This window comes from Pinus tabuliformis, chromosome 9, assembly GCF_031772625.1.
Source record: "Pinus tabuliformis cultivar Carrire ecotype Pingquan chromosome 9, CPIR1, whole genome shotgun sequence".
Taxonomy (NCBI): Eukaryota; Viridiplantae; Streptophyta; class Pinopsida; order Pinales; family Pinaceae; genus Pinus; species Pinus tabuliformis.
In genome coordinates this window covers 1,954,668,747-1,954,740,835 of record NC_142307.1, presented here as the reverse complement: position 1 = coordinate 1,954,740,835, position 72,089 = coordinate 1,954,668,747, and the positions used below count along the sequence as shown (strand labels likewise).

General features: G+C 38.6%; 1 pseudogene; it reads right to left on the bottom strand.

Moving 5' to 3' along the window:
- Positions 1-55,775: 55,775 nt before the first annotated feature.
- LOC149156800 (protein TRAUCO pseudogene) lies at positions 55,776-61,651 on the bottom strand (annotated as a pseudogene).
- Positions 61,652-72,089: the final 10,438 nt, after the last annotated feature.

Here is a 72,089-nt window from a genome sequence, read left to right as displayed (position 1 = left end):
TTTAATAGCAAAAATAAAGAATCTACTTTCACCACCTCATCCACCATTTATGCAACCAAGAAGTAGATGAAATTCTACATTCTATTCCATAATCCAACAACATTTACAACTTCTTTACATATGCACAATTTGTCCACTTCTTAGGTAAGTAAAGGTATGTTCTTTTCTATCTTTTAATCATAGAATTCCTTAAATACTGAAATTATAATTTTTGGAAAATACTTCACCATATTTCCTTTCTCATTTGAAAAAAACTGTAAACACCTTTAGTTGGGGGAGGAAGAGACACCCATTTATTATCACATCCATATCACTTCATTCCATTTCACTTCATTTCATTCTAACATACTTGTCCTAATCAATTATGATTGCATTATGGTTAAAAAATTATGTGATTTGCAAATAAATTCTTAAATGATGAGCATATTATATGGTCGATTCAAAGATGCATTCTTAAGTATTTTCAATAAATCATACCACAACAAAAAGGAACAAGGTATTGAAACAAAAGAACCAATACTGATCAAGATTTGGTTGTCACACAAGAACCAACCAAACGTGTTGCAATTCAATGTATGACAAGAAATACTTTGCAAAACGAAATAAGATTGTCAAATACTACCAAATGCAAAGTTTAAGGACATATGATATAAGCCAAGTCATTCAAAAGAAAACCATGATTAAAAAATGTAGTAGATTGCATGGGGACATGTAATAACGTCAGTTGGGGGGTATGTAGAGTCTCCAAAATGTCTTCAAAATATCATCCACTCTCACTTTTATTGCCACCATTTCACTCACATGTCACAACTCCATAGCCATATAATATTTCATTAGCCTCCATTTTCATAATTATATGGGTTACCTTTGTGTTTTCTAAAAGCTAATGATTTCTAGTAATATAAGTGAATTAAATGGTTAAAACTTAGAAAAATGACATATACTTGCTAATACTTAAAAGTGGCTTGAGTTTCATGACATGTGTAGGTCATTGGAAGGTTCCAAGGCACCCTTATGTGGCCTTCAGTGATCAAATTCGAATTCCCTTCAAGATGTGGAAGAAGATTTGGATAAAGGTCAAAGAGGATATGTGTCTCATCATTACCTATTTGAGTTGTAACTCTATGAGATTTTCTAGGGATCTAGGAAGAGAATAACGGACTTCCATTAATGAGGTAACTTCTTATGTTTTTGTATAAATAGGAGAGCCTTCTCCTTTGAAAGACATGTGCAAAGTTGGGGAAATGCTCATGTTTTAAATATAGAATTTGGATTTGGCACCATGCTCATAAGTGATGTTCACTTTGATTTGGTTATGCTTGCATTTGGAGCCTATTAACTTTCCATCTCTCATGCTTTTGGATTGGCCACCACCAATGTGTGAGATTTATTGTTTTTCATAGATTTAGATTTATTGCTATCATAGATTAAGATTTATTTTTTTCATATCTTTTCTTGTGTAAGAGGTTAAGAGTGACTATTTCTATTGCTTTCTACCTAGAAGCTAAGAGAAATTGTTTTTATTTGCTTTCATATCTGTTCCTGTGTGAGAGGTTAAGAGTGATTGTTTCTATTTGCTTTCTACCTTGAAGTTAAGAGAATTTGTTTTTATTTTCTTTCATATCTTTTCCTGTGTGAGAGGTTAAGAATTATTGTTTTTGCTTTCATTTCTGAAAGAGTGGTGTGATTTTCAATTCCTGCAAGATTTAAAGATTAAGATTTCAATTCCGTCCGTTGTACTATAATTTCTTTTGAGTTGATTGTTGAATTAGAATAGTAGAATTTGGTTTGTCTTTATTTGGTTTTTGTAGTTAGGTTGATCTAAATTGAAAGTTAATTTCTAACATATATAGTGCATGCATGTTTCGAAAGTTTTACGAAACCCCTAGGTTGATAATTAAATGATAGATAATTAACTTGCCGCAACGCAGAAAATGTTGAATTGAGGACACTTCTACGAGAAGAAAAAGAGGAGAAACAGAGATTGCAACATCAGTTACAAGCCACAGAAGAGGCCTTGGAAAAATTGAAGCGCAACGAAGGCTTAACGAAGCCATCATCATCTGCTTTAGAGCCAACAACTGAGGTAAATAGTGTTGATCATTCTTCAATTTCATTTTCACATGACACTATTTTTGTTGGAAGCCTTGAGGTACCCATTTCAAGAACCAACCTGAGACTCCTTACCAAGATGGCATACACTGAAGGAGAATGCTCAAAGGTAGTAGAAGCTTCCAAGGCATTGTCGAAACCATCAAGGAAAGAGGATGATGGGAACACATCACAATCCTCCCATGACAGTGCACATTGTAGAGGAAGAGCTAAGGCAAGATCTCATCGTCAGGATTGCACCAAAGACAGCTGAGAGAGGTATAAAAAGTCTCAGTACTCTAAAGTTCATTTTGATTACAAGCATATTGTTAATGATGAGCATAAAGCATGGCGTAGAAAACCATGTAGTTTTTGTGGCTTGCATAACCACGTGGTTTCCCAGTGCTGGAAGAGAATGACAGTAAGAAAGGGGACGAGACGTGAAAGACCTTCTCCACATTAGGGAAGGAAGAAGGTTAAGAAAGTCTAGAGGAAGAAGAATTTTTGCAATCATTGCAATAGAGGTGGACATCAAAGAGCTACATGTTGGAGGCTCCATCCAAAGCAGTGTCTCAAGGACAAAGCACCCATGCAAGAACTAGTTGGTGAAGATTTTCAACAAGTGAATCCGCCACAAGGAGATGACCCATTCACTTTGATGAGTGAGAGATGGTTTTACTAGATATGTTAGCTTGTCATGGCCGCATTTTATAAATCATGTGTTGCAACATAAGTGTAAAAGTGATGATATGTTTTCTATCGCTGATTAAAGAAACGATGATGTTTTTGGACTTTTTTTTGATAGATGGGGTATTGGTTTCTATTATGATGTAAACTTGACCAAGGAGTGTTATAAAATCTTGGAAAGTATGGGGATGCTTGGGTCATGATTGGTCATGTAATTGAACATGTAGTTTGCACAGATTGTACTATAAGTTGGCAAAGGATGCAGGTTTTGATTCATCACTTATGGCTCTGAAGAACAAGGGTGAAGGAGAAGGAAGTGTGGCCTATCATGACACTTGTTTGTGCAGACAATGTAACACAACAGATGCAGATTATGTTCATGCTTTTGGAGGACCAAAAGATCCTTAGTGGGGAGGAATGATTTAGGTGGCTCCAAAAAAACTCAGGATTCAAAAGTGGCTTTGGAAAAGTTCAAAAATCAAAGTCACTGGATTGAAGTGGAAACAATGTCAAATTGAAGATCTCAATGAAAACTTTCCAGCGGTGCGAACAACACCTCAAACTGAGTTGTGGGTGAAAGTTATGGCTGGCCAAAGTTTTGGTCAAACTAGGCCGAGTGGTAGTGACTAACGAGGCAACAATTTGGCAGCTATAGGAGCATGGATTATAGCCACTAGAATGAGCGAATTTGTCGCCTCTTTAATTTTTCTAGAGACCTCTTAAAAATCGATCGACGAAAATTGAAGGGTTGGTTTAAAATATGTAAAACAAAATTAAAAGATAAATAATATATTGGGTGGAGGGCCGCCATCCCCGCCAACCCTCAAAATTTGGTTAATATATATATATATATATATATATATATATATATATATATATATATATATATATATCTGGGTCGAGGTCGCGAGTGACCCGGACCCCGCCCAACCACATTCAACCAACGCATAATACGCGTGGTCGACGGGGCTTGAACCCGCGCTGATTGGAGGTCGACCCGCCCCACTCGGTGACCCCACAACAAATCTTCAAACGATTAACCATAACACACCACCCAATTTAAAACAATACACCAACGAAAAACACCAAAATAAATTATCGCATATCCAAAATGACAACCACATGGATTTGACCCCAGACAAACCCCCGACCAACTGGGTGCGGGTACGAAAAACCCAACGGGCTTGTGTTGGTAACTTCGCCCACTCAACATTATTTAACTTGGTTCGGTCATTCGCCTAGGAGAGATCGGAGGTCGAGGACGTGCAGTGGAGATAGGTGCAGAGGGGAACCCAACCCAAGTGGGGTACATTTTTCAAGACAAAATCTCGTAGGAATATTCTTTGATGCTTGAGGAATCTTTAAATTCTCTAAGAGGTTGATTTTTTACAGAGGCAGAATGATGTCGAATTCATAGTCATTTTTCTTAGAATTTCGCAAGGAGTGCAGTGGTGTGCCCAAAATTTTCATCTAAGCTGCAGATTTTTCGCCCATCTCTAGGAAGGAATCTTCAAGATTCCCAAGGGTCTAGATTTTGACGATTTCATGCCACGAATTCAACGGTGATGTCCGTTTCTGCAACTGTGCTTTGCATTTTCAGACCATTCCGGAAAATGAAGGTATATGAAGCAGTGATGCCATGTATTTCTTTTGATTTGTTGAGATGATGATTTTGTTGTTGAGATCCTTGATACTATTTCTTGAAGGATACTTGTATGCCACGTCATGTGAAAAATTATTATCTTATCATGCTGAAGGAGGGCCCATATGAGTGAGATTTCCTAGACAAGAACGTCTCGTGGAGAAACACGCCACTCTGGATGAGGGAATTTATCCTTGTAATGAGAAAGAATAAACCATGTACTCATCATCATCTTGCAACATTTAATGAAGCGACCTCCCCACTCTTGACACCGGGTCTAGAGACATAACCCACACTGAGTGAACTTCGTTATCAATGTGTGTGTTTCCTTTGATTTGATAGTCGTCATTATGTTTCATGTTCTTTAAACTATGCACATGTGGTCTTTTCATACTCTTTCACATGCAATTATGCTAACATCACAAAAGTAAAAGATCTTGGTTAATTACGGTAGTTCAGAGATCTCGATCATGCACATGTATGAATCCATCTCTAAGACATTCAATGTCAAGGGTCTCATTTCTTTATAGACTTTAACAAGGTCTTCATACCTTCTCCATGGAGATGTCATAGCCAATCCTTCTAGGTATTAGATGTTGATCACTTTTCTCTTCAACTTCTTCGCATATTGCTTTCCTCAGGATTTTCCTTACATGGTTCTTTCAACATAGGAACTGTTGTCACCTGTCACACACCCCTAAGTTAGTGAGAAAAGCCCTTAACCCCACAAGGTATGCCTGGTGGAAAAACTAAGAGATGGGGCTTCCACCTATTCCCAACTCTCTCTGTTTAAGCTCTCTCCTAGGCAAGCTAAGGGGGGTGGTCCCTAAATGAAAAGATAATTTAAAAAAGGTGATGTAAGGTTTCTAGGAGATGGCAAGGTTAATTTGGATTACTTGAGATTATCAGCAAATATGATGAGCAATATAAAATGAAATATACTTCAATAACCATCAACACATAAATCAATGACGATCATATAAGACTAGTGCCTTCAATATTGCTTTAAAATAAATAACACTTTCTCTAAAAGGAAATGATCCAAGGTGAAACACAAGTAACCTGTCAATCAAAAAGATGTTAGAAAGATTTGAAATTGCTTCCAAAGAAATGTTTTCAAAATATAATCATTCACAATGCTAGAGCATGTAAGGAGGCAAATAAAATAACTTGCAACATGAAATAAGCTAAAACTTCACTTTGCAAAAAGAACAATATGGTACTTGCCCAAGTGAGATAATCAATTCAAAACATTTTGATCATGACAAGTATATAAATAATTTGCAAGTAAAATAGCTTGAAAATTAAAGTGTGTTAATACGAAATGCACTTAACTAAGTTTAGATGCAATTATCTTGGTAAATTTTAAGCTATATGCCTGATCTAAGTGAGAGATCTTATTTTTGAACTCTTGCCAAAAGGTAAAAATGGGGTGACTGTAAGAAAGAGGGGCTGAGGACATGGTGGTATTGTTACCGATACTCGTCCTCTAAATCTTACAAGACAACATGTGCCTACATTCCCATAAGGGGACAAGCCACCTCCATCACTGCAGGGTCACACACTCTTTATCTTCTTTTTTTTGGTCAAGTAAGAGTGGAGCCTTCTATTAACCGCAAGAAAATTTACATATATTACATGTCTCTACAAATGTAAAGACCAACAAGGGCTAACCCAGTGAAGATTAACCCGAAACCTTATGCCTTAGTTTTACATATAAACCTCTGCCCATTATCCAACCCGACGATCATTCGATAAGACCTCCCGTGATCCAACGGTCTTTAAAGAAATCGCTTTGGAGATATGTGGGACCTTTACCAGCTTTACAGAGCTGACAGGATAAATAAACTGTCAGTATAAAACTTTGGGTTCGTTCTTGGCCTTAACCTCCTCCCATGTTGAAACCCAATGTCCCTTCGATCTGAATCCCGTAAGATCCTACGGTCACGAACACTATCGCCTAGGCAATAAGTGCCCCTTTTACACAGTTCACGGACTCGATAAAGATTATGAGCCATTGGTTTATAAATGTTCAGGTCCGGTCTAATATTTTACCTTCAATTAATTTTAGAACTCGAAATCCATACGATTAGGTCCCAGTTGATCTGACGGTCCTCTGCGATATCAGATCGGAAACTTGCATGGTATTTACCCTCTTTTACGGACCCGATGAAGGTTATAAAGCGCTAATCTAAAATCTTCAGGTCCGCTTGATTAGTTAACCTTCGATCACTTTCCCACCCGATATCTAGACGATGGTGAAGGCTATCAAGATCTGTGTTTGGTGACCTACTAAGAAGCCTGCTGTTCAACAAGCGCCCCTTCCCTGTAGAGAGCTTTGTTTCACACATTTTTGAGAGATCAACAGTTAAGAAAGACTTTTTCGTCCACTCACGCCTGCTTCCTCTGGTCTTCTTTCTTGCTCATTCCTGATAGTCTGGAAGTTCTCCATGTATTTGGCCGCTTGTGTTTGATAATCCTCATGCAATTTTCCGGAGGGTGTCGAATCCCAAGCATACATGTTGTAACTTTCTTTGCATAACACTCCTTCATTCGCCAGACGATTAGCTAGCATATTGGCTTTCCTTCGCACATGAATGAAGCTAACCATTGTCAAGGTTTGTAGGTGGGTATGAATGCGCTGAAAGACCTGCAAAAGCCGCCAATGTTTTGAAACTTTTCCCAGTGCTTTTCCATTACAAATCTTCTTGATCGCATTAATAATCAATTCAGAGTCTGCTTCAATGATGGCATTATGTAAATTTGACTCGATCAGTATTTCGAGGCATTGCTCTAAGGCCATAAGCTCTACTATTTTATTAGTGGCAATCCCCAAATGACTGTGAAAGATAACCTTAACGAACCCCTACTCATCTCTGATGAACCCCTACTCATCTCTGATGACCCCACCAAAACCAACCATCCCTGGGTTTCCTTTAGAGGCTCTATCTATATTGAATTTCAATAAACCATGAGGAGGAGGTTGCCAGATGTATTTACTAGTATTTATTTGTCTCACACCCTTGTTTATGCTCTGGGAACTAGCAAATTGAGACCCAACTGTAGCAGTATACGAGCGTCCTGGGGCAGAGTATGGTCCTCAGGAGGTCTTCCTAAAAGGGCTCCAACAGTGTCTTTGAGCTGTCTTAATATTTGTGCAATGTTCTGGGTTGAGCCAGTTTCATTCTTGAAAATCCTGCCATTGCGTTCTTTCCAGACATCTCAGATTAAGAAGCCTGGAACTCGAGTCCAAGCTTTGTTGATGATTTCATTGCCTAAGAAGTCTTTTCTCTAATTCTTCAAGGTGTTGGTAATATTGAGTCTGTCCCTGTCAGTCTGCCTGTCCCAAGTTAGAATTTTCTTTTGTTGAACCAGCCACATAAACAACTTTATTTTCATCCAATGCTGGCGTTGCCAAAGGTCCTTCCATACCTTATCAGGGTTTTGATAATCAAACCCTAGGGCTATTCATTTAGCTTCTTTGAGGTAACAGTTACCTTTTGTGTTTGTTCCCCATCTCAGTTGGTCAGATGATGATGATACCAAAATCTTCCTCTATTCCAAGTCCCGAGCAAGAGAGCCTGCCTGAGCTTTCAAAGGGCTCTCTTCACTGTAGCCCAGATCCTTCCATATTATCCATTTACCATTGTTCCTTGCCTGATAACAGAAGTCACTTACCATGCATAAGCCTTTGTTGTCAGTGTCATTCTTGAAAGTGGTTAGTTTTGCCCTAAACAAATTTGGTTCCTGCTGCCAGTTGTCCTCCCAAAATCTTGTCAAGTTCCCATATCAAATCTCCCAGAAGCTGTGCTGCTGGACAATGGCTCTGTTTTCCCAAGCCAGATTCCAAATGTGGGAGCCCTTGATAAGCCCAAACATTCAAATATGATCCCTCTCCTGCCAATTATTTGTGTATTTCTGTTTCCAAAGCTTGGCCCAAGGGGTTGCCGATCCCTGAAGCCACCTCCACCAAAGTTTAGCACCCGAAACTCTGCTGAGGGTTTCAGGGTCATGAAGCCCCAAACCACCATTGGCCTTAGGTTTGTCGAACTTGCCCCAAGCTACCAAAGGCCATTTATTTTTCTCTTCCAAATTGCCCCAAAGAAAATATCTTTAAATGTTCCTGAACTGTTGCATAACTCCTTTAGGAGCAGGAAGAGCTGACATTATAAAAATGGGTATGGCCTGTAGGACATCCTTTGTAAGCACAAGGCACCCTGCCAAATTCAAATATCTGCATGTCCATTTCCTGATCCTATCATGAAGTTTGTTAATTACCGGCTCCCACACGCCCCTACTTAGAGGTTTATCCGTAAGAGGGATTCCAAGGTACTTAGAAGGTAACTGATCCCTTTGAAACCCTAGAATTTTGGTGAGGTTTCTCTGAATAACAATGTCAGCGTTAAAAAAGAAAACTTTTGATTTGTCAAGGCCTACCTCTGTACCAGTGGCCATAACAAATTCGTTCAAGATTTTTTTAAAAGCTTTGGCTTCCTTGACCGTGGGAATGTCCTGCAGCATAGTGTCATCCACAAATTGTTGGTGAGTTGAAACAGCTCCATCTATGTTCAGCTTCAGTCCCTAGATTCTTCCTTCAACACTTGCACTTTTTATCGCTCTACCTAGTCCTTCCATCATGATCACAAAGAGGAAGGGGGAAAGCGGATCTCCTTGTCTGAGACCCCTAGAAGGCATAAAGGTTTTGGAGGGCGAGCCATTAAGTAGGATTGAAAAGCTAGCCATGGATACCAGGGCCATAACTAATCTAATCCAGTTGTGGTCGAAACCATAAGCTCTCAACATTTCCCTGATGTAAGACCAGCTTAGCTTGTCATAAGGTTTCGCTAGGTCAAGCTGTATAATCATACCAGCTTGCTTATTGCTTTTAAGGGAGTGTACCATCTCATGAGCTTGTATGATGTTATTGAGAATCTATCTTCCCTCCACATAACCAATTTTCTCCTCTGAGACGAGCTGGAAGAAGTGGCTTGACTCTGTTAGTGATCACTTTGGAAATAATATTGTACACCACATTACATAAAGCTATGGGTCTGAATCTGTCCGGTGTCATAGCTTTTTCCTGCTTTGGAATCAAAGCTATGAAAGAAGCATTGAGAGCCTTCAAAACCATTATGGATATTTTGGAGTCTTCCACTACATCAAGGATGGCTTGTTTGACTGTTTTCCAACATGCCTTGAAGAAGGCCACATTGAATCCATCCGGGCCCAAAGCTTTCCCATTTTGCATCTCATTGATAACTTCACTGACCTCATCTTCAGACACTAGCCTGCTAAGATTGTGTTTTTCTTCCCTTGTTACAAGCTTGGGAAGGTACTTCGTGAAATTGTTGATGAACTGTGACCTATCTAAGAGAGGCTCCTTTGCATTGCTAAGGAAGTGTTGTACTAGGACAGATTCCATTTCTTTGTGGGAGAGAAGCTCTTTCCCTTGAAAATCTTTGAGTTTTGAAATTCTGTTATTTGACCTGTGATCCAAAGTTGATTTATGAAAAAAAGTTGTGTTTTTTTCCTCTTCTCTAATTCACCGCACTCTAGATTTCTGCCTCCATAATATCTCCTCTTCGATGCACCTATCTTCCCATTCCTTCTTAAGAGAGTCAGCTTTTTTCCTTTCCTCGGTAAAACCATCTATGATTATGATATGATTAATCCCCTGGAGTTTTTGTTCAGCTTCTCTTTTGGCTTTAAAAATATTACCAAACTCTTTTTTGTTCCAATCTTTGAGTCTGGATTTGACGTGTTTAAGTCTTTGTTGCAACATAAACATTTTAGTGCCTTGAATGGGAAAATATTCCATCCACCATATGTCAATATTGCTGGTGAAGTTCGGGTGAGAGAGCCAGACATTTTCAAACCTAAAAGGTCTATTCCTTGGTGTACCTATAAATGTGGCTTCAAGCTGGACAGGCCAGTGGTCTGAGCCTCCAAAGGGAAGGATTAGAGCTGTCATGTCAAGGCCTATGAGAAGGAGGTCCTCTGAGATTAAGAATCTATCTAGTTTAGAGGCAACTTGAGAAGCCCCTCCTCTCTTATTGTTCCAGGTGAAAGTGCCATTTATTGTTTCAGCATCCACTAGTCTCATTTTATTTATGAAGTTCAGGAAGGCAATGGAGTCTCTGCCTAGTGTTCTGGTGCCACCTTTCTTCTCTGTAAGAGATTTTATCATGTTGAAATCCCCTGCCAAAATCCATGGCATATCAGGATATCTCTCTCTTAGCTTCTCAAGGGAGGTGAGAAGCTTGAGTTTGTCTTTTAGTTTTTGAGGACCATAGACATTTGCAATCATGTAAGTCTCCCTATCACCAGTACTGAAGTGAACATTTCTCATTCTGGGAAAAAGTTCATCACCCATGGTCACATGTAAAGGCCTGCAACAACGTAAAAATAGGGTTCTCCCTCGAACAATCTGTCTTTATCTTCTAAGCTCGTGAACACCACCGTAAAGAAGCCCTTGGTTCCAAGGTGAAGGTTTATTTTTCCCTTCGATTTCCAGTGGTTCTTTATCCATACATTTAAGGCCTTTTCCGTCGGCCAAATCCCCATAAATTTACATATAACCGCGTATTCTGCCATGTGTTCTCTATGCACCTGTAGTGTTGGGTCACTTAAAACGACTCGAGGAATAATGGTCGACTTGGGTTATAGACCCCTGTCGTACTCATAGGTGCAACTTTCTGACTGCTACCCTCTTTACTTTTCTCCCTGCTATCTTCCTCATGATTTTCTCTCTGTCCGTGAGGTTTGATATTTCCTGTGTTAGTATCCCCAGCTATCACCTCCGGTGGTTTCTTGAAGCAATGTAGACCAGTTCCCTTGCTTCTGTTCGTGGCTATTTGATTGTAGAAGGGAGAAGAACTCCCTCCTCCACAACCCACCATGGTTACCAGCTGCCAAACCCTAACTCAAACCCTAGTTCCGGTTGCAGATCCCTCCAGAGCAATCAACTTCATAGAGGATTCCACACACTCTTTATCTTACTTCGTACCAGTTGGAATAATTTTCCAAGAAATTTGTTTCCTTATAATGTTTATCAACCAAGCCTATGCTTGGAGGTAAATTAGAAATTCAAGCTAATATAAATGCTTAAACGAAATGCAAGTAAGTTCTCCCAAAGAAATATTAAATTTGCAATGCTTCAAAGTAAGGAAATGGTGCTCAACAGTGTATTGCAAATGTAACTTTCAAATAGAGATTAGATTGTAAGTAAATTAGAATGATTCAAATCAATATGATTGAGAAAAAAGTTGTTTCAAGTAAACAATAGTATGCTCCAATACTCAAGATAAAAATGTAGCATGAACTCAAGTATACATGAAATAATTTGTTACACTAAATGGAAATGAATTAGTAAACAAATTTAAAGTTTGCAAGAAATTAAAATGCTTGCATGTGGAGTAGATTTCTCAAAGAAAAATATTGACTTGTATCTCAAAGCAACATGAAATAGATTCATGCAAGTCTGAAATGAAATTGTAGCAAACTTTAGAAAGTGAAGTGTGATAGTGTGGTTGTGTTAATTCCCAATTAGAGAATGCATGTAATTTGGAAATAAAGTTAACAGACACAGAAATGCAAAGAGTTAATCCACACACATATTTCTCTTCCTAAATGGAGAGAAAGGATGCCATGGGTATAACCCACACTACCACAAGAAAATAGACATTTTATATTTTTTGAAAATGAGTAGAAGGCCTCTTAATGGGCTGCCTAAAAGATGAATGAGAAAATTACAAGATCGAGATCTTCCAAGAAGTGGTAACCTCAATGACCAATGAAAAACTCTTGAAATCTGAAAATTATAAGTGCCTTAAGGTCCACGGCCAAGTCAATCTACTGTTGTCCAAGATTGCCCACAACCTCTCTAAAGGTGATGCTCAAGCGCCCTTGGGGTCCTACAACAAATAGTTAGAGTCTCAAACTTTAGCTTCCTCAATCTTGTCAACACAAAGGGTGAGCATAGTCCATAAACAAATATAAATTTTTTGCAAAATCAACACTCAAACTTAGTGTAAAGGAGAGAGAAATGTTAGCAAATGTAATCTACAAATATTCTACAAAAAATTATTCCAAGGAATTGGAGCAAGACTCATTTCCTTGCCTAATCATTAACATGCTCTCTAATAACAAATAAAACCAATAATAACACAATAATTTGAGATAAATATTATAAATATGATTAACTTTTCTTGTGTACAATGTATGTCAAAGTGAATCTCTACAAGAACACTTCTTCATAAGATGAATTATGAAAGCTCCAAATAAAAAATGATAGTTCATTTGAAAATGTTTCAAGAGTGGGTTGGTTTCTCCAAAGACTTCCCCTCACGCTTGATCCAACAAAAAAATTCTTCTACAATACTTCAATCACACATTAGTCCAGATAGATTTAGAGAAGTAAACAATGAAAAGAAACTCTAGAAATTTATTTGAAAATAACTAGAGTTTTCTATATCTAGAGCCTACTTCCAAAACAAATGCTAATGCAAGATAGCTTAACACTAACAAGTCTACAAAAGTATATTGAAAATGAAATAACTCATAGCATAAATGAAAGAAATTATACCAATAGTTCACAATGCACCATACTCCAAAGGAAGAACACCCACGAATGAAACCCCCAAAGTCTTTTTATTGCAATTTATGAAAAAGTGTACAAAGCAAGAGAATTTTCGCAAGCACAATAGCTAGTGACAATGGTTACAAAATAGAATCTCAATGGATCAGTTTATAGAAGACTTGGCGCATTTCCCAATGAGAGATGGTCAACCAAGTGGCATATGATGATGATCCAAAGGAAATTCAAATTTGCTTAGTGGTTGTGATATTTGACCAAGTGTCTAATGAATCTCTGAGTGTAGTAGTGAAAATATCCTCTCTGGTTGAGCATAGATCCATGTGGAGCAAGTGTGTAACAAGTGTGAAGAAACTAAAGTAAATTGGAGACAAATCATCCACCAAATATGGAAATAACAACCACCCAAATTTGTGAGTAAATTGTTGTGCTTGTTCCTTCCTCCTACCTGTGCATATCTCTTTAACTGTTGGTGGGTATGAGAGTTTTCAACCATGTGTAGTCCACTTGCAACAAGTGTCACCTTTGTTGTTGTTGCGTAATCCTCTTAAGCTGGTGCATATCCTTTTTCCTGGACCTGTGTAGAGTTATTTTGTGGTATATGCATACATTTCTTCATGAACATGCATGCTTTTGTAACTTGTGGTAGTTGAATGTTGACTTGTCATTAGTTTGACCTCCAAAATGGTTGCCATGTCATTCCTCTTGTCCCCTTCTAATGTGCAACACTTTGTTTATAAAGTTATTTTAACTATACGGGTTTTTCAACGTTAACACTTGAACTCATCATTGGACCATTTGACTTGCCACTTGGAACTTTGACTTTGACTTGTGCTTCATGTGGTGGGCCCCACATAGTTTCCACATCACCTTTGACCTTCACTGGAATCTTCCATGTCAAAATTTGACTTTGGAAAAATTTCAGTTTTTCCAATTATTCATTTTTTTTGAAAATTTTCTTCATTTTTTGCCACTAACATTGGAAAAATCGGCTTTTGAGTGACTATAAATTGTTTTTTGACCCTCAAAGTGGGTCCTAGAGTAATGTTGGGCCTCTGAGGATGAATTGTGAGTAGTCACACTCTAGATGAGTGGAGTCGCCTCTAAGAATAACTTTCAAATTTGACTCCTTCTCTACCAAATTAGAGAGAACTTCTTTATACCTAGAGAAATGATGAGTGGCCCCACTATTAACCAACCAACTATCCCATGAATCCAGAGAGGAACTAGTGAGAGAAAATAAAAGAATATATTCAGATTGATTGGCAACATTACTTTCATACCTGGAATATCTTCACTTCTTTTGAGGACGATGATCTCTTCATGATCACTTTGCGCATCTCTTATTCTTCTTTCATCTCTTTCACTATGTTCATTCTTTTGGTAACCTTTTCTTCTTTGATTATTAAACCTGGTATTGTTGCTTCTAGTGTCGTAGCGTGGACCATTATTCTTCTCAGGGCAATCTCGGGCATAATGACCTTTCTTGTGACAATTGTAACATTCAATGTGTGATGATTCTCTATTATTCCTTTTCTTTGGATTTGGAGGAGGAGGCTTCCTTGAATTTGATGGACCTACATTTCCTTTCTTCTTTTTGTTTTGAGTGATGGATGCAGCGGGTTCTCCTTCTTCATGCTTTTGAATCATACCCCTTGAAATCATCCTCGATTCTTGTTGAGTGAGATTTCCAACAATCTCATGAAATGACAAAAAAATGTTGTTATTAATTATAGTAGTTATGAAGGTTTTGCAAATGGGAGGGAGGCCCCTAAGAGTTACAATCACCAATTCCATGTCAGACATAGTTTCCCCAACTCTCTGCAATTTATCTTTAAGACGAGATATCCTCATAATGAAGGATTGCACAGACTCCTTTAGTGAGCTTTCTAATAATCTCATCAAATGACATAAAATTGTTGTTATTAATTATAGTAGGTATGAAGGTTTCCCCAATGGGAGGGAGGCCCCTAAGAGTTACAATCACCAATTCCTGTCAGACATAGTTTCCCCAACTCCATGCAATTTATCTTTAAGACGAGATATCCTCATAATGTAGGATTGCACAGACTCTCCTTTATTCATCTTCATATCTTTGAGTTGGTCTTTCAAGGAGAGGATTTCATTCAAATTGTTGACTTCATACATGCCAACTATCTTATCATACATGTCCTTAGACTTCTTCAAATTTCCAACATATGCAAGTAAATTATCTTGTAAACCATCTGCTATAATTTTCTTAGCCTTCAAATCATATTTCTTGTGCTTGTTCTTGGCAGCAGCAGAAGCGTTCTCTGGAGGCTCAAGTACCTTTCCTTGAATGAATTCCAAAACATCATTGTTACAAGCTATGATCTCCAACCTAATCTTCCAAGCGGAAAACTTAGATGAGTCACTCAACTTCTCATGATCCTTGAAGAATGACTTGATTAGATAGGCTCCTTCAACTCTCCAAAGATGATTTCTTCAATTCTTGTCTCCTTTTGGGCTTGTCCTTCACCTTAGCTCTAATACCATGTTAAATTTCACACTGATCTTCATTGTTTCAATTACTTTATCCCAATTCAATTATTCAATTAGAAATCTTTTAATAACAATCAACAATAATTGAGGATAGAACAATAAATACAATGACAAAGGAGACAATCAACACATCAACAAGAGACCAATTTTTCAGTCAATTACCAAGGAAAAACCCACTATGGGGAAAACCCTTTGAAATTCTTCTTTTATTAGATTGTCATAAAATGTTCAACAAAGAGTACAATGAGCCAATACAAAACGATACAACAAAATTAACCCAACAACATTCACAAATATGTTCCCAGCATCAATATTGATCAGAGTCAACTTGTCTTGTATGCGGTCAATTGCGATCAAATGTCAAATTGCAACCCTAGAGCCCAACCGCATGGAGGTAGAAGTATACATGCATTTGAGAGCTTCCAATTGCACTAATGAGCTTGCATGCCTACAGTTATAGCTGAAAATTTCCTGTGTCGAGCCTGTGGTTGGAAACGAAAACCCTAACACATGTGAGCTTCGGACATTGCAATCTCAGACCAATACAAACCAATCTTCAGGACCCAACCTTAGACCTGTGCAAACCAATCAATGAAGAAGAGAAGAAGAAGATGCTTGGTGATATCCAAATGGGCTTGAAGTCACTTGAATTTATAGGCTTCCAAGGGTGTCCAATTTGCTTTAGGGCCGACCTAATCAAATGTGCAAATGTGGATTTTTCTTCATAAATACACTTTCCCTTCTCCAAATTGAGTGCTTCAATAGTCAAAATTGGTCCTCTCGAAAAGAGAAATCTCGTCCCATGGTTGGAATTTGTCACTTAGCTGCCAAATTAACATGGAAAAAAGAGAAAATGTCCTACCCACCTGATCCAGGTGGATATTGGTGGCCACCCGCTAATTCCACTTGGATCCCCTCTAATGCTTCTTACAGTTTTTTCAGTTTCCTTAATTATAGCACAGTTTACTATTTTTAGCAGTTTTTCGGGTCCTAAACTTCCGGAGCCGTTTTGAGGCCCTAAACGACGTTTTTTGGGAAATCCACCGCCAGCGATTTGTTTGATAAAAATCATCTTTTCCGTCGTAGTCCTCGGAGAGATCTTTCCAACGGGCTATCATGCACGTCAAACGGAGATAGTACGACCGATTCGCGACCTCGAGAAGTTGATGTACCAACTTACCCAAAAACGGGGCCCACAATTTGGCGTTTCATCTTCTAGGGTTAGGTTTTGGAATGTGAAGGGTTTTCCATTGTTTCTCAAAAATAAATAGGCCTTCGAGCCTCATTGTAAGACAGTTCAGAGGCATGTAGCCACCACATCTCTTCTCAGAGATAAGCTACCATCGCCCTAGCTGGTTCATTTCCATTTCTGTTTGTAAGCATATTTCAGTATTTTACAGTAATGAATTGAGGTATTATTTCCGCTGCATATCTGTCTTTATGGTTATCTCTGTATTTTATTGCGTTCCTGTTTAAATCCGGATCAGTGGTATCAGAGCGGTCTGCTTTTCTTCTTTGTTTTTCTTTGCATGTCCCCAACAAGGTCGGGATATAAGGAGTTAGGGCTTGAACTGGTCGAACCTTTGCAAGACCAGCCTCGCAAATCCCGACGGCCTCCCATGGCGGATGAAAAGAAAGACGAGGGGGCAGGAGATCCTATCAAAATCTTGCTCGAAGAAGCCCTCGAGCGACAAAGGAACGCGATGATGGACAACTTTGCCCAAATCCTTCAGCGGCTACCCAGGGGCGACGCATCGGCTTCCAACAGCAACTCTGGAAACGCCACACCATTTAAGGTACAAGTTAATTTTGAAATCCCCATATTCGAGGGTCAGATAGACGCAGATGCCGTCGATAAATGGTTAAATGTGCTAGAGGGTTATTTTTTTGTTCATGATTTTTCCAGTCGGGAAAAGATTATTTTCGCTCTTCTCAAAGCAGCCCCCCACGTCAAGGATTGGTGGGAAACCTACTGCGAACAGAAAGATGAAAGTACAGGCTCACTATTTTCAGTCACACCGACTTGGGATTCATTCCGAGATGCCATCAAGGAGCAGTACTACCCTGTCGGAAGCTATGAGGATCAATACATAAAGTGGACCACGCTACGGCAGGGAAGGGACCAAGACGTACCAGAGTTCACCAATATTTTCCATACCCTTCGCACAAAGTTGGGTATCAAGGATACAGAGCAGCATTTGGTACTAAAATACCGTGGCTGCCTGCACAAGTACATCCAAGAAGAAATAGAATTTCTGAACATTTCCTCGCTCGGCATGGCATACCGATATGCCGTCAAGGTCGAGCAAAAGTTTAAACAGAAGAAGCGAGACTTTGGGTCTGCGAATCCGAAACAAGGGAAAGGTGCCCCCAAACCACAGAACAAAGGACAAAGCCAAGGCGGGGCGGCCCAAGACAACCCGCCAAAGCTGCAAGCAAAGAACAGCGCCGCGAAGCCGAAAAAGGACACCGGAAAGTGGTGTGAGTTCCATAAGAGCTCCACTCACAACACAAGTGAGTGTCGGGCCAAGCAGTCACTGGTGGCCGAGCTAAAGGTTTCAGAATCAGATGCATGTTCTGACTCTGAGTCAGAACTCGATAAGGGGAATGACAAAGGGAAGCAGATTATCGATGCGAAGCCCAATGCCACTGTTGCCACCACGAAGATCCAGAAGGAGGAACCTGAAGATCCAGAGGAGGAGGAGCGTCTCTTCCACTCCCAAATGTGGGTAAAGGGCTCCCCGCTACAGTTCATTGTCGACAGCGGGAGCCAAAAGAACCTCATTTCGGCAGAGGTCGTGAAACGGTTGGGCTTACCGACCACAGCGCATCCACAACCATACACCATTGGGTGGCTGCACCAAGGACGGGATCTTCGCGTGAGCCAACAGTGTCGCCTTCCATACAACATCAAGCCCTTCACGGATGAGGTATTGTGTGACATTGCACCCCTTGAAGTTTGTGATGTGTTATTAGGACAACCATACTTGTGGAAGCGACATGCTGTGTATGAGTCAAGGCCCCGTGCTGTTATTGTTACTTTGGGAAATAAGTTGTACAGGATACCAGAGGTAGCACCGCCTACCGCCATCTCTTTGGTTACTGCAAAACAATGCAGTAAGCTCATTTCCAAAACCAGGAAGTTTGTTTTCCTGATGATACGCCCTCAAGAAAAGAAGAAGACGGTGGCCACGACCTCTAGACAGGGCCCCTCCGCACGACAACTACAGATGGACAAGGTCGTGGAGGAGTATGAGGACATCTTCACCTCCCCCACAGGGGTTCCTCTGCACTGTCAGGTCAAGCACTCCATTGATCTAACCCCAGGTTCGCCGCTGCCCAATGGACCAATCTATCAGCGCTCTGTTCTAGAGAACGATGAAATCAAGAGGCAGATTCAGGAGCTGCTGCAAAAAGGTCACATCCATCCGAGTTCATCGCCCTGTGGGAGCCCGATCGTGCTGGTACAAAAGAAGGATGGGACTTGGAGACTCTGTATTGACTATCGGGCGCTGAACAAGATCACTGTCCGTAATAGGTACCCAATCCCACGGATTGATGACCTCCTGGACCAACTAAAGGGGGCAAAATATTTCAGCAAGATCGATTTGAAGTCAGGATATCACCAGGTATCAATCGAACCCTCCGATGTGTGGAAGACTGCCTTCAAAGCCAAGGAGATCCTTTTCGAATGGTTGGTTATGCCTTTCGGATTGACGAATGCTCCTGCAACCTTCATGAGGCTAATGGATGACATATTGCGGCCATTCACCAACTCATTTGTAGTGGTATACTTGGATGACATCTTAATCTTTAGCAAGACTTGGGAAGAGCACCTCCACCACATCCGACAGGTTCTCCAAACACTGCGACAACACAAGTTATGTGCCAATTTGGAGAAATGCACTTTTGGCATGACCCAGGTTCAGTATCTTGGATACATTATTGATGAACGAGGGGTGCATGTGGATCCAGCCAAGATCCAAGTCATTCGGGATTGGCCATCTCCAACAACTCTGACAGAGCTTCGCAGCTTTCTAGGCCTTGCCAACTTCTACCGCAGGTTCGTGTTGGGATTTTCTCATATCACTTGGCCCTTGAGTCAGGTCACCAAGGGAGGAGCGAAAGCAAATTTTTTTTGGTCCGAATCTCAACAGAAGGCATTCACAGAGTTGAAAGGTCGACTCTGCACAACACCAGTTCTTGCATTACCAGACTTGCAACAACCATTTGAGGTCGAGACAGATGCCTCTGACTATGCTATTGGGGTAGTCCTTACTCAACACGGGCATCCAGTGGCATATCACAGTGAGACACTTTCAGACACAGTCCGGAAGTATCCCACTTATGACAAAGAGATGTATTCCATTGTGCAGGCCTGTCGACAATGGAAGCATTACATTTTGGGGAAGGAAACGGTCATCCACACAGACCACCGACCCTTGCAGTTCATACAGACCCAAGGGAAATTGCAGAATGATCGCCATCAGAAGTGGTCCACATACCTGCAAAAGTTCCATTTTAATATCAAGTATAAGAAGGGCAGCTCCAATAATGTCGCAGATTGCCTCAGTCGACCACCGATCATGGAATTAACCACCGTGCTCAACTCTTGTGGGCACGAGACTTCTGATTGGCCACTGCTCTACAAAAGCGACCCGAAATTCGGCCACACATACCAGACACTCTTGGAGGGTCAACATGTTAAAGATTTTCACCTCCAGGACGACCTGTTATGCCACCTGGGTCACCTTTGTGTTCCTTCCAGCGAGCGTGCCAAGATGATCTGGGAAGCACACTACAGTCGGGCCGTTGGGCATTTTGGGGTTGAAAAAACGGTGGCTGTATTGCAGAAATATTTCTATTGGCCGAATCTTCGACAGGATGTCGGGAAGTACATCAGATCATGCACTGCATCTGCCATTGCCAAACCGACCATCAAGAAGCAGGGCCTCTATAGCCCGCTGCCTACCCCTAGTCGACCTTGGGAATCCATCTCCATGGATTACATGTCAGGCCTCCCTTCCACTAGGCATGGAAATGACTGTTTTTTTTGTGGTCGTCGACAGGTTCTCGAAGATGGCCATTATGGCGGCCTGCAAGAAGAATATCACATCAGAAGCCACTGCTAAAATCTTCTTTGAACGAGTATGGGTACACTTTGGGATCCCACAGTCTATCATTTCGGATCGGGACAGCAGGTTCCTCAGTACATTTTGGTCTAGCCTCTGGTCGATGCTGGACACCAAACTCACTAATTCCACAGCCTTCCATCCTCAAACTGATGGCCAGACTGAGGTCGTCAACAGGATGATCGTACACATTCTACGCATGTACAACTCAAAGCATCCACGCACATGGGACGAGAGCCTTCCCTATGTTCAGCACAGCTACAACCGAGCTCTCCACAGCTCGACTGGCCACAACCCTTTTCAGGTGGGATTAGGATTCCAGCCACTATGTCCCATCGATGTGGCCATGCCATTTGTAGCTACTCACACAGATTCTGCTCATGTCCAGTCTGAAACAGATAAGGCAAACAGCTTCATTGAGCACATCCAACATATTCGCCAGTAGGTCCATGACATTCTGGAGAAATCAAACGGCAAGTACAAGCAGCGACATGATCAACATCGGGTACTACACACATTTCGAGTGGGCGACAAAGTCTGGTTGCATTTGCAAAAGGAACGCCTTACCGGATCCTATCGGAAACTCAGACCACTCCGATATGGCCCTTACACCATTACCAAGGCTATGGGAGAGAATGCATTTGAGCTCAGCATTCCCCCATTCCTTGGCCTGCACCCGGTGTTCAATGTCGACCGCCTTCGGCCATACTTTCCACCATTACTAGACACGTCCGACATTGCAGAACAACTCACACCCACAGAGTTAAATCCAGCTTGCATGGAACAAGCTGCAATTGATCGGATCATGGACACACAGATCAAGCACACTCGCCAGCAGAATATCCAACTGTATCGAGTTGTCAAAGCAGGACAACTCCTTCACCAGGGCAAGTGGCTCACCAAGGACCAAGTGCAGCAGAAGTTCCCTCATCTCATGGAGGAACTCAACGCAATGGGGACCATTGCTTCCTAAGGGGGGAGGAATGATCCAGGTGGATATTGGTGGCCACCCGCTAATTCCACTTGGATCCCCTCTAATGCTTCTTACAGTTTTTTTCAGTTTCCTTAATTATAGCACAATTTACTATTTTTAGCAGTATTTCGGGTCCTAAACTTCCGGAGCCGTTTTGAGGCCCTAAACGACGTTTTTTGGGAAATCCACCGCTAGCGATTTGTCTGATAAAAATCGTCTTTTCCGTCGTAGTCCTCGGAGAGATATTTCCAACGGGCTATCATGCACGTCAAATGGAGATAGTACGACCAATTCGCGACCCCGGGAAGTTGATGTACCAACTTACCCAAAAACGGGGCCCACAATTTGGCGTTTCATCTTCTAGGGTTAGGTTTTGGAATGTGAAGGGTTTTCCATTGTTTCTCAACAATAAATAGGCCTTCGAGCCTCATTGTAAGACAGTTCAGAGGCATGTAGCCACCACATCTCTTCTCAGAGATAAGCTACCATCGCCCTAGCTGGTTCATTTCCATTTCTGTTTGTAAGCATATTTCAGTATTTTACAGTAATGAATTGAGGTATTATTTCCGCTGCATATCTGTCTTTATGGTTATCTCTGTATTTTATTGCGTTCCTGTTTAAATCCGGATCACCACCTTTAGGAAGAGGCCTAATCAATCAATTTAAGAGGAAATTGTAGGAACCCCAATTAAAGAACCAATTAGGGTGAGCAGAGATGGACAATCAATTATTAGATATCATTTTTGGGATTCAACTGCGTTAAGTAAGTCATTCAAACGTATGACCATTTCCATGAGAGGTAGTCGTAACTGACTAATTTCTCATGATTTTTGAATAGTTCACTTAGCACTCATTGCATCGGGTGATGCTCACAGGGGTGAAGAAGTGGGATTGAAACTGGTGAAATGTGAAGAACGAATCACATAGCATCAATCATCACTTCCGGGGCTTGCACCCGGTAACCAGGACTTCCCAGGAGGTCACCCATCCCAGAACTCCTCTGGCTCAAGCACGCTTAACTGTGGAGTTTTTCCCACAATCAAGCCCACTTAGCTTGCTACCCCATTTGCAAAACCTTAGCAAGTATTGTGCCTCATGAACCATTCAAGTAGAGATCCCTTGACTCTTTTTGAATTTAAGTATGGGGGATTTACGCAGTGCATTATATTAGATATCATTTTTGGGATTCAACTGCGTTAAGTAAGTCATTCAAACGTATGACCATTTCCATGAGAGGTAGTCGTAACTGACTAATTTCTCATGATTTTTGAATAGTTCACTTAGCACTCATTGCATCGGGTGATGCTCACAGGGGTGAAGAAGTGGGATTGAAACTGGTGAAATGTGGAGAACGAATCACATAGCATCAATCATCACTTCCGGGGCTTGCACCCGGTAACCAGGACTTCCCAGGAGGTCACCCATCCCAGAACTCCTCTGGCTCAAGCGCGCTTAACTGTGGAGTTTTTCCCACAATCAAGCCCACTTAGCTTGCTACCCCATTTGCAAAACCTTAGCAAGTATTGTGCCTCATGAACCATTCAAGTAGAGATCCCTTGACTCTTTTTGAATTTAAGTATGGGGGATTTACGCAGTGCATTATATTAGATATCATTTTTGGGATTCAACTGCGTTAAGTAAGTCATTCAAACGTATGACCATTTCCATGAGAGGTAGTCGTAACTGACTAATTTCTCATGATTTTTGAATAGTTCACTTAGCACTCATTGCATCGGGTGATGCTCACAGGGGTGAAGAAGTGGGATTGAAACTGGTGAAATGTGGAGAACGAATCACATAGCATCAATCATCACTTCCGGGGCTTGCACCCGGTAACCAGGACTTCCCAGGAGGTCACCCATCCCAGAACTCCTCTGGCTCAAGCGCGCTTAACTGTGGAGTTTTTCCCACAATCAAGCCCACTTAGCTTGCTACCCCATTTGCAAAACCTTAGCAAGTATTGTGCCTCATGAACCATTCAAGTAGAGATCCCTTGACTCTTTTTGAATTTAAGTATGGGGGATTTACGCAGTGCATTATATTAGATATCATTTTTGGGATTCAACTGCGTTAAGTAAGTCATTCAAACGTATGACCATTTCCATGAGAGGTAGTCGTAACTGACTAATTTCTCATGATTTTTGAATAGTTCACTTAGCACTCATTGCATCGGGTGATGCTCACAGGGGTGAAGAAGTGGGATTGAAACTGGTGAAATGTGGAGAACGAATCACATAGCATCAATCATCACTTCCGGGGCTTGCACCCAGTAACCAGGACTTCCCAGGAGGTCACCCATCCCAGAACTCCTCTGGCTCAAGCGCGCTTAACTGTGGAGTTTTTCCCACAATCAAGCCCACTTAGCTTGCTACCCCATTTGCAAAACCTTAGCAAGTATTGTGCCTCATGAACCATTTTGGTCAACACTTCACATTTTGGAAAAGAGAAAATGCCCTACCTAACGATAGGAAAAGGTGCAATCAATCAATTCAAGAAGATCATGTAGGAAGCCCAATTAAAGAACCAATTAGGTCGGATAACCTCAAGAAATATTTCACATCAATTAATCCAAAGCTACGGACCTTTGATGACGATACAATCCTTATTACAATCAACTATTTGACATAACACTTGCCGAAAGTATGTTCAAGATATGAAGAAAAAAAGGAAAGAACCAAAAACCCCAAGGACTAACCTAGAGCTTACAAGTTAGAAGCAATTTCCACCATGGGAGAAAGGGAAAAGGAAGGTTAAGAGGAATGGGACGTTAGCCTCAAACAAAATACAAGGCAATCAAGAAGGAAGATCTGAAGGACATCAAGTGCCTGGCAAGAGAAGATGGGAAAAGAGGTTTGCAATCATGAGGCATCAAGAGTCTAAATGTTAATGCCTCCAAGACTCATACCCAAATCTCATGACTCCTAGCAAGAAACATTGAAGGGAGAAGGTGAGTAGGACTCAAACCCAACTAAGCAAAGACCCTCATTGAATAAGGGGAATGAACCCATGGTGTGATCAAGCTCTCATGCAACAATATTAATTCCAACAATCATGGAAAGTATAATGAATAAGGTGGAGCGACTTAAAAATGATCGTCAATCATTGAAACCTTATTAACTGAAAATGGTGGTCAACTCCCTAGCATATAGACCATCTCAAGAAGCTTCATCTAATGCCTTCATAGGAAACTATATCTTTGGAACTTACATCCTCAAGTCCTGGGAAAGGCACACTAAACAAACAAAGGAAGACGCCCCAGAAAAAGTTTTACAAAAGGAATACACAGGTGGACCTGACTTCCCCTAAACAATGCTCTAAGCCCTCCTCTAACAAATGCACAAACCAATCATAGCCTCCTCACTAGATCAAAGAGCAAGAGGGGAAGGCAAACCCTTTGAATCAATGAAAGAGGAATAGGAGCAACCCTAGACTAGAAAGAAAGAAAGAAACCACTTGCAAGGAATTCTTATACAACAGTGGTGATAGCAAATATAGACAGGGAAGTAGAGGAAGTGAGACATATGAGCATTGACATGGTTCTTATATCAAATCTAAACCCATCCATACTCCCCAATGATCCTACACACAATTAATAACAAGAGTTTGGGCATCACCTAAAAGCTACATTGCCTCAAAAGTCTATTGACCATTCACAAGCCTTCAATTATTTTTATGCAAGCAACCTTTATTGAGGCACCTTTACACTAAGGAAGCACTTCCTCGACTAGTAATCTGAGGTCTCATGCTCAAGGACACTTGAGAAATTGGCTAAATGGTTGGAAGCAAGATTTTCATAAATTATGTTTTCTAAAATATGACCATGTACCATTAGTTTCAATGTTCTTTAGGGAACTAAACTAGCACCAAGATTTGTTAAATATATATGGATCTTTAAAGCAGAGGGATTTTTCGAGAATATAAGGGAGAGGCATCTACAATCTGCTTGATTATAGGGGTAGACCTCATTATAACCTTGAGTAATAAAGAGAGACAGGAGACCAAGGCCAAAAGTAACCTCCTATCAAAATTCTTTCATGATTGAATGGAAGATCCAAGGTTTAATAATAGTTAACAAACAAAATGCCAAGAAAAGTTTTTTCTTTGAAACCATCTTGCACACAAAACCAATTGATAACTAAATTAGAGAAAACTTTCGAAATGATCTTGTGAAGATCAAAACCACTTTCTAAATGATTACTAAATAAGATCAAACACGATCCAACATGTTTTATTCCTTCATCCAATTCTCTTTGTTTGTCAAAACCATCGTAAAGAAACATGGGCCATTCTCTTAATTCTTAAAATGCCAAGGTGTTTGCAAACATGTATAATGCATTGTTGATGACATCATGAAAACAATCACCCTCTTAATGGGAAAAAATAAAAAGTGCATTCTTGCCAAACAAGTTCCCCCATGTAGTTGATCTTGGAAGTAAGAGCACAATAACTCACAAATTAAGCACAGTCAAACCATACCACAATTTTTGTGCCACCATATTTTGCTTTTTTGTTTACTTGAGAACTCACATCTTGAACACAGTATGAGAAATCAGTGATCAAGTCACCAAATCACAATAGTCTCAAGTTCATCCCCCAAGACTTTGCAATAATTAGAGTTCTTTTGGCATCCTCTTTCATTTTCTTTTCATAGTTCCAGTTGACTTTTCTACTTAAACTTCCATTTCATTGTAATAACATCAAAGTTCCAGAGATTTGTGCCATGGTATTTGAATCATTTGGCATATAAAATAAGTAAGATTTTGACTTGATATCCTTATGGAATTGGTTGAATGGTATAGTTATTTAAGTTCCTAATAATTTTGCACAAAGTTTTGGGGACTATTGTCGAAGAGACGCATAAACAAGGTTGGTAGAAGCAAACACATGGATGTGGTTGGTAGAAACACACACTCATATCATTGTGAGAGGTATATAGAAGTGGATATCTTTAAATAACCTGTCTAAAATATATTATCACTAATTCAATGAAATCACGCTCCTAAAAAAATTGTGGATATAAAGTAGATGAACTTACCAAACATAGGAGTCAAAACCAATGTTTCTAATATTGAGCTAGTGACCAAACCTAAGTCACCCGACACAGAGACACGAAACGCACAGGACACACAAATTTGAGTGTCTGACACAGGCACGGAGACCCCTCGAAGCAGGACACGTTATATATATGTGTGTGTGTGTGTGTGTGTGTGTATTAAAAATTAATACTAAATAGATATTTCTTACGCAAATTCCCATTCATGATACAAATTCAGACATAGATCTAGATTCTACATTGTAAATTTAAAATTTGTAAGTTGTACAATGTAACATTATGTATACAAATACAATTATGACAAATTCATCATGATCCAATAGGAGAAAGACAGGAAATTATAATTTTCTCATTAAGTCATCAAAATCAAAATGTGTTACATAAGTAGTAACAATGCCAATGGCAAATATAAATAGCAAATACAAAACAACTACAAGGTAGTAGGTAGCTCATCAATCATCATCACTGTCATGGTCACCACTGCTCTCCTCTGTTGCATCCTCCTCCTTTGTATCCAATGTAATTTTGCATCTGTCAGTGTGGAGGATGACCCCTCAAGAGTATCACCATCATCAAAAGTGACAGGCTCTAGCACTGAATCATTAAGATCCAAGTTGGTTAATGCCAACTCAACATTTCTGTCCCAACCCATATCATCAGGAAAGACATCCCACATCTTTGTCTTTATGTTCAACCACTCATCCCTCTACCTGTAAATAAGACAAAGGTTGGTGTGCACATACACCATTGTCTCTACCCTAGACTGCTCAAGCCTTCTCTTCTTGACACTATACAAATTCCCATATGTGCTCCAATTCCTCTTGCAACAAGAGGATGAAGTCACCTGAGAGAGGAGCCTCATGGCTAACTGCTGTAGAGGAGGGTTTGTTGCCCCATGATTTGCTCACCAAGAATAGAGCTTCTTAGCCCCCTTGTCTCTAATCACATCATAGCCTGCAAATCGCTCAGTGCCAATGGAAAACTCTGCAAAGGCATCCTCCACCTCATCAAGGGATTCTCTATACTGAAATATCTACCTCAATGCATCCTTCCTCCCCTATGAAATTTCACCATCCACGTGAGGAGGGCATCTGCAAGAAGGTCCACCATTCAACCACTCATGATTGTAGTATTTTGGGTTCAATGAGTGAGACAAACAATGCAAAAGTGTGCAATTCTTGTCCCATTTGCTGACAAGAATATCCTGTATGGTGGTGAAGAAGGTATTTGATGATGTCTCATACTCAAGGCACTCACTTTGTAAAATAATGGTCCTCATAGACTCAATCATGGAATCCCATTCCTCATAAACATCTCGTAGGATGGGTTTGTTTGTATCTGCAAATCATAGCAAAGCAATGATAGGGTCCATGATCTTAATAGTGAGATCTACCCTCTCCCACCAAGCATCATCTAACATTGTGTCCTTGACTCTTTTTGAGGCTGCTTGATCTGTGTTTCTCCAAAAAGACCAAAACTCTGGAATAACAATGGCCCCAAGAGTGGTCTTGACCTCCCTCAATCTCTTCAACGTGATGAATGAAGAGGCAACCGTGTATCTATAATCTTCAACAATGATAGATGGGTGTACTTCTTGTATATTGTGAGAACATTTGTATGATTTCGTACAAAGTTGCGGATATGTCATGCATCCTCAATAATACTTACAATCCAAGGCACATCATAAAAAATAGATTTAAGTGCTAAATTCAAGGAATGGACAATGCAAGGTGTCCAAAATACTTGTGGATATTTAGCTTCCAAAATCCTGCCAACAGCCTTGCAAACAACTATATTGTTTGTAATTATTTGCACACAAGAACCAACACCTACATCTTCAATAACTTTAATGAATGACTCACCAATATATTGTGCATCCTTGTATTGTCCAAGTGCATCCATTGATTTCAAGAAAACTAGTCCATCTAAGGAAGACACTATGAAGTTGATGAGTGGGTGGCATGTTGGATCTGTCCATCCATAAAAAACAATACTAACCCCAAATGTTGGCCTTGTTGATTTAATAGGTTCAAGCATTTGTCCACCTCTTTCTTTGCCTTAGTCAACAATGTGGTTCTAAGCTTCTCTAACCCAAGAGAAACATACCCTGATGGAGCCCCTTGAGTTAGAGCTCAACACATCTCAAGAAATAAAGGTGAGTGTGCAACATTAAAGGATATGAAGTTCTAAAAGAAAAAGACTGCAATGGTGAGATCAAGCTCTTCTTGTATCTCTTTATAAAAAATTTTGTCCATTGGACCAAATGCCATTGCCTTTCTTTTTGCTGCTTGACTCACACCCCCACCAAAACTCTCAAATGGAAATTTGTTGTTGTTTTCCCTCAAGAATGGAAGGGGGTCATCATTCTTGTTTTTTTAGATGATGCAACCACCCTTGCCACACCAACATTGGCCTCTTTTTCCATTTCTTTCCTCTTAGCTAAAGACCGCTGTGTACATGCTCCAATTCCACAACCTGGTAAGGCCAACAAATGAGCTTTCACACGGTAACAAGTGCTCTTGAAATGATTGTTGAATTTCCAAGCAACACAGCCTCCTCCCTTCAACTTGTTGCCTGGCACTTGATCTCTTGTGGCAAACTTCCACAAGGAATATTTGTTTTCTTGAGCCTGTTATCTTTCTAAATCCATTTTTCCCTTAACATTTGAAGCTATTGTTGCAGCCTCACTTCCAATAGAGGGAACACTTGCAGACCCTAATGAAATTGGAATAGAAGGGGCATCACCAATGGGAACATTTTGCCCCTTCCTTTGCCCTTGATTGAACTATATGTGTTGTAAAACAATATAGAAAAAAATGCATAAACTTGTAAAAAAATGGACATGCAAACCACTATAGCAAAAATGCAAAAAAAATAGAAGCAAAATGCACTTGTTGCTTAAATCACCTCCAAAATGCTCCCAAACCCTTTGCTAATCGCTCCCACACACCCACAACAAGAGAGAGACTCAAGAATGAGTGAGAACTCTGCGCAAATTGGGCTTTAAAGGCCACGTGACACACTTTTCAAAGGGACACGTGTCCCTAATTCAGGACTCATGCGCCCTTGGAATCTGACCCATGTACCCATTGAATCCCACGTGTCAGGGTACGCTGGACACAAGAATCAGACGTTGTCTTTGGTGAAATTAAACTTCCCTAACCCACGTAAAAAATGTAGATATAGAGTACAAGATCCTACTAAACATGGGAATCAAAAACAATGTTATCATGTCAAACAAATGACTGAATCAGCCAAACCCAAAACAGGAACTGAACTGCCTATTGTTTTCCTTGGGAAAAAGAAAAATCGATGCAAATCCAAACCATTAGACACAAAATATACAACAACAACAAAAAGCATATATAATCATGTAAAAATGAATATAACAAAATTGCATCCATTGAAATCCATATCTAAACCAAAATAGATAAACATAAAAGCTGTAAAAGACCTCTATAGTCCAAAAACAAGCATACTATAATTCTCCAATCTAAGCATACTACAAAATAATTCTAATCCCGTACATCCTTTGCATGTTTAGACTCTGGATCATAAATCCATGACTTTGAAGGAACAAAATCAATACCAATTCCTATTCCTATTGTGGTGGAAATGGCTGCAAATAATCCAGGATAAGTCCATCAATAGAGCAGGGCATCATTTAATAGACAATTGACAGGTTTTAGCATTTAGGGTAGTCGTAGGGTTTTCATATTTTGCGTTTTTTTGGTTTTTTAAGGGATGCAGATGCATTGGCGCAGAATCAATCAAATTGGTTAGTTTTGTCTTGAACTGGTTGGTTCTCATTGGTTCAAGACAGAACTAGTGCAAACCAGTTTGGATTGCCAGTTCTGACCAGAAACCTCCCGAACCCAGTCCAATCATCTGGCTTCGCCAATTCCTTCTCTAATAACATTGATCAACACTGTTGTTGCAAACATCTACCATCATAAAAACATACCACATAGTATTTTCGCACGTGCTGTGTAGATAATAGTTTCATGGTCTAAAAGTTTGAACCAATGCATGGACATCGTGAAGGGGACATCGTGAAGCCACCCACAAACTTAGGGACATGCCCTTCCAAACAAGCACTTCCGCTCACAGTACCCAAGTCCTCAGGGATGGTAGATCTAAGGGATGGTTCCCATGCAACATTAGTTGCTACATATCACAGCATATCTATCAATGTATCATAAACTCAACTGTGGAGATTTCTAAAGTCTCCATTGCCCCAAAATAAGAAATTTGTTAATAAACACAAGAAAGCTCCTAGCCTTTAGTTAATAAAATTTCATATCAGAAAGAATTATTCTGGTTCTCTTAGTCTAAAGCACAACAACAAATCTGATTGAAGAACATAATAGAAACAATAAATCTCATTGAAGAACATGATAAAAAACTATCTGCTGTGGCACATGTAAAAGAAACAACTCTCCCTGTTCCTTGAACAACCAAGGGAAGAATTGTTGAGAAAGAATGAGGGCTGTTCTCTAGAATTGGACCAGATACAAATTTCCATTTTCCATGCTAACCATGTATCTCTACACATTTCTATCATACATTTAAGAAATAGTACTGTTCATGGAAGTGTGCCATGCAAAAGCCATTGACCCTTGTCTGCGAAGAAACAGTTACAAATCACACTAGATTGTGGCACACTGGATTTTGGTGGGCGGATGGTAGTAATTGGATTAGCATAACAATTTCAATTTCTAGAATGATTGAAAGAAAAATAAGATCTAGCCCATTCCAGAAAGTTTTATACATGAACCACTTTGAGTTATGAAAATTGAAACCTTCCAATATGACATAAAACTCATTTTTAATGTATCCAAAATAGAGTCTACAGCCTAGACACTTCAAATGCTAAAGACAATGTTCAACAAATAATAAACCTGTAGAAAAGAATAATTTTATAATCACGTTAGTTCTCATGCATCAATCCGTATTTAAGCAAGTTATCTTATAAGTTATCCACTATGGCATCGTGGTCTAAAAATAGAAATGCTCTCAACTTGCATGGAGCAGAGTCTAATCAGGGATTCTGATACAAAACATCCACTAGTGGAAGTCATAAATATGAATAATAATGCAACACTCTGCACAGCATCAACTGTAAGAGAGTACTTTTGTTGTCTTACAAGCATAGATAAGAATGAGCTCCAAATCCTGGTTGAGATCCTAATTATCTGCTATCTGATACAGTCTGCATGTAAAGCGCAATTAATCAAACAAAACAGATTCAAGATCTGCACAGCAGTTTTAGATTCTAGACACAAGACTTTGTCAGGATGAGAGAAAAAATCATGGTCAAGCACATTAGGAACATGATGTGCAGGAAAACCTATAATTGTAATAATCAATTCAGTGCATGGAACAGTGAAGTTGACAAAAGCCACGTTCAAAATGTCCTTTGCCCTAAAATAAATAAACTTTCTTACAATTTATCCATATTTCTGACCTAAAAATAAATTCTTCCCTCCATTCACTTTGATTAAATAGTTATAGCTAGACAAACGCACCAAACACATTTCCAAAACATGGGTCGGATGTCTAATCTGCATTTTCACTTTTTTCGATATCCTGATGAAAATTCCAACATGAATTACTTGGTAACGTTCACCATGCAACCATTGCAAGGACATCAGTTGCATGATTGTCCACTTTCACCTGAGAGACATTTGCAAGGTTTCATTCAACATAACAGAAATTTTTTTCATACTAATTATTACGAAATCTAGAATGTTATAAAATAATTGCCACCACTGCACCACATAGATCATGATTTTATGCAAAGGTAAGCAACACCAACAGCAAACATATACTAAGTTCTAAAATGAAACAATATACCAAAAAAGTCAGGCTTTCTTTTCTGAAGATTGACCACTTTCAACAAGAAGTTCTCCATGGTGGACTGCTTGTCTATCAATTCCACAATAAGAAGCCTCAGACATGGCCTTAGGCAGGGGTCGATTGCCAAAGTCCTCGGGAAAGCAATCAAATTCTGGTCCAAAATTAAACTGCACTGTACAGTTAGGTTGATTTGGAAGGGTGTAAAAGGAAGCTGCAGGGTAATATCTGCCACCATTTATATCCTTGAAAGCAACACCTTGACATATCCCATTTATAAAGAATGATATCTCGCTTCCTGCACACATTTTAAAGAGGTGAGGTTAACGACTACAAGAGTTTAAGAAAATGTTATAACCAAGCTTGTAACATAGGCAAGGCTGAGAAACAAATTCAATAAAATGCAGCCAGTAAAAAGATTAACACAAACTAAAACCCTGTTATTTTCCCTGTTGTAACATCTTTTTGGCAAAAAAAAAAAACTAAAATATTTAAGATTTTTAATTTTTTGCGTTTATGTAATGTTTTGAGATTATATTGTTTTTTTCATTTAAAACCTAAGTTGTGCGAAACGGGGAAACATGTACGAGTTTCCAAAAAGGGCATTTAAGAAATGTTATGTGCGATCATAAAGTATACATTATACATTATAATTTATTACATTTAAAGTTTAAACATTATGATTAAATTTATATCACATTTACTCATGAATGATCACATAATAAAAATAGCAATATCGGAATATCCAAAATCAACCTTTAATATATATCCAAATCTTAAAATCAGCCTTTATTATATATATGAGGCTACAAGTACAATAAAGACTATGAGGCTGCAAGAACTATAAAGACAAAAGACTAATCCTCATCAAAAATAAAAGCAGAAGCATGCTCAACAGTGGATGGTGGTGCTGAATAAGATGATGGGCCAATTCTACTTCCAGGCTGCACCTCAATATTTAGGGCAACAAGAGAGAGATCCAAAACAGGACTTTCTGCATTCACATACCATTCTTTAGAAGGACCATTGTTTTATTCTGGACCCCTACGAGATGCAAGGCGAAGGTTGGAGTGCACATAAACAAGATCCTCTGCCTTTTGTGAGCCAAACCTATTGCGCTTCAAAGAATGAATAAAACCATAGGTGCTCCAATTCCTTTCTGCTGATGAAGAGCTTGCCACTTGTGAAAGAACATGAATGGCAAGGTTTTGCAAATGTAAATCATTTGCTCCATGACAAATCCAACACTTAACTGGATTCATGGTGCTTCTCTCCTCCAAAATTGATATATCTGCATAATCATCTAATCCTGCAGCAAAACTGGCAAATTCTTCCTTTACCTCCTTGTATAGATGAGATGGAAATATTCTGATAAGGGTTTTTTCACCCCATTAGCCACCTCTCTATCCTTTTGGGGTGCCTTCCTTTTCCCACTGCTTTGAGCAATAAGCATCTCATCATAAAATTTTGGGTTCAAGGCATGTGCTAAAGTGTGCAATGGAGTGTTGAAATTGTTCCGCCTATCAACAATGATTTTCTTGACTAAATCAGCAAAATGATCATCAACAAACAAAAGTTGTGGAGACTCTTGTGAAATGATTTTCATAGTTTTCTCAACCATGGAATCCATTCCACCATATACCTCTCCTAAGAAAGGTTGGTCAGTGTCAACATTCCGAAGAAGTTCAAATGTAGGGGTTGTGAACTTTAGCAATAAATCTATCTTTCTCCACCAATCATCACCAAGGCACAATCTACGCACCATATATCCTTGCTCTGGATCTGCTTGTCTCCACTCAACCCAAAGTTGACTCACCACCATAGAAACTAATGCATGCTTAACCTCAACAAGGAGGCGCAACATCAGGAAGTTTGAGGCATATCTTATCTCAACAACTTTTAACCACTCCAATTTGGAGTACTCTCGAAATATTGCCTGAGATTGGTGGTGGTTGGTGATGAATTTAACAATCTCCTTTGCTTCCCCTGTGATTTCCTTTATCCATGGAACTTTGTTTTCGATCTCCTCTAAGATTAGATTCAGATTATGGACAATGCAAGGTGTCCAAAAGATGTGGTCAAACCTCCCCTCAATAATTAAACCTGCAGCTTTGCAAACTGGTGCATTATCCGTGATCACTTGCACCATCCTGTTAGGTCCTATTTGTTCAATAGATTTTATAATAACATCAACAATGAACTGTACATCTTTTACCTCTCCTGAGCAGTCTTTCGCCTTTATAAACATTGTTCCTTTGGGGGAAGTGGCAATGATATTTATCAATGGTCTGCGCCTTGTATCTGTCCATCCATCTGAGACTATGGTAACCCTAGAGCTACTCCAAGAAGAATGAATTGGCGATAAGATATCCTCCACAAGCTCCTTCTCATTTTTGAGAAGCTGAGTTCTGACTTTCTCATAGTTGGGCCCCTTGTACCCTTGAGGAGCTTTGTTAATTGCCCTTATCATATCTTGCCAATAAAGAGAGCGAACAACATTGAATGGGATACCACATGCATAAATGCACTTAGCCACTCTGGAACCAATTTCTTCTCTTGCTTCCACATTCACCAATTTAGCAATTCTGCTATCCTGTATTGAGGGGGATGCCCCTTTGGTATTTTTGGATGCTTGTTGTTCATGTTGTTGAGTGGCACTGGCTCTCCTCTTCCTTGCTTCAACTACAATCCCTGGCTCAATGTTAGATGGAGCTTGAGGAGTAGCTTGACTAAGCTCATCATGCCTTCTCTTAATTCCATCTGCCTCATCTTGCTCTCTTTGATATGCCCTCCTTGCCAATGGGTCTATTGTTTTTGTGCAACCTACAATCCCCTGTCCTCCTCCATGCAAAATATGTGCCTTTACTCTTGGGTAGGAGCCCTTGTACGAATTATTGCAAAGATTACATTGTCATTCCCATAAGCCACCACCTCCACATTTTTTAAGCTTCTGAACATGCCTCCAAAGAGGATAATATTCAATGCTTGGGCTGGACCTGGGGCTTGAACATGCAACTGCACTTTGGTTGGAAGCCATTTCTACAAAAGGCAAATTTAAATTAAAAAAAAAAAAAAATAAAAAATAAAATAAAATTTTGTAAAGAAAAAACGTTTTTCATATTTTTGGCAACATAAACCCTTGAAAAATTGAAGAAATAGTAGGAAAAAAAACTAAGAAAATGAATGCTTCTTATCCAAATTAATTTTCTGTAGTTGAAGCTACCCAAAAATGCCAGAAAAGACAAGAGAAATATGGTTGTAGCTTAGCCAAAAGCCAAGAATGTCGTAGGCAGAAACTCTGCACTCCAAATCTGTTGCTAAAATCTCCTTTGCTCACTGTTGAAACACCCTAGCTGAAACCATTGCTCTCTTCCTCTCTTCTCCTTTGCTAAAATCGTCTGTCTCCAAGAAAAACAACTTGCTTAATTGTGTGATGAGAGTATGAGGCGAGAGTCTTTTTTATAACTTGAGAGAGGCATCTAGAAGATATTTTAGTCGCCCAAAAAAAATTAGAAGCGAAGAAAAAAAAACAAAACACACAAAACAAAACAAAGAAACAAACAAAAACAAAACAAAACGAAACAAAACAAAAACAAAAACAAAAAAACAAAACAAAACAAAAAACAAAAAACAAACAAAAAAACAAAACAAAAAACAAAACAAAAAACAAAACAAAAAAAACAGAAAACAAAAACAAAAACAAAATAAAAAACAAAAACAAAACAAAACAAAACAAAAAAGGTCAAGTTTTAAGTGGAAACTCTGCCGTACTAGCCACGTTTCCTCAGCGTGAAACGTGCCAGTACGACCTAAAAATAGTTTCGAGGCCGTATGCTATGAGTTTCCTCGTTTCTGTTTCGTTGCGGGCTGGAAACGGACCCCTGGGCAACATTTCCTGCAACTTAGTTTAAAACACTATTATAAATCATTTTGAAATATAGTGCTATTATAAAATTTGTTGATTAAAGGTTGAATGAAGTGCTTTGATCATTCAGAGTTTAATGGGGGGGGTCTGCAATTCATGGTTTTCCCGAAACAACTCTTGAGGTACGTGGCATTCGCTTGTAAATAGCGGACCGTCCCCCCGCCCCCTGCTATTCCATCATGGTTTAATGTCAAATCAACTTGTGTCAGGCTCAATGGAGAGACCTGTTACCGCTCAAACTAGCAGGGGTCCTAGGAGGGGATCTTATAGAGAAACTACTAGGTCAAGTAGCAACAATGGAACAATAGCCCACTGTCACTTTAGCTGAAGCTCCCTGCTCTTTACAACCCTTCACCGATGGGAAACCTAAGGCTAGGTTTCGAGAATATCTCTTAACAAGAGGTATCCTAGACTTAAGGATCCCAAAGGAGAAATGACTTCTATGTAATCTTTGTGGAATTTGAGCCACAAAGTTGTGGGACCACAAAGAAACCAAGTGGACCCAAACTAGGTCAAGGGTATGAAGTTGATCAACAATAGATGGACTTGACCAGGTTAGGGAGAAGAATAGGATCAAAGGAGGGATTTTCTCTTGAAATTTAGGTACATTGATCCAAATGAAGACACTAACCCAAGGGGACCTAAGGAGAATGTTAATTTTAAATAATAATGGTACTATGTTCTATGCTTAGCACAATTTACTTCAATGTTCCTTAGTAGCCCAATAACAATTTCCAATTTCCAATAGCAATCACAATAATGACATTGACAGTAAAAGCAGATAGAACATGAAACAAAATGCAGAAGACAAGAGGACACCAGATTTGGCGGATGCCAGGGAAAAACCCTAATGTGGCGAAAACCCTTTGATCAATTCTTCTTATTATTAAATCAAAAGTTTAGCACAGAGAGAGAGAGTACAAAAGTAAAATTGAATTGCCCAATACAAAGTCAAAACAACCCTATAAATTTATGCAGTCAACTGCAATCAAACTTCGGCCCTAACCAAAAAGTCAACATTGGTCAAAACAACAACAAATCTTCCTCAAAGCAACTTGGTCTTCCTTGGTGAAACTTGTCCTGATTAGGAGGTCAATTTCAGCCCAAAACAACTCGGTCAAAGGAGAGAGAAAAATGCTGTAATTTTTCTGTGGTCAAACAACAATCAACCCTTAGGTCTGAAATTTGGCTTGCAATTTCTGCTCAGAAAATCTGTCCTCCTCGCCACATGTGTGAGAGAGACACGCTGCCCAATTTTGTACAAACCAATCAGATCAAGAAAGAGAGGAATGTGTTGAGTGATGAATGTGCCAAATGAGGAGTGAGCTCTCTTGTATTTATACAATTCGTTGTGGGTGAAGAGACAACCATTGGGCTTCTTGAGCCTACATGATGATGAGACGGACCTGAACAATTTTGACGTGGGTGGGCATAAATTCAAAATCACACTTTTGCATGTCTAAATGAGATGATGTGTATATCAATCTTGGACCTCTCGAAAATAGGAATCCAATGCAATCATCATATCCATCAAGTGAGTTGTCCCAAGGTCGAATTTGGCCCTAGTTATCAATTTTAACAAAGGAGAATGGTCTTCAATCTAGGGCGTGCAATATCTTGGGATTTCACCTTCAGATTGAGCTCAAAATTGGAGGACCCCTTGAGAAGACCCGAACTCAATTCTAGATTGATTTTCAAGGACTTTGGATGGCTACAAAATATTTCGCTTGATGCCCTAGGATACCTTCTAGGGCTAGGCCTAGAATTGGAAGAGATGAAGAAAAGAGAGGTTATTTTGACCACCAAAGTGATGCCAGGATTAGTGCCTTGCTTCTTGGGCTTAATGGAGTCAAGATACACCAAGATAAAAGATTTTCTTATGCTAAGGAGCCCTAATTGACCTTCACTAGCCTTTCTAAGTGCAGCAACTAGGTTATTAGGGATTTATACTTCAAAATTGAAAAGGAGATGAAGTTTCGAGGTCTTTTAACCTATGAGGTTCCTCTAGAAACATTCACCCACTCCCTCAAAGAGAAACACATGCATTAAATCACTTATTCCAGTTTTGAAGAGGAATTTCGCATTATTTATGCCCATACAAGAACAATGATAACAATACCATGCATTAGACAAATAAGACAACAAGAATAACATTAAATTTTACTTACAAGAGAGAGAGATATTATATCCATTCATCAACTTCGCATTAGAAAGAAGCTCCAAAGACAATAGTGAAAATTCAAACATCATAGTGCATCAAGAATCTCCAAAAAATTCGTCCAAGAAAGCAGTGTGAAAATTTCTCAAGAGATACTAATCCAATCCAAGTGATGATGAGATGAATGAATGAGCCTCTCATCTATTTATACAATCCATAAGGGGGTTCGAATAGTCATAATGGACTAATTAGGCCCCAAATGATAAAATAATGTGCAATAATAACATGACTTGGTGACTTGTTGACCCTGCCATTGTCAACACTACATACGTACTACAACTCCCTTTGAATTTATGCATCCACGTTGCTGCTGGCACTGCCACTACACTGTAAACTATTGTTGTTACTCCACCAACAACAGAAAAAAATCCCAAATTACTGAACTAACTGTGTTCAGTATGATACCATGTGAATGTTGGAACTTGACTATTGCTAGTCTCTGTGTTGACCCTCTGAATCTTCTGCACTCATGTTAACCTCTGCACTGTTTCCAACTCTGCTCTGTGTTATTCAGTCTCTGGTGCTCCTAGCCACTGCAACTGTCTCTCTAACACTCCTCAGCACCATCTGACACTAGTCCATCTTACTACTTATGATCTAGGCTCCCGTAGCAAGGTATTGATCCAAGAGGTGGGCTCCTCAAGGATCTTGCCCATCTGTAGCTCCTTCAAACTACAACTCCAAATCAGCCCACCTCCCTCTTTGAGGTATCTCGACTATCATGGCGAACTCCTCATCCTCGATCTTCACAAGCGCAGCCTTCAGATCATACTTCTCTTCTTTCATCTTTGTCCTTCTTCCTGAGAGGACATTGAGTTGCATAGTGACCCATCTCACCACACCTGAAACATTTTATCTTCGAGACATCCTTCTTACATCTTTGTTGTTCGTGTTGTTCCTTCGATGCAAGGGTTTCATTATCCTCCTCCTCCTTGGGCTTCGACCCACTACTGCTGCTTCTGTCAAGCTTACACTTGACCAAGTCTCTCCTCAGCTCCTCTTACTTGAGAGCTGCCCACATCTCATCCCAATTCGACAAAGTCGCCCTGCCTAGGATACTCTGGACAAAGACTTGCCGCTCATCTGACACAGAATTGAGGGCCAGTCTAACCAACTTTAAGTCTTGAGGTATAGACCCCACAGCAGATAACTCATCACCGGTCTCCTAAAGCTTCGTGAGGAATGGATCCACACACTCCCCCTTCTGCATCTGAACAAATATCAGTTTTTGCTCAAGGTACCTCTTCCACTGCTCGGAAGATCCCTGATACAGCATAGCCAATGCATCCCACATCTCCTTAGTAGTCCCTCTACTAGCGATGTGACAGACGACATGATCCTTCACTCCGTCGAGGATCATTCGCTTTGCCTTCGCCATTTCAACCTTGTATTTCTTCAACGGATCTGCATCTACAGGCACAACCACCACACTTTTGACATATGTCTTGAGGGCATGCTCATCTAGAATGAATGACATCCTTGCCTTCCAGATGACATAGTTGGATGCTCTGTCCAACCTATCCTAATCCCTCAATCCACTGGTTGCCATCTCTGCCACAAATGTCAAAAATATCCTCTCTAGTTCTTACTACTGCTGCTCAGCCAATAAGAAAACAGACTTCTTGGTGGGAAGTCTTACTGAGGAAAAGTTCCCTCAATCGTGCTCCTTCCTTCTCTTTTGATGTTTTTCTACCTAGCAAAATTGTCTGCAAAAAAACTGCATCCTACCAGCGCCTCACGCTGAGGCTTCAGCGTTGCTCCCTCTGCCACGACAAGGTTTCGATAGGGAAACCCTTCTCTCTGTCGCCTCACTCAAAGAGAGACTGTCTCGAAATTCAACCCTCTGACTAGAACTGCACAAACCCTTTGGGGTTTTGAACTGTTGTCTCCTGTAGTTTTTTCGATCTCCCTCTTCTGCTCAGCGTTGGGTTCTCTGGCACTATTCTTATTTCTTTACCTGCACTAGCTCCGATACCATGTGAAAATTAGAGAATCCCACTCAAATCAACTACTGCGGCAACTGATAAAACTTCTCCTATTTGTTAATTCTGAAACAACATATTTACTGCTTCCTACAGCAAATATCGAAGCTGATACAACTGCAACCTTCACTTAATTAATTAATTTGCCCAAAACAAGAAAAAACAATAGAGAAAAATCCACACAAGTGACAGTATTTTTGGACAAATTCCCCCAAAAAAGCCCAATGCCGGAAAAATACATACAAGCTATGTCAAAGAAAATCCTTGCAAAATCACTTCGTAAGATAAACTATGGAATTCAAAGAACCAATGAGAGTTCCTTGGAGAATGTGTCAAGAGTGGGTCGGTCTCTCCGAAGACTTCCCTCGCACTTGATATTTGATCCAACAAAATTATCCCTACAAAATTTCAATCAAACATTAGTCCCATATAGATCTAACAAATAAGCAATGATAAGAAAACTCTAGAAATTTATTGGAAAATAGCTAGAGATTTCTACACCTAGAGCATACTCCTAAATCAATTGTCAATGTAAGATAGCTTTACATTAACAAATCTACAAGAGTATATGAAAATAACATAAATCAAAGCATGAGCAAAAGGAATTATACCAATAGTTAGTCAATCATCATACTCCAATGGAACAACAACTCATGAATGAACACTAGAGTCTTTTATTGCAATTGAGAACAAGTGTACATAAGAACAGAGATTTCCTAAGCACAACAACTCGTAACAATGGATGCATGGTGAGAGCTCATAGCTCTATTATTTAGAAGTTTTGGAGTCAATTGCAAGACAAATAAGTGACAATCCCAAGGCTCTTTCATGCAAATTCGAATTTCCCAAGTGGCAACTCGATTTCTCTCTTAGAGGTCCACACAATCCCTGATGAGGGAAATCGAATTAGATGAGAGGACATGTGGGAGATTGAAGTGGAGTGGTAGGATACCACTCTCCACCTCACTCAAGTAAACTCTAATCCAATCTCAAGTCAACTCATGATATCTCCTTGAAGCTCGAGTTAACTTCAAATTGTGGATCTTGTCACTATAACTCATAGTCTTCTCCACAAAAAATTTGATTTGTTTGATTTGTGGCTTATGTTGAGTCTACATCAATTGGTAACTCAACTTTGACCCTTAGATTAATTTTCACCTAATTTCTACATCATTTGAGCATGTGTGGATATTTATTTTTCTCCATTTATTTAATTGTTTGGCTAATTTATTGCCACATTTTTCATAAAACTTAGGAAAAGTGGATTTTGAGGGTCTAGAACTTATTTTTTACCCTTCAAAGTGTGTCGTAGTAGAAACTTGAGGGTGACAGGTGTAATTTTGAGCACACATACCCCATACAACTTCTCTAGACATCACTTATTACATATTACATTCAGATTTTATTCAAATTTCCCCCCTTTTGAGCACACATACCCCATACAACTTCTCTAGACATCACTTATTACATATTAAATTCAGATTCCTTCACTTTTTGACTTGATTCCTTTCTTGGAAAATTTCCCATCATTTTTTAAATATTTTACACGGGTAGAATTTTATTTTTCTCTCATTTTAATTTTCTGGCTAATTTCCACTTATTTAATTATCAATTTTTGCCCAGAAATGCAAAAAAAAAAAAAGATACAATTTGAGAGGTATAGACACATTTTTTGACCCCTAAAGTGTGTTTAGATAGAAAGTTGAGGTGTAGAGGTCTAATTTTGAGTACTCATACTCCCGAAAACTCCTAGTTGATTTTGGGTAGCATCGGATGTGCTCTATCCTTGAAATTTGGTGGAGAAGCTAAGGCACATGAGGTCTCCAAGACCCAGAAATCATTTGGATAAATTCCACCTAGATGAGGAGTTATTAAAATAATTAATATTTTTAATGGGTTCCTAAGTCTAAACTTAGGAAAATAAAAATATTAATGGGTATTAATAAAGATAAGGATGAGAAGCTTCTAAGAGACGAGGATCAAGTCTGTTTTAATCTTAGTTGTTGATTAAAGACTTAATCTCGGTCATTGATTCATCAATAGGAAAAGTATAAGAGAAGACTTGAGGATCATTTGGAGACACACCGGCAGATACTCAGTAGCCCAAGGAAAATCGATTCTCAAAGAGAAGGAGATCGATTTCAGAGGGAGAGTTGCAGGGTGGAGGAAAAGGGTGGCATCAACAACAATCAGTGATTGAGGAGGAGGTGACATAAGGGCATTGAGAGACAACGCAAAGGGAGACACAATCCAGGGGATACACAACCCTCATGGAGGCTGACGCAGAACCGCACAGAGTGATGTAGAAGTGACGCATAAGTGGGAGAAGGGTCTCCAGGGTGTCAAAATGTTTCTAGGGGAAAGTCTCAAGTGTTTTCTCTCAGTTTCTATGTAAAATCATTCCTTGTAAAGCGATTGTTGTTGAAGATTAATAAAACCCTCATCTACTACACCGGTTTTCCCACATTGGGTTTTTCTAGGGACAATTGTCCAAAAACAACTGTGTTGATGTGATTGGTTCTTGTGCATGTATATCGTTGTTATTTTCTCTGTGTAATTATGTGATAACTGCAGTAGAATTTATTTTAATGTTTGCTGAGGGATTTTGTTAATAACTTATTATGAAGAATAAGTAGGTGAAATAAATCAGTTGTTGCAGTGGAATTTCGGGTTAGAAATTTTCACACTCATATAGACAACACTTTTTATATCTACATCAAATAGTTATTATAAATATCGACCCGTGAGAAATTTTTAATAATTAAAAATTGACGCTTTAACACAACCAACTTCTGTGAAACTTTAGACATGATCTAGTATGATATTTTACATCAACTCTATACATTAAGCCTCACCTAAGACTTTACCATCAAATATCACTCTAGCTTTCAAGGATATGTGGGAGAAAAACTTAACCAATTATTTAGTGGTGAGAAACACAAATAATTAGCTAAGGAAAAATAACTCCCTAGAGTGAAAACTCTTTAGAAAACTCCTAAGCTACCTATATGTGTTATATGGATTTATTTTCATCACATTAGATTCATTTTTTACAATGACCTCACATGGCTACAGAATTTGGAATACAAAATGATGACAAGAAGTTGCAAGATGATGTTGATGATGTCTGAAATTATAGAGTTCTGACTTTTGGATTGCTCTGAATTATACTATGATCATGGAGTGGTTGACCAATATTCAAATGTACATTTGAGTGGTCAACAAGACCAATCATGAATATTCAACAATCAAGTTCAGAGTCAGAGAAAACAGAGTTTCGAGTAGTTAAAAGACCAAGAGTAGAGGAAGTGGAAGTTTGAGTTTCATGTGTTTTCAAAAGAAGTTGTTTCAACAAAAGAAATGGTCACATTAAGTGAACCTATCTTCACCTTGGATCATCTATCATCAGCGCCTAGTCAAGATATCTTTTCTCAACTTATGGAAATAAAAAAGAAGAATGCTAGTCTTAAAACCATTACTTATAGTGAGTTATGGAAATAAGGATCTTTTACAAAGAATAGACTACTATCAGCCTTGGATCCTGAAAAAGAAATGTTCCAATTGGTATTCTTACAGCCAAAAGTCCAAAATGCTAAAACTACAAAAAATTACAAAACTTCCATGTTTTTTTTTATTATCTAAAGCAAGTTCACACTATTGATCAAATTGATCTTCATAGACAAACATGGGAAATGATATATAATACCCTAACCAATTCAACTAACAATGTGGCAAATCTGCAAAAATTTGTACAAAAACTTACCAATGAGCTCAAGAGAGAGAATGTCTTCCATTGTTTCATTGCTTTTAAAGACATTCTCAAGATAAGATTAGCACGACTTGCTAGATTCTCATCTCTCTATCTTCAACAATGTGACCAAGAATAAAGGAAGCATTATTTGTGTTGGAACCAAAGTTCCATTGGGACATGCTTAAATGCATACTTAATAGTTTGAAAGCTCATTAGAATTCAATATAGGAATTTAGAAATGGATCAATGAGAGAGTTAGTAACAACCAATAACAAGAAAAAAGGAAAGAGTTAGTAAGAATCAACAACAAGAAAAAACATCCTAACAAAAATAGAACTTTAGATAACCCCTAAAATAAGTGAGCAGCCTATGAGAAATCAAATAATAAATTGAAAGCATACTCTCTATATATATATATATATATGGGGAGAGAAAGAGAGAGGAAACAATGTGGGCTCTCTTTTATTTCTCATTGTCAATTAGTCCTATTGGGTTGGTCAATGAGGGGTTGTTAAAGCCCCACCAATATTCAACTCTCATCTAAGGCGAGGGTTGTTTGGGAGTGGGAGCAGGTAGTAAGAGCGGAAGCAGGAGCAAGGAGCAACATTTTCAAAAGCTCTAGGGCTAGGAGAGTTTTTTTATATGATATATATTTTTATATATTTTGATGCATATATGTCAACAAAAGCATTTAGAATGATGAATTAGATATAAAAAGCATAAAAACAAGGATTAAACCATATAACATCAATCATCTAGAAGTTATAATCTTCATCAACCACATGTCCACAATTTACATGTTATAACATATCAAGTCGCATGATTCAATATCAATCTTAAAGTTTCAGGCTTTCAAAATTTACTATGTAACTTCTGTCATCACTAAAGTTGTACTTGTAACCATTACCATTACCAAACCATAACAAAGAATATCAAACATGAAACGAAATGTTTCAACTTTCACGAAGCATCATATTCATAATTTATTACCAATGAGTTATATAAACTTCAAACTTAAATTGTCATATATTGTTTACAAAAAATATCATAATAAATATAAAAGAGTCAACATTTATAAAAACTACTAGAAACTGGGAAAGGCAGTAAATATATTATCTATTGATTCCTTGTTATTTTTTTTAGCATCAGATGTGTTCTAGCCACAAAATTTTGTAGAAAGGCTAGAATACATGAGATCTCTAAAACCCAAAAATCGTTTCTGGAAATTTCGCCTAGAAGTGTCTCAATTAGATTATTAACCGATTTTAAAATATTTCCTAGGTCTAAACTTAGGGAATATGGTTAATTAATCAATATTAATTGAGATAAGACATGAACCATCTAGAAACTCACACGAATCGACCTAAAAATGATCCTAGCCATTGATTAAGTTTTAATCTTGGTTGTTGGTGCTCCAATAGTGGGTTATAAAAGAAATTCAATGTGGTGATGGAAATCACGCAGTGCAGATACTGAGTTTCCAAGGCAATTTGACTTTTCTAGTAGCAGTAGCTCAACAGAGAAGATAGAGCCAAAGGGTGAGTAGCAGGAGGAAGAGGAGAGAAATGACATTCTGAGAAGAAGTTTTTCAGTTCTCGGAAGAGTCGAAGGAAGGAATGCCGAAATCTTCAGAGGACCAACGTAGGCTCTACACAGAGGGCGATGAAGGCAGCCCAGTGCAGAGGCTGGGGAAGTTATTTCAGAGGCAAAAAATAACTATGGGGTGAGAGAAAATTCTCACAATATTTTTACCAGTATTTTCTTCAGATTAGATTGCCAGTTGGGCATCTAACTTATTGTACTTAGAATTGCTACTGAATATTAATAATAAAAACCCTCATCTACTGCACTGGCTTTCCCATGTTGAATTTTTCCGGGAAAATTGGTCCAAAAATAACCTCAAGAATATGAAGGGTGTTTACGTTATCCCATGCTCTTGTGGGACTCCCTACATTGGTGAGACTGGTCGCTCGATTAATCAAAGGATTCGTGAGCGTGCTGCTGACATCAAGCATGGCAGGACCTACTCCTCTGCTTTGGTAGAGCATGGAGATAAATCTAAGCACACATCTGCATTGAGGAAGCCCAAGTCGTTGCTAGGGTTAGTCATTTCCATCATCGTAAATTGAGGGAGGTCTCAGAAATTAAAAGAAGACCCAATAATTTGAATAGAGATGATGGTTGGAATATTAGTAGAAGTTGAGTCCTTGTCATGTCCTCCTAGTTTTTTAGGCTTCTTTTTGCGATTTATTTTGTTTGTTTGTTTGTCTATGTAGGTATTGGTGTCCTTTTTATAGTATTTGTTGTTGATTTATTCTTCATTAGAGTTTATTTTCTTGATCCTTCGTGTCTTTTATGTATTTTATCATCCTATTCGTTCTTAACTCTTTTTAGTGTTTTTGTTATTTGTTCAATGGACCTCAGCCCCATATTTTATTGTTGACCCCGTTTTATTTATTGATTACTTTTCTTTGGATATATATATATATATATATATATATCATTTGACTTGCGTATATTTTGTTTTATTTTATTTTATTTCCATTAATTATTTATCAAATGATCTTGTCAGTCTTCACTTGCTTTTATAATTTTTTGACTCCCCTCCTTTAAAGTTTGATTTATTGATTTATTTTAATTTAAATATTATTTCCCAAAAACTAGTTGTTTAATATAGTGGTTACTTATTATTTATTTGTTTTTGATAAAGTAATAAACTAATATCACAATTTATTATTTATTTGTTTTTGATAAAGTAATAAACTAATATTACAATTTAAATATTATTTTTCAAAAACTAATAATATTTGGTTTTAATAAAGTAATTTAAATATTGTTTTTCAAAAACAATCCGTTACATATTAATATTTTTAATAAATTAATAAACTAATATCATTATTTAAATATTATTTTTCGAAAACTAGTAATATTTGATTTTAATAAATTAATTAATTTTTTTTTTCAAAAACTAGCTGTTTAATATAGCCGTTACCTATTAATATTTTTAATAAATTAATGAAATAATATCATTATTTAAATATTTTTTCAAAAACTAGCCATTTAATATAGCCGTTAGTGAATAATATTTGTTTTTAATATATTAATTTTATTAATATCATAATTTAAATATTATTGTTCAAATATAGTTGTTACTTGAAATTATGTCTCTACATTGCTCTCTATTTAAGCCTTTGCTATGGTATGCCTCTTCATCTAGTCCTGATGATGAACCACACTTGTTGGTTCGAAACACGTCTGCCAAAAATTTCTCTTATGTGATTTCTACCAAAAGATTTTGCTTAACAAAAATAATTGTGTCAAATTTATTACGTGTGCTAGAATTTCTCAGTTTCCAGTATTTTTTTTCCGCAGTATTTTTATGGTGAAAGTTGCAGGTGTGATTTTATTCGTTATTAAACTGCATAATTAATATTTGAGTTAGAAGAATAATTTCCTATAGATGCAATAGATAAAATTTCACATTCTTCTCTCTCTTGCCACAAGAAATTTTTAATTTCTTTTCTCGTAGTCTCTTGGGAGTCTCCTCCCACATAGTCGGACGACCATGTCCAAAACCAGAAGGCACATGATTTGAAGCATCCTTGGAGCAGGTCTTGTAGGCCTCTTTTGATGTATATTTGAAACTTATTTTGGAGACACCTTGCAGAAGTTTTGAAGTCTATATGGAAAAGGTTGGAGCCTAGGAGGATTGGAGTCCTTATTTTGACCAAGTTGGTGCTTAGATTTGTTGAGAGGAATGGAGTCTTCATTTTGACCATGTTGGCGCTTGGATTTGATCAAGGTTGGAGCATTGAAGGAGTCGGAGATTTGGTTGTACAAGTTGGAGCTTGTGATTTGTTTTAGAGGATTGGAATCCTCACTATATTCATCAATAATAATAAAAAATTGTTCACTTTCTTGTGTTCTGGTTTAACTTGTTATAGAAATCTTAACTAGCATAATAAAACAATTGAAAAAAATATTCATTCACCCCCTCTCAGTATTTCCAACAAAATTCTACAATCTCATTTCCTATGGTCTCTCAAACCCAAAAACAGATGATTGAAAAAATTCTCTCTTTTGCCACTGCTGCTTTTAAATTATTCTTTCAGTATTTGGGCTTCCACATTGAGACTAATGATTCCAGAATAGCAGATTGGAAGTGATTGACAGAGAATATAGAGAAAGATCTCTTTATGAAGTCATGCGTGGTTGTCCTAAGGAAAAAGGGACTAAGGAAAAAGGGCTAACCAGGACTTTGTTGGATTCGCGTGGAGCGATCAACGGTTGTGATCAACCGACGACGACGGGTTACGGTGAAGGCTTATGGAGGCGTATAGAAGTGTGAGCGCGGGTTATATGGGTTTATAAAGGATTTTGGATGAAAACAGGGACAGCGGTAGTCAAGAGAATATAAGGAAAATGAAGGGGAAGAAGGAAACAGGCTGATGCGGGTCCTTTTTTAAGCACAAACAACGCAGACAGACCGGAATTTGACCTTCACATGTTGAAGTTTGTAGCAGAGCTAACAAGATCAAGCTCTCCTTGTATCTCTTTCTAAAAAAACTTGTCCATTGGACCAAGTGCCATTGCCTTTCTTTTTGCTGCTTGACCCACACCCCCACAAAAACTCTCAAATGGAAATTTGTTGTTGTTTTTCCGCAAGAATGGAAGGGGGTCATCATTCTTGTTTTTCTAAATGATGCAACCACCCTTGCCACACCAACATTGGCCTCTTTCTCCATTTCTTTCCTTTTAGCTAAAGACACTTGTGTACATGCTCCAATTCCACAACCTGGTAAGGCCAACAAATGAGATTTCACACAGTAATAAGTGCTCTTGAAATGATTGTTGCATTTTAAAGCAACATAGCCTCCTCCTTTCAACTTGTTGCTTGGCTCTTGATCTCTTGTGACATACTTCCACAAGGAATATTTGTTTTCTTGAGCCTGTTGTCTTTCTAAATCCATTTTGCCCTCAACATTTGAAGTTGTTGTTGCAGCCTCACTTCCAATAGAGGGAACACTTGCAGACCCTGATGAAATTGGAACAGAAGGGGCATCACCAATGGGAACATTCTGCTCCTTCCTTGCTGCCCTTGATTGAGCCATATGTTTTGTAAAAAAATATTAAAAAAATACATAAACTTGTAAAAAAATGGGCATGCAAACTACTGTAGCAAAATTGCAATAAAAATAGAAGCAAAATGAACTTGTTGCTTAAATCACTTCCAAAATGCTACCAAACCCTTTGCTAATCGCTCCCACACACCCACAGCAAGAGAGAGACTCAAGAATGAGTGAGAATTCTGCCCAAATCGGGCTTTAAAGGCCACGCGACACACTTTTCAGAGGGACACGTGTCCCTAAGTCGGGACTCACATGCCCTTGGAATCTGACCCATGTGCCCATCGAATCCCACGTGCTAGGGCACACTGGACACAAGAATCAGACACGTGTCCTAGAGAATCATGTCCGATTCGTGGGATTCGAGACACAAGGCAAGGAGTATGAATTCGGTTTCTGAGGACCAAACCAATCAACCCCCAAAACCAAAAGCAAATCCCCTAAGGTTTTGCTAGGGAAGAAATAAAAACCATGCAAAATCAAACCATAGGAGACAAATTATGCAATGTTGATACATAAAAGTAACAATTTTTAAATAATAATTTCAATAGACATTGTCATTGGTGAAATTAAACTGCCCTTGCCGACGTAAAAAATGTAGATATAGAGTAAAAGATCCTACTAAACATGGGAATCAAAAACAATATTCTCATGTCAAACCAGCGACTAAATCAGCGCAACCCAAAACAGAAACTTAACTGCGTATTGATTTCCCTAGGAAAAAAAATTGATGCAAATCCAAACCAAACCATTAAAAAAAAAAAAAAAAAAAACAAAACAAAACAACAAAAAAATCAATCAATCATGTGAACATGTAAAGAAGAATATAACAAAATTGCATCAAGTGAAATCCAAATCCACATCTAAACCAAAGTAGATAAACATAGATGCTGTAAAAGACGTTTATAGTCCAAAAACAAGCATACTATAATTCTCCAATCTAAGCATACGACAAAATAATTCTAATCCCGTACATCCTTTGCATGTTTAGAGTCGGGATCGTAAATCCATGACCTTGAAGGGACAAAATCAATCCCAATTCCTATTGTGGTGGAAATCGCTGCAAATAATCCAATAATCCAGGATAGGTCCATCAATAGAGCAGGGCATCATTTAATAGGCAATTGACAGGTTTTAGCGTTTAAGGTAGTCGTAGGGTTTTCATATTTTGCGTTTTTTTGGTTTTTCAAGAGATGCAGATGCATTGGTGCACAACCAATCAAATTGGTTAGTTTTGTCTTAAACTGGTTGGTTCTAATTGGTTGAAGACAGAACCAGTGCAAACCAGTTTGGATTGCCAGTTCTGACCAGAAACCTCCCAAACCCAGTCCAATCATCTGGTTTTGCCGATTCTTTATCTAATAACATTGGTCAACACTGTTGTTGCAATCATCTACCATCATAAAAACATACCACATAGTATTTTGGCACGTGCTGTGTAGATAATGGTTTCATGGTCTAAAAGTTTGAATCAATGCATGGATATTTTTCTTGCAGACCACATGGACGTCAATTTGGATAGAGGGCATCCAAATGTACTCAAAAACATCGAGGGTCATCTCCATACCTCTCTGTTTTCTGCAGTAGCATCTAGGGGACATCGTGAAGCCACACACAAACTTAGGGACATGCCCTTCCAAACAAGCACTTCCGCTCACAGTGCCCAAGTCCTCAGGGATGGTAGATTTAAGGGATGCATCTCTAAGGGGTAGATATGGGTTCCCATGCAACATTAGTTGCTACTTATCACAGCATATCTATCAATGTATCATAAACTCAACTGTGGAGATTTCTAAAGTCTCCATTGCCCCAAAATAAGAAATTTGTTAACAAGAAAGCTCCAAGCCTTTAGTTAATAAAATTTCATATCAGAATCATTCTGGTTCTCTTAGTCTAAAGTACAACAAATCTGATTGAAGAACATAATAGAAACAATAAATCTCATTGAAGAACATGATAAAAAACTATCTGCTGTGGCACATGTAAAAGAAACAACTCTCCCTGTTCCTTGAACGACCAAGGGAAGAATTCATGAGAAAGAATGAGGGCTGTTCTCTAGAATTGGACCAGATTCAAATTTCCTTTTTCCATGCTAACCATGTATCTCTACACACTTCTATCATACATTTAAGAAATAGTACTGTTCATGGAAGTGTGCCATGCAAAAGCCATTGACCCTTGTCTGCGAAGAAACAGTTACAAATCACACTAGATTGTGGCACACTGGATTTTGGTGGGCAGATGGTAGTAATTGGATTAGTATAACAATTTCAATTTCTAGAAAGATTGAAAGAAAAAAAAGATCTAGCCCATTCCAGAAAGTTTTATACATGAACGACTTTGAGTTATGAAAATTGACACCTTCCAATATGACATAAAACTTATTTTTAATGTATTCAAAATAGAGTCTACAGCCTAGACACTTCAAATGCTAAACACAATGTTCAACAAATAATAAACCTGTAGAAAAGAATAATTTTATAATCACATCAGTTCTCATGCATCAATCCGTATTTAAGCAAGTTATCTTATAAGTTATCCACTATGGCATCGTCGTCTAAAAATAGAAATGCTCTCAACTTGCAAGGAGCAGAGTCTAATCAGGGATTCTGATACAAAACATCCACTAGTGGAAGTCCTAAATATGAATAATAATGCAACAACACTCTGCGCAGCATCAACTGTAAGAGAGTACTTTTGTTGTCTTACAAGCATACTGTAAGAGAGTACTTTTGTTGTCTTACAAGCATAGATAAGATGAGCTCCAAATCCTGGTTGAGACCCTAATCATCTGCTATCTGATACAGTCTGCATGTAAAGCGCAATTAATGAAACAAAACAGATTCAAGATCTGCACAGCAGTTTTAGATTCTAGACACTAGACTTTGTCAGGATGAGAGAAAAAATCATGGTCAAGCACATTAGGAACATGATGTGCAGGAAAAACTATAATTGTAATCATCAATTCAGTGCATGGAACAGTGAAATTGACAAAAGCCACGTTCAAAATGTCCTTTGCCCCAAAATAAATAAACTTTCTTACAATTAATCCATATTTCTGACCTAAAAATAAATCCTTCCCTTCGTTCACTTTGATTAAATAGTTATAGTTAGACAAATGCAGCAAACGCATTTCCAAACATAGGTCGGATGACTAATCTGCATTTTCACTTTTTCAATATCCTGTTGAAAATTCCAACATGAATTACTTGGTAACGTTCACCATGCAACCCATTGCAAGGACATCAATTGCATGATTGTCCACTTTCAACTGATAGACATTTGCAAGGTTTCATTCAACATAACAGAATTCTTTTTCATACTAATTATTACGAAATCTAGAATGTTATAAAATAATTGCCACCACTGCACCACATAGATCATGATTTTATGCAAAGGTAAGCAACACCAACAGAAAATTAAAAACAGAAGACCACAAATTTTATTCATCCTTTACTCAATTACATCATGCTTATATAGGAATAACACCTAACTAATTCCTAACTACTCACAACCGATTCCTGTTCAACTGCTCATAACTACTTCTATTTCAACTGCTTCATAACTAACCATTTCTGCATTAGCATTATTCTCACATCCTCCCTTAATGGAGAAATGGATTTTCTACCATACCTAACTGACTTCTAGAACTTGTACTTTGAACATCTGTTGTATTCTCTAGATTGATCTAACTACATAGGGTAGTTGGGATTAATACCTTTCTACCACTCCCCCTTAATTCCAACTATATAACAAACTATATATTCTTAATGATGACGACTTAAACTTTAACTTGCCTGCTGGTCTAAGTCTCAGCTAGGCTTACAACAAAACATTTCATTTTTGTCTTCTTATTAAAAGGTCCATGCTTGTTCCTTTTCCATTGCTGGTGCAGTTTCATCTTCACCTTTTTGGATTTCCTGATGAAATTCCTTTGCTCCTTGCTTACATACTTAACGTCAACAACCTCTTTTGGATTGAGAGGCAATGCAAGATCTCGAACGAGGTAATTTAATTCATGTTCTCCCCACTTTCCATGAGGAACCAACGAAGGAGTCACCAAAATGCAGTCATCTTTGAACATGAGCGGCCTTCGAAGAACATCCATGGTAGTATCCTCCAAAGTAGGAGTCATCTTGAAATTAGATCCAATAAAACTTTTAACAACCGGGCAACTTTTAATCTCAGTGATTTCTTCAACAGGGTGATCCTCAACAACATGAGTGATTTCTTCAGGGACATGATCGTCAACAACATGAAACTCTTTGTCAATGGACTCAAAAATACTGCTAATCCCAAATGGGTTCATGAGAAAATGATCATTAAAAGGATCATTGTCAAAAAAATCTAAAATAATAGACATATCAGTTAGCTTTATCACACTTCAATCAGCTTTATCACACTTCAAACAAAACGCCTTTTCTACTGCCTCTCTCTGCTCTCCTTGGCCCTCCGGGCTCCTCCAATCAGATCCGCTGTCACAAACGGTGCTCACTAACAACACTCTCTTGAACAAGACCCACTTACACGATTTTTGCAACAAAACAAAGAAAACCGGGCCGACTGAAAAAGAATATGACCACGGTAATAGAAACGGTGGAAGCTTGCAAAACACACCAGCAAAGTTCTAGAAACACGCGCAGGGAGTCTCCGTCTTCTTCTGGACGCACCGGTTCTCACACCAGCAACTGCTACCCGAGTTCTTGACAGGGGTCTTGGCAGCACGCGGACCTCAACTGCTACCCGAGTTCTTGACAGGGGTCTTGGCAGCACGCGGACCTCACGGCTCACTGTCGGTGCCCAGCAACTGCTCACACAGCAGATTTCGGTGCCCAGCAACTGCTCACACAGCAGATTTCGGCTCTCAACGGAGGTCTGGCAACGGTTCACAATCCAAAATATATCTCATACTGCTCTCAGCAGGTCATACTCATACTGCTCTCACCAGGTCATATATTTACCCCCGCACCAAATCAACTGCTCACACAGCAGATTTCGGCTCTCGACGGAGGTCTGGCAACGGTTCACAATCCAAAATATATCTCATACTGCTCTCAGCAGGTCATACTCATACTGCTCTCAGCAGGTCATATATTTACCCCCGCACCAAATCAAACTTACAAAATGATACCGTGCCGATGAAAAAGAGTTTCTGATTAAAGAGGCCACGCATAGATGGCTTCGCACTTCGTTTTAGAAATCTTACATGCAAGGCATCTGTCCACAGGCAAGAGAGACGTCACTTGTTCGACTCTCGCTAAAACTCTTGGAAATCAGATGAAACCCTTTCGGCCACCGACTCGCAGGTCATGGAATGTTCGAACAGCGAAATAAGAAAACCCTTTCGACCACAACAGAGTTTCAATACGAGGACTGCGTTCTCTCAAGGACACGCAGATGCTATGCATGCCTCCTCCGACATATACAAAAGCAATGTCACGGCGGTCTCACAAACTACAGCAGCAGCATTGGCGACCTCGAATGCCGCGTCGGCAACTTAATCCGCAGCTTCAGGGGGCTCGAAGGAATAGACAATATTCAACACAATTCAAATTTCAACAAAATTCCAAACTTCCATTGAGGTTTCAGTTCAACCCTCTGTCCGGGCGGCGCCACCAAGAGACCGGAAATAAAAACTACGATTGACCACACAGGTAATTAAATAGAAAATTGTCAATCAGATTTCAAACCCCCTCAAGGACTCAGTCCTCACGCGACAATCCTCGTCCTCACGCGGCAATCGTCTCAGTCCTAGAAACAGATTTCAAACCTTCAAACACTGTCAAACAGTATACTGACTGCAACTGCAACCATTTACAGCAAACGCCTCAAGGCAGATCTCGGCCTCACGGAGATCTCGCTTCTCTCGACAGCGTTCTTGACTACACACCAGTCGACGGTTCTTGATAGCACACACAGGTTTACAACTGCGGCTTTAGACAAGGAGAGCAGACGTCTCTCCTCCTCACTCCTGAGCCCGTCTGGCTCTGATACCAAATTAAAAACAGAAGACCACAAATTTTATTCATCCTTTACTCAATTACATCATGCTTATATAGGAATAACACCTAACTAATTCCTAACTACTCACAACCGATTCCTGTTCAACTGCTCATAACTACTTCTATTTCAACTGCTTCATAACTAACCATTTCTGCATTAGCATTATTCTCACACAGAAAACATATACTAAGTTCTAAAATAAAACAATATACCAAAAAAGTCAGGCTTTCTTTTCTAAAGATTGACCACTTTCAACTAGAAGTTCTCCATGGTGGACTGCTTGTCTATCAATTCCACAATAAGAAGCCTCAGACATGGCCTTAGGCAGGGGTCGATTGCCAAAGTCCTCAGGAAAGCAATCAAATTCTGGTCCAAAATTAAACTGCACTGTACAATTAGGTTGATTTGGAAGGGTGTAAAAGGAAGTTGCAGGGTAATATCTGCCACCATTTATATCCTTGAAAGCAACACCTTGACATATCCCATTTATAAAGAATGATATCTCGCTCCCTGCACACATTTTAAAGAGGTGAGGTTAACGACTACAAGAGTATAAGAAAATGTTATAATCAAGCTTGTAACATAGGCAAGGCTGAGAAACAAATTCAATAAAATGCAGCCAGTAAAAAGATCAACACAAACTGAAACCTTGTTATTTTCCCTGTTGTAACATCTTCTTGGGAAAAAAAACTAAAATTCTGAAGATTTTTAATTTTTTGTGCTTATGTAATGTTTTGATATTATATTGTTTTTTCATTTAAAACCTAAGTTGCACGAAACGGGGAAATGGGTACGAGTTTCGGAAATGGGCATGGGTATGAAACTTGACCCCCCCAAATTTTGGAAACGGAGAAACGCGATATATATATATATATATATATATATATATATATATATATATATATTAGAATTTATGACATTTAAGAAATGTTATGTGCGATCATAAAGCATACATGATACAATATAATTTATTACATTTAAAGTTTAAACATTATGATTAAATTTACATCACATTTACTCCTGAATGATCACATAATAAAAATAGAAATATCAGAATATCCAAAATCAACCTTTAATATATATATCCAAATCTCAAAATCAGCGTTTATTATATATATGAGGCTACAAGTACAATAAAGACTGTGAGGCTGCAAGAACTATAAGACAAAAGACTAATCCTTATCATCATAATCCTTGTCAAAAATAAAAGCAGAAGCATGCTCAACAGTGGATGGTGGTGCTGAAGAAGATGATGGGCCAATTCCACTTCCAGGCTGGACCTCAATATTTAGGGCAGCAAGAAAGAGATCCAAATCAAGACTCTTTGCATTCACATCCCATTCTTTAGAAGGAACATTGTTTTATTCTGGACCCCTACAAGATGTAAGGCGAAGGATGGAGTGCACATAAACAAGATCCTCTACCTTTTGTGAGCCCAACCTATTGCGCTTCAAAGAATGAATAAAACCATAGGTGCTCCAATTCCTTTCTGCTGATGAAGAGCTTGCCACTTGTGAAAGAACACGAATGGCAAGGTTTTGCAAATTTAAATCATTTGCTCCATGAAAAATCCACCACCTAATTGGATTCATGGTGCTTCTCTCCTCCAAAACTGATATATCTGCATAATCATCTAATCCTACAGCAAAACTGGCAAATTCTTCCTTTACCTCCTTGCATAGATGAGAAGGAAATATTCTCATAAGGATTTTTTTCACCCCATTAGCCACCTCTCTATCGTTACGGGGCACCTTCCTTTTTCCATTGATTTGAGCAATAAGCTCCTCGTCACAAAATTTTGGGTTCAAGGCATGTGCTAAAGTGTGCAATGGAGTGTTGAAATTGTTCCACCTATCAACAATGATTTTCTTGACTAAATCAGGAAAATGATCATCAACAAACAAAAGTTGTGGAGACTCTTATGAAATGATTTCCATAGTTTTCTCAACCATGGAATCCATGTCACCATATACCTCTCCTAAGAAAGGATGGTGAGTGTCAGCATTCCGAAGAAGCTCAAATGCAGGGGTTGTGAACTTTAGCAAGAAATCTATCTTTCTCGACCAATCCTCATCAAGGCACAATCTATGCACCATATATCCCCACTCTGAATCTGCTTGTCTCCACTCAACCGAAAGTTGACTCACCACTGTAGAAACTAATGCATGCTTAACCTCAACAAGGCAGCCCAACATCAAGAAGTTTGAGGCATATCTTGTCTCATCAACTTTTAACAACTCCAATTTGGAGTACTCTCGAAATACTGCTTAAGATTGGTGGTGGTTGATGATGAATTTAACAATCTCCCTTGCTTCCCCTGTGATTTCCTTTATCCATGGAACTTTTTTTTGCGATCTCCTCTAAGATCAGATTCAGATTATGGACAATGAAGGGTGTCCAAAAGATGTGGTCATACCTCCCCTCAATAGATAAAATTTCACATTCCTCTCGCTCTTGCCACAAGAAATTTTTAATTTCTTTTCTCGTGGTCTATTGGGAGTCTCCTCCCACATAGTCAGATGACCATGTCCAAAACCAGAAGGCACATGATTTGAAGCATCCTTGGAGCAAGTCTTGTAGGCCTCTTTTGATGTATATTTGAAACTTATTTTGGAGACAACTTGCAGAAGTTTTTGAAGTCTATTTGGAAAAGGTTGGAGCCTAGGAGGATTGGAGTCCTCATTTTGACCAAGTTAGTGCTTGGATTTGTTGAGAGGAATGGAGTCTTCATTTTGACCATGTTGGCGCTTGGATTTGTTCAAGGTTGGAGCATTGAAGGAGTTGGAGATTTTGTTGTACAAGTTGGAGCTTGTGATTTGTTTTAGAGGATTGGAATCCTCACTATATTCATCAAGAATAATAAAAAAATGTTCCATTTCTTGTGTTCTGGTTTAACTTGTGATAAAAATCTTAATTGGCATAATAAACAATTGAAAGAAATATTGATTCACCCCCTCTCAGTGTTTCCAACAAAATTCTACAATCTAATTTCATATGGTCTCTCAAACCCAAAGACAGATGATTGAAAAATTTCTCTCTTTTGCCACTGCTACTTTTAAATTATTTTTTCAGTGTTTGGGCTTCCACATTGAGACTAATGATTCCAGAATAGCAGATTGGAAGTGATTGACAGAGAATATAGAGAAGGATCTCTTTATGAAGTCACGCGTGGTTGTCCTTGGGAGGTTGACTGGTATTACTGAAAAGTGTTTTTGAGGCTAACCCCGTGTAGTGGATGCCATAACCCCTCAACCAAAAAATGATGACCGCAGAACTCACATTCAGGTGCCTTTGGTCTAGCAACACCGAATCTCTAGGAATTCTAGTAGTTTAGTGGGAAAAAATCTTCAATCCCAAGTCTGTGGGTGAGTAGGGTTTGAAAAACTTTCGTTTTCATCTCGTGGACTCTAGCTGCAAAAAGGTTTGGAGAATCATCACTGATCAACGCCTCTCAGAACATACACTATTTGGGAAGTATATTCATCCTCTTAAGTTGATCAATAGGATATCCTGCCAGAAGAAAACGGGTTACATGATGTGGAAAACTTTAGTGGGATCATTTGATACAGTTGAAAACAGTGCTGTAAATATTTCAATTTTAACATAAAAGATTATGAAATCACTATCTTAATTTTGCCAATGTTTGCCGATTTTCACTGGTATTTTGGTGGTGTCTTGATTTTGTCAAGGTTTGCTATCTTGGCCAATATTTTCTCCATTTTTAGGAATTTTTGGCTTTTCGGGCACTTGCCAATTTTATCCTGATCTTCTATGGGCAGGTGGGCGACAGAATACGTGTCATAGTGGATGCCAATGCATTGGGAGGCATGGAACCAGGCTTTGAAAGCTCAGTTAGTTTGCTTACTAATTAACAAACAGAAATTACACCAAAGTTTCCAAAAGTTGGGCTCAAGTTATGGGCAGGTGGGCGACAGAATACGTGTCATAGTGGATGCCAATGCATTGGGAGGCATGGAACCAGGCTTTGAAAGCTCAGTTAGTTTGCTTACTAATCAACAAACAAAAATTACACCAAAGTTTCCAAAAGTTGGGCTCAAGTTATTAGCAACTCTGGTAATAAGAAAGGAGAAACAAATATTTAGGTTGACAATACACAAGATAGTGAAGGCGGATATGCAAAACATAAAGAAATATGTAGTGGAAAGTACAAAGGTGGTGAATGTGAAATCATCCTAGGATAAAGGGGAAATGATTGTCCAAATAAACAACCATGAAGAGAACACGAGAAGAAACAAACGGAGATTCCACCAAAGTTTCCAAAACTTGGGCTCAAGTTATTAGCAATTTTGGTTATAAGGAAGGAGAAACAAATATTTAGGTTGACAATATACAAGATAGTGAAGGCAAGGAAAGACAAAATAGGACAGTAAACATAATTATTAAAGGGGTGAAGGACTATGAGAAAAATGAATGTACTCTTGACCTCGGTTAGGGCCTATCGCGGAAGATAGAGACATAATTTGCCTCATAGAAACACATGAGCATGAAGCGTGCAAAACACCTTTGTTTGAAGGACACTGGAAGATGGCAGTGTGGAACGAGGCAGCAGGGAATGGCAAAGACATGGGTATCATAGTTTTAATAAGGGAGAAAGAAAATAACCTCATTCAATTAGAAAAAAAAACTCAAATAAACAATTCATTTAGTTTAAATTATTTTAAACTATATGAGCAAAATTACGCTCAATAAATGCAGATAACACTAAAATTGTTTTTATTTATTTCCATATTACGCCGGTCTTAACATTTTTTAATATTAAGCGGCAGATTTTATAGAAAGGGCGATGGAATTAACAGCAGTTAAATACGAGTGCTAGTGCATACACTGAAACAAAGCGCATTCTATATTTTCGCCATGAATTCTAAAGTCTTCATACCCAGGGTGGGAGGAGAAAAGTAAAGCAAATATATGTATAACAGCGGTAAAAAGAATAGAAGTGTGCGCAATTCAAAAAAATGACCGTCTATATATCTAGTGCATGAACTGCGAAACAGAAAAATATTTAGTGCATGAGCTGCATGGACTGAAATAAAGTCAAAGATATGGGAACTGGAACATACCAGGCACCACCTGTGGTGCTTCGTCTACTGCATTGCTGTGATGATCAAACTCACTGCCATTGGGCAAATTAATATAAAACCCAATAACGTCACCCTCCACGTAAGGTCCATCCCCATAGGGCTCTCTGATAGCCTTATGAACTTTAGTGCCATCAACATCTCTGTAGGCATAGCTATTCCCATCATAACCCAGAGGAGTGTCAACATCTCCTTTCTCTGTAGACCATCCCAATCTGGTATGCCCAGTTTGTCCGAGGTAAACAACCGTGATCTCGAAATACCATGCCCCCTCCACCACACCCCTAGTAGCCCTCACCGTTCTGTATCCTTTAGAACTCCCTGCAATCAGTCTATCTTTACTCAGCTCAATCTTTTCTGCCTTGTGGATCTTTGACAGACAAATACTCATGTTTGGGTTGTCATCCTCATCATCAAGCAGCCTGGTGGCGGGAGTTATGAGAGTAGTATCTTTTGCTGCGGGATTGACATTAACCCTGTTCTTCTTACCCGACCTCCTGGATGCTGATGCTGATCTGGTCCGGGCATTAGTGTTTCTCCTTTTGGGCTTTTTAATAACAGTATCTGCCCCCCCCATTGGAGCCCGTAATTTCCTCTTCTGTGCCGCCCTGCTTGATGTTCTGTGCCGCCCTGCCTGATGATCAAATGCCCGTGACTCTGAGGCGTTCTCCTTATGCCCACTTTCGTCGCTCTGCTCCTCTTCTCCTTTCATGCCTTCACTTTCGTCGCTCTGCTCCTCTTCTCCTTTCATGCCTTCGTGTTCACTTGGGCCATGGTCTTCCTCATTTGGGTATTCGAATTCTTCCTCTCCTCCAACACCGACTTGGCAATTGGTCCTGTCCCCAGAAGTATCATGATCAAGGGGATGTTTCTGCTGTTCTGTAGATACATCCAACCCCTCATCATACTCCTCTTCCTCCTCGTCGTCCGAGATCTCAATTGCATTCCAGTATGAACTTCCGCCATAGTTGTGATAGGATGGACGATGAGGATCCATTGAGCCGTGAGCTGAGTATGCAATCACGTAGCAATCCAACAGAGTTTATATTTCTATTGCCTTTCCCTTTCTCTTTCCCTGCCTTATATCTATCCGCGGCAAAACTAATTTTGGGGAAGAAAATGGCATTGCGGACCCACTTGGCCAAGGCTGGCCGACTTGACGAATATGTGATCAAACCTGACCTTTTAAAACGGCATGTGAAGGGCGTTTCCGGCACACTGCCGTTGTAGTACAGGTTTACGGGATTGCGTTCACTTGTGGAGATGAACTAATTTGCTACATTCCAGATTTAGAGGTAAACTAATTGGGCTTTCTTTTTTATGAGTAGGGGTAATTTTGTAAGTGTTAAACATAATTGGTTTACCATGACCAAATCAATTGTAACTTGAAAAGGTGTAAGTGATAGAATAGAATCTAACTTACAAATATTTTGATTTTTAGTTCTCTAAATTAAATAATAAATCAATTAATAATTATTTTATTAATTTATATAAATTAAGTTGCTCTTTTGGAAATGGTGTATATTTATATAAATTAAGTTGCTCTTTTGGAAATGGTGTAAGTGATATATGTAAATTCTTAAGAGGTATAAAAATATAAATATTTTAATTTTATTAGTTTAAAATTAAAATAATTATTTTTGAAAATGGTGTAAAAATGGAGTATACCAGAAAATTGTTTTCATTTGGGTAAGAATTTACTCTATAACGATTTAAAATTTAGGAAGTATCTATAGAGGTTGAGGAATTGCCCAGACTGTAAAAGTGTTTGGAATCCGCGTAAAAAAAATTTAACAAATTCAAAAACCTCTAGGAACCCAAAATCTTGAAGTTTGACAGCTGTAACCTGGATTTACAAAAATCCCTTCTCGATTTTATCAAAATCTTACCAGGGAAAAAATAGTTTCGTTAGACTATGGCCAAAAGTTACACTTATTTTGGTAGGAGTAAAAATTTGTCTCCTTACTCTAGGTAACTCAAAATGGCCTGGTTTTCCTTTTTATAACCGTGTCAATCAATCTTAGAGAATACCATTCATAAATATGTTATATTGGGTTTTACCATTTTGTTAAAAAAAACACAACAATAATAATAATAAATTTAACAAGTTGTTGTGAAATGATTATAAATATTTTAATTTTATTAGTTTAAAATTAAAATTATTTATTGACCCAAGAGTGCTCTCCAATCCAATATGGTAGAGATATTGTCAACTAATGTCTTGTATAACATTTTGTCTAAGTCAAATTACATAAAAATAAAAAAATAAATTAAACTAAAAGATTAATATAATGTAATGTAAACATTTTACTTTGTCAAATTAAAGAAATAAATAATAAAAATAAAAATAAAAAAACTCATGGTATTAAGAACCTATGGTATTCATGTGGAATATAGCCCATTTAAAGGTTCGCATCTCAAGAGATTTGACCCCTCAGGGTCCTATGGTATTCATGTGGAATATAGCCCATTTAAAGGGGCGCATCTCAAGAGATTTGACCCCTCACGGTGTTTGGTAGATCGGAGTGAAGATGAACCTAGGTTGGTGTTATGTAATGTCCTGGGAACATTTACCTCGGTTAAAATAAAATAAAAATAATTCTATCTTAAAATAAAAATTCTACCTTATCATTTTTATTAATTTATGTTGGGTAGTTAAGGTAAACTTGATTTGGTGAGTTACTAGTGGGTTGGGTTTATGAGAACCCATGGTATTGATCCATGGTAATCACTTGGAATATATCATATTTAAAGGGCTGAATGAAACCAACCTAGATATTATCATTTTTATTAATTTATGTTGGGTAGTTAAGGTAAACTTGATTTGGTGAGTTACTAGTGGTTTGCGTTTATGAGAACCCATGGTATTGATCCATGGTAATCACATGGAATATATCATATTTAAAGGGTTGAATGAAACCAGCCTAGATATTATCATTTTTATTAATTTATGTTGGGTAGTTAAGGTAAACTTGATTTGGTCCACTTACTAGTGGTTTTCGAGCTTCGGGAAGGGTGAGTGGAGGAGCTCAGCTTATGTGTCAATGTCACGCCCCTACACCTGCGGTAGTCTTCCAACCGCTTGTAGCGAGGTGCGGCATCACCGAACGCTTTCTTTTTAACAATACTAACATTCGTGGACTACGCCTACTCCAACATTAACATACTTAGTTTGTGTTTCGCAACCAAGTAAAAGCATTATCCTTTATACTTAATGAAGCCCATACTCATTCATTATCCATATGCAATTAACCGAGAACAACAACAATTGCAAACAAGTATAAAGGGGAGGGCAACTCCCCGTAATGTGAGTCTGCCCGACAATTTTATTAAGAATATCAGATTTACAACACAAGTGTGTCTTGGCCGAACCAAGTCTCACACTTAACCAAATTTTACAATAGATAGGCAACCTGCCTTTTACAATACATGTGCACCCTTGCACGAAGGGAGGTGCTCACCCGAGCCACCCAAGATCCCTTAGTCAAGTCCTACACATAACTCTAACCTCGACACGCTTGTCTCACCCAAACCGGCACCTAGAAGTCCAAAACCGCACCTTAGAAGTTCCACGCATGAGATATGCGTAGCCTTCTTTTACCCCTGCGCAGTTTTACCCCTTATGCGTATGAGTGAATGTTTGTTGTACGAAGTTGAGTTGTTGAAATGAGCCTTGCGCCCCCTATATATATACGCAAGTCTTGTTGGTAATGTGGGGTGTGCGGCCTCAAGGCCGACCCCCTAAAAGTCATAACAATGTGCCCACAATCCATATTGCAAGTCGGCTTGCAATCTTTTGTTGCAACGCATATAACTCAGTTTAGCATTCCAAGTGCTTCATATTTGTTCCAACCTTCGTCGCATAGTGGCGCCCTTCCGTCGCATTTCTGCACGCCCGTCGCACCAACGCGCGCCCGTCGCTCCCGGCACCCAACCGTGCCAAGTTTGCGAAGGCCTTACAGTCAGGGTCGAGAGTGGAGGAAAATCATAGACTATTGTCCAATTCCTTTACAATATTATGCGTGCAAGTGGGTTGGTTGTTTGATTGTTTAGGTGTTGGGGGGGGGGGGGGGGAGCTCATCAAAATGGAACTGGTGTAAGGGAGTGGAGCAATGAGTCTCGCAAATTTCTAATAGACGATTGTTTGGGGGGAAGGGGGCTCTTCAAAATGGGACTAGATGAAGCATATTAAGAGGTGGATAGTTTTTGCGCCAATGGATTTTTATGTACCTAGTTCATGGACGTTCTAAGTCGTTTGATCCTTTGTGATTTGTGTCGATCTCGGAGCACAACATATCACATTTAATGGTTTTTATATGAGGGAAAAGGAGAGGGTGGTGGAAGGTTCTAAAGTCACATAGAGCTTCAGCTATGGTGGTAGGGAACAATGTGTGGGTAGTTGAGGTCCTGACTCTCTTATAGAATGTTTGATTGGGAGGTTTGTAGCAAAAGTATTCAGTTTGGCATCTTTCAGGAGATGGATGGAGAATTATTGGGTTCTTGTTTTAGGTTATTCACCATTATTCTATATTCCCACTCGAGGAGAGTTCTACGTGGTATTACGTTTGGAGGAAGAGTTATTGAATATCCTTAATCGAGACTAGATATGGCGGAATTTTGGCCCTATTATGCAAAGGTGGTGCCTAGAATTTGATTTGCTTCATGAACCATTGTCGACACATAGAGTTTGGGTTATCTTGCCCCTATTTACCATGATTTTTTGGTCAACAAACGTGCTAGAAGCCATCAAGAATAGGTTGAGTCTTTTTGTTGGTATTGAGGAAGATTGTCTTACGAAGATTGATTGACATTGCACATGGATAAATATAGAGGTTGACCTTTGGGAAGGGTCAGTGGAGGAGCTTAATCTTATGTGTCAAGGTCGAGAGTGGAGGAAAATCATAAACTATTGTCCAATTCCTTTCCAATATTATGTGTGCAAGTGGGTTGGTTGTTGGATTGTTTGGTTGGGAGGTGGGCTCATCAAAATGGAACTGGTGTAAGGGAGTGGAGCAATGAGTTTCCCAAATTTCTAATAGATGATTGTTTGGGGGCGGGGGGGCTCTTCAAAATGGCACTGGATGAAGCATATTATGAGGTGGACAGTTTGTGAGCCAATGGATTTTTATGTACCATAGAAGACCTAGTTGATGGACGTTCTAAGACGTTTGATCCTTTGTGATTCGTGTTGATCCCGGAGCACACCATATCACATTTACTGGTTTTTATATGAGGGAAAAGGAGAGGGTGGTGGAAGGTTCTAAAGTCACGTAGAGCTTCAACTATGGTGGTAGGGAACAATATTGGGGTAGTTGAGGTCTTGACTCTCTTATAGCATGGTTTGATTGGGAGGTTTGTAGCAAAAGTATTTAGTTTGGCATCTTTCAAGAGATGGATGGAGAATTATTGGGTTCTTGTTTTAGGTTATTCACCAATTTTCTATATTCTCACTCGGGGAGGGTTCTACGTGGTATTACATTTGGAGGAAGAGTTATTGAATATCCTTAATCAGGACTAGATATGGGAGAATTTTGGCCCTATTATGCAAAGGTGGAGCCTAGAATTTGATTTGCTTTGTGAACCATTGTCAACACATAGAGTTTGGGTTATCTTGCCCCGATTTCCCATGATGTTTTGGTCAGCGAATGTGCTAGAAGCCATCAAGAATAGGTTGATTCTTTTTGTTGGTCTTGAGGAAGATTGTCTTACGAAGATTGATTGACATTGCACATGGATAAATATAGAGGTTGACCTCTAGGAAGGGTCAGTGGAGGAGCTCAATCTTATGTGTCAGGGTCGAGAGTGGAGGAAAATCATAGACTATTTGACGCAGAGATAAACCTGCAAACCCAGAATCTCAACTCTGTTTTCCATATACATTTTACATCTACAATCACTGCCTCAAATAACGCTCAAGCCAGGCAATTTCAACCCTCTCAATTGAGGAAGATTTTCAATTTTCACATTCACCCTCAAATAAGGATTTAAATAAACCCAATTAATTCGAATGAAAATTAATTACGAACCAAACTGAAATACCATTAACCTTCAACTCTGCATTGAGCGCTGCAGCTCAACATTTTACATTTCATAGAAATCAAACCAAATTATCATTCTAATGTTCCCAAAAAACTAAGGATCTGTTTCCGTCCTTCTCTTCAATGCGCCCAATGCATTCACACCACAATACTCACCTTGTGCTGATAGCGCTCAACCAGTTTCTGATGGATTCAATTCTCAATCAGATTCCGTTCACAATTCAACTTAGGACTCTTCCGTAGAGTCTAAATTCCCCACGATTTTCCTGTACAAAAATCGACCTTCAAAACCAATCTTTCTCAACCTTCAGATTATAAATCGACATTCAGATACCGATTTGAACAATTATATGAATTGTGTCAAATAGACAGAGTCCTTTTTGCAAAGCTTATATCCAGCAATCTCAAGCTGTGACACTTGCTTCTGCCCTTCAAAGAAACGCAGATTTCATCGATCCTAAAGTTGCCAACGCATTTGAATCTCCAGATCCGATTCGATGACTAACCTTCCGCTGAATTAAAACATTCCAACCCTGACATACACTGCTATAATATCAACTACTGTTCCACGCGCTCCAAGCTCTATTCATCCACTGATATATCAATTCGGCGGTCCCGAATCTCAGTTATATAATAGATATATATATCTATTCACAATGCTTCTGACGCGATTTTAATACACTCATCACACTCCAATTACCATTCCTCTCACAGCTACTCCAAATCTGATCGATCCGATATAAAACACGCATCTATTGAACGCCACCTATTCAAACATGTTGACACTGTAATTAAATCCGATGCGATTCATTCACAATTGACAATCACATAATTTAATGCCACGATTCTTGACAATTCAGTTGCTCCGATCCGATTTATCGGAGATCATCAATCGGATCTTTTGCAAGGTGTTTTCACTTCCAGTGCCAAACTTCTGATCTGATCCAAATCGCATCGGAGATTTTCAGAGTTTAACATCACTAACTGTTCCTCGACTCCACATCGCCAATGCGAATTCGCCGAGCCGATGAAAATTTCAAAGCCAACATATGTATTAATTCCAGTCTGGTCAGAAACCCCACATCCACCGCAAGTTTGATGTCCTATAGATGAATGGTTTCCTAAAAAAGAATGTCACCAAATGAAAACCTGATAAGACTTGTTCTTGTCTATGACAGGATTTGATGCTAAGACGCTAAATATTTGATTCGACAAATGCATTTCTTCCAACATGCAACGCAGATAGCAACACAAGTAAATGGGAATTCCGCTAAATTGTGAGCAGGCGCATGCTCACCTTTGAGTGGCTGCAACGATTTGGGTTGATGACTAATAGAATGGGGCTGATGCGTGATAGAATTATTTTGGAAATGGGAACCTATGGTCGACGAAGATGTGCAGTTTGCTAAGAACTGCACGGAGGAAAGTCGAGCAGTTCCGCCATGACCATCTAAAAAACAATCTGAAAACCTTCACATCAATTTATCAAATTCCACGACGCATCATATAAAAAGACACACGATATTTATTTTATGCACAATACACAAAAGAACAGAGTTTCGCAATCGCCTCTATTACATAAGAATGAACTCTGTATATAATTTAGCTTACACAGTCTCCTCTAAAATGAGCTTTTGCTCCACACCAACTCACACTCACTATCTGAAACTTAACTTTCACGAAGCAAAATCTCTTCGTTTATTACAACTTTCTCTCCTTAACTCTCTAACAAATCGGTACATAATCTTCTAATTTTAAAGATTCTAACAAATAAACTCTCCTATTTATTGGCGCTCACACACACCTGTTATAACAAATCTTATCAATAAGATAGACACACTTATTACAATAATAACTAATTATTTGTGAAATCGACCTCCTCAGTAAACTGGATTTTAACACACAGTAATGTAATTCACCCTGTGAAGCCACAACATGTGACCATTCCATCACATTGCTGGCTGGGTCTAGATGCTCCTGCATCACTATTGTCTAATTTCTGTCCAATATTATGCGTGCAAGTGGGTTGGTTGTTTGATTGAAAAGTGCAACTATAATTCTCGGGATCTCAAAGCCACAAAAATATTTGGGTATGGAAATCTCTAGCTCTAGTGGTCATAGGTTTCTCATGAGGAGTCGAGTTTGGTCTTGAATCCATCAAACAAAGTGGATGCAAGCACCTCTCCATTAGCAACGTCAAATAATGGCATGAAGCTTGGAATCCTGTCAGGCTCTAAGATTGTCCTAATTTTTTCCACCTAACCCTATTTCATCCTCTGTTTTACAAGCAAAAAAAAGACCTTCGTGTACATAATTTGGGTTTTTATTGTTGTAATAATAAGGATATGGATATGGAATTGCGTATCTTTAAAAAAAGGTTAGTAGATTGATATTTTATGATTAAATGTTGCATTTGATGTTATCTTGTGGTCTTTTCATCTTTTATAAGCCTTTAATTTATTATGAACTGCATGTACTAAAATAGGAGACATGTATTCTGGTCATGGGATTACTGCACTAGGATTTGGAGCATGGACTATTGAGTAAAGAGTTAGATGCCAGTGAAGTAAGTTGTCAAGAGATTTTCATGGATTCTGAGAAAGACAAAGCATGCTCATCTCTCTTGGCCTTCAACAATGAAATCTCAAATTACAACCTCTTTTCCAAACGAACCCAGCTCAATTTGGAAATGAATCACAGTGATCAGTAGCAATTGTTCTAAGATCTATTGTTAGGAGGATTGTTATACTAGTTTTCTATTTTTTTCTCTCTTGTACAGGCTTGAATACAACCATGATAATAATTGAGAATGTCAATCACTTTGTATCGCCCAGATCTATTTGGAGCCAACTGACTGAACTCGTAATGTATTGAGACTAAGGTTTTATTAATACAAAGAGCATCAATGTCAAGTTCCTTTTCTATTTTGATTCGATCTTGTTAATTATTTGTGCAACTCTGTAGTTTAGCTTCTCTTCCACAAGGGCACGAGTGGGTTGGTCAGGGCCCGACCAATCTTGCTCGTTGACCCTTCGATAGTTAGCAATGTGTGGTTTGCCTTTTATTTTGATATGATATCGTGGTGTGCAAGCATATAGATCTTGTGGAGTGTCTTTTGGAAGACTGTTATGGTATCTGTGTGTCACTTAAAAAAAAAAACTTAATTTTCCTCAATTTATTAAGAGTGCGTGGTTTGAAGTATAGTTAACCCAGATTTGGTAAAAATACTATGTTTTCTAAATAATTCTCCAGCAATGCAGACATTTGAATTCCATTGCACATAAATTTTTTATTTTCTAACTCTTGATTTATACTTTAAAGATCTGGTTATATCCTCTCTCTTTTTAGAACGTTGAGGCTTGGAGGTCTATACAAACTAGGGTTTGATTTTGGATCTAAAGAACTTTGATACCTAAACCCGTGTTTTATTTATATACCCATATGTATTTTGCGCTATGAGAATCGAACTTTGAAGTGGCTCTTACATGTTTTGAATGCTCTGATAAATTGAAGTAAATTGGTTCTTTGGGGTTTTGATTAAAAGCTTGAACGATTGGATATGAGTGTTTGGGTAGGGTTACTCTCTTAAAACTTCTTTGTTTGTCTTGAATATTTAACAAAGGGTAACTCGATCTAATGTTGTGCTACAAAGAAAACAACATTGAAGCCATCAAATATCAGGGTTTTGTGTTGATGCGAGATATGTCAAACTTCACTATGTGTTAGTGCAGGAATAGGTCTTTGGTATCTTCTTTGCTTGAAGAATTGTTTACTGATATTGTGTTGCATTGTTTTGAAACAAAACGGAGTCGTGATACAGGTGAATGTTTGAATGTCCCCATCACTAAAGATTAAAGAGTGTGATTCCACCTTTTATTTGGTATGATTAGAGGAACATGGCATGTTTTATATTGAGACTTGTTTAATTGATGCATGAGTGAAATTTTGTGTCATGGTATGAGTTGGTGTTAAAGGTCTTGGTTGAAGAAACAATATTTAGTTCATGATTATTTGTTTTCAAGAACTTGGTTTCCATTTCGATTAAATTGGTTTCTTTCATAGATATTGTTTTAAGCATAAGTTATGACTCTTTGATTTGGGTTATCCTTTTGGTTTGTGAAGGTGAAGCAGAGTGATGTTATCTGCCATGTGTGCTTCCTAAAACACATCAAGGTTGTTATATTTATGAATACACAATGCATGAAGGAGAAGTGTGAAAAGATTGGTAAGAACTGAGTGAAAATTCAGACAATATAGGAATCAGAACGAAGAAAGAGCGAAACTTTAGGTAGTGCAGGAATGCTTTTGTAAGCCTGTATGAATCTTTTCAACCACTCATTTGATTTATTAAGTTAAGGCTTATGTTCTTTTGGATTCTTCTTGTTCATTTTGCAATCTTAGTTGTTTGAGGATCTTGTGAATGAAGTAAGTGGTATTCAGATTGACTAAGGTGTTTTCAATAAGGTTTCCATTGAAAGTAGTGTATGAATCACAAAATATAATTCTTATTTGTTTTCTTCAGGTCTTAGAATATTGGTGATTTGGTTTGGAGGTAGGATTGGTTTTCTTTTAGGTTTGGTCAGAGTCTCTTGGCATTAATTGTGTTGTGCCTCGAAGTGTACGACCCTTGGTTTGACAAGTAAGTGTTGAGGCTTGTAGGAAACAATCTTAACACCCAACATTTTGGCATTGTTGTCAAGGAGGCGCTTGGAGAGGTTCTAGTAAATTCTTGTTGAATTTCTTTTCATCAATAGAGGTGAGTTCTACATTGTTTTTGTTGTAAGTGCGTGCTCTTGTTGTTAAGTACTCAAGGAAGGGTAATTCTTTTTGGATTGTTATAGGTACATTTTTGAGATAGTTGCAGAATTGAAATTGGGCTTGATTTCTTTTGCTAACAAGTGCTTTTACAATTTTGAAATTTTGTGATTTTATTTTTCTTTTAAAAAAAACATGAATGGCTAGAAGGGGTAGAGGTCCAAAACCCAAGAAGGGTAGAGGAAATATTGATAATATGGAAAACTTTTCTTCTCACGGTGGGCCTTCTGTTGTAGGTAAAAACTCCAGGCATACGTAGACCAATGAGGCTGGTTCTTTACACCTAGAATTTGGTGACAATAGTTCACGGGTATCACAACCAGTGGCAGGGAAGAAGGTGAATTTTGCAACTGAAAGGTTAGATTTAAAACACATTCAACCTTCACATTTTATGAGGGATAGTTTGCTTGGAGGAAAGAGGATAGAAAATCGTGAGGATGTCAATGGTAAAGGAGTTGGTAAAAACCAGCCACAGGAAGGACAATCCACCCTTGGATTTCCAATTGTGGACCCTGATACAATGATGCAAATGAAGAATATCCCACCATCAGTTCTTCCTCATTTTCATGGTAAGGTACATGA